We start from the raw sequence: 64,074 nt of genomic DNA, 5'->3' as shown, positions 1-64,074 counted from the left end.
TGATATGGGGATGATGGGGGACTTCCTGAGGTGCAGGTTGATGGAGGACCTCTGTCTTCTTTAAGCTGACTTCCATGTAACCTCTATGTAAGTATCAGTGAAATGCCTGTATTTTGGACAGCAATAGTGACAGGGATCATGACATTGCATGAAGCTCAGGGAATAAACTCTCTTAAATGCTGTGGAGTTCATGTATATTGTACATTGTTTTATTGCATGGATTTGACTGATTTTTTGTTAAAATACAGGATGGCTACTGACAAACGGAGTAGCAACTTAAGGGACAATTAAGTGAAATTTACTGGCATATATTTTGTTATGGCTGTTCAGTGACCAATAGGATATCAAGAGGCTCTACAACCGTAAAGTGTAGTGTATTACACTGATTTTAAAACCCAAGAAAGCAAAAAAAACCCCATCCCTTTTGTAAAGTCTCATTATACGCAACCATGTTTAGTAGAAAGCTCCACTGGGTTCAAACTATAAACATACAAGTGTCAAATGAGATTAGTCAATTTTCCCTCCTGAGCAAATTTGCCTGTCAGACTCAGATAGTCTCACCAGGCAAACTGAAAGCAGGTGCCGGTAAAATGCTTTCAAACGACATTATTCCTCTGCTGTTTATAGAGGCATACAGAGGCACTGAGCGCAAAAGGAACTGTTTGCTCAGTTTAATGTTTGCTCAGTTTTCTGTTTAAATAGCCAGCTTTTCCATGACCATTACTGCATATCACACCTGCGCTGTAAATGCAAAATCTCCTCCGTACTTGGGAATGACACCTCACTGGCAGTTGCAGCTGAACCAGCTGAGCAATAGCCTGCCAAGGCCTGAATAACACCAACACGGAGATTTATTTAGCATTTGTCAGCTGACTATTAGGTGGAAACATGGAAATGAAAGTGCAGGCATAGCAGGAAGCAGAAAGCATTACTACACACCTGTTTGAAGGTTCACGTGAAAGCAGTTAATAGTATTAAATAAGCCCACACAAAACCACACACAAAACTGTTTGTCTTTCCTGAAAATGCTAATGGGAGTTACTGCCTTTCATGTTCTGCTGAGAGGGGGGCTTTATAATACTTCTTTCTTAGAGTGCTAGCTGCATCCTTCACACAAACAGTATCCTAAACTTGATACATGTCTGGCGCATGATTTGGCAGAAAACTAATTCAACAACCCCTCAACCCAACCAGCCTCTCCAAATGCACATTACTTTTTTTGTCTCCTTTTTGCTACCTGTGAAAAATGCACAAGAAAATGGCAACCACGAATCTGGAAGAGGGGAGAAATGGAAAGGAGGACTCTTTCCATTGACAGCAGCCTACAGATAAGAGGAATTCCAAAAGATCAAAAAGTCATGCCTATAATATGCTTCCATGTTCTCTTCTGTCATCCCTTCCCCTCTACCCAGCAACTATCAGCAATTTGGTATATGTTCATACCAGTGAAGTGGAGAAAAACACTTTAAATTACTCTCGGCAGGCCAGGAGTTCCTTTCAAAGTCCACTTGCCGGCAAGTCAGGTGTTGTCTAAGGCTCCTGCTGACAACCACCAAAGTGTCTTTAGAGTTTCCTCAAAATTGTTTTCTAAGAAAGAAAATCAAGCAGTGTTTACTTTGCCTCTTCTCCCTTACAGGATGCATTCTTATGAACTGAAGAAGGTTGGGCTAAGACTGTTCAGAAAAAAATATTGGGTCACCAACCACAATTAGAGAAAACATTAGTGATGTGCCCCTCTTGCCTTTCATCTGCAATTTCAAAGTATCTTCCCAGAACCTGGTACTCTTATTAGGTCCTTCAAGGCTGGTGGAACTCAGCTGTTTTTCTAGCCTCTGTGCTGTGAAGGACAACAAACAGATAAAATTGGAAAAACAAACATGGAAGAATTTTTAAAGTTGGCTTTTTAAAGCAGATTTCTATGCAGCCTATGCGGCAAATTAAGAATGCTCATTCTTAGGAGTGTGTGCTAAGCATTTTGTGTGGATTTCTGACTTCCCTAAAGTCACACATCTTTCCTATTTCTGCAAACTTGTACTTTTGCCAAAAGGCAAAAGCCCTCCTCGTAGCCTTTGTATGCACTACCACAGATGGTAGTGCATACAACTATAGGAGAAGTAGGAGAAGTCCCCCTACTCTTTAACAGACTCCCAGCCTCACAGGAAGCAGATTTTCCTTGCTTATCATTGTTGGTACTTTCCTCTCAAACATGACTGGGGCAAAACCCCTCCTCTCTAGGTGTCAGATTGAATCACAGGATTTAAATCACTCCACTTGCTTGCAAACTTTGTCCGTGCAGTGTCTTGCACACGCTCTGTTTGAAGTACCTCAGCACTTCTCACTGCCCAACGACACCTGAAAAGGGTGACATTCCCGAGGACATCCTTCTCCTCCCTTCAGCAAAAGAAGGGTGAGGGTAGCAACAGAAGCAGCCACACTGAATTGCATCAGGGAGCTCACATGACCTCCAAGTCACAAGACGATTCTTTCTCTGGAGCTTAGTTTGTTTTCCTCTGTTTGAAGGACACCATTACACCTTTGTCCAGACTCACCTCCCCTGGCACGCTGCAGTAACAGGCTAAAGGGCACACTTCCACCTCTGATTACTCATTCCCTCCAGTAATTATTTTGTTCACTTATGGCTAATGATAAGGAGTTAGCCTGCCTGATATGCATAGGCACATGCCAAATATTATATCTCTCCTTGTTCTCCTATAGCAAAGCACAGAGTTTCCAACGTAATGGAGTAACTGGCTAACTCAGTTCAGCTGCTGGATATAATCAAGTTTTCTTATAGTTCCTTTGATAAAGGTGACTCGTGGCATCAATTTTTCAACCACAAACAGCTACAGACTTCTGTTACTGATACAGAATTCAAGGGAGAGATGTAGAGAAGGTAGAGAGTGAGGTCAGAGTACAAAACATTACATAAGCTATGTAACTGTAGAAAAGAGCAGGGATAAGCATAGAAAAAGAAGGAAAAAAATAAACCTACTTATTTCAACACTTTTCTTATGAAACTGAATTTTCCAATAAAGCCATGATAGTTGAGGAAGCAAAGGCTTCAATAGGGAGAACAGTCAAATATCACAGATTTCTTACATACTGTGCTCTGGTGGAATCTTGTGCCAGGCAGCCATGTTAGAGCACACAGGGCTCTCTAAGCTGCCTAAGCATGCCAATACTCATCCCATATCCTTCGAGGAGGAAGCCTGAGGACCTTGAGAAAGTTATTAAAATTTCCTCAAAACTCTGGGGGCCAAATTTGCTTGTAGTGTTCTTATTGCAGTCTGGGAAGATCTCATGTACAACTGAGCAAGTACAGTAGCAGGATACAGTTCCTAACCCTTTCTGTTGTGTACTGGGTTTTGCACAAACTTTGTACTGTAAGGTATAAGCCTCATAATTATGACCTTTGACTAAAACTGATGGATGGAATTGGGTTCTTTCAAATTACAGTCAAGTCGCTTGCTTTAAAAAAGTTTATTTAAACATAGTAGGTACATTTCACAGAAATGGTTATAAAATGCATAGCATATTACAAACAATACTGTTACTTTACAGATAGTAGTTGTTATTATCCTAAATATTGCTTTTAAAAACTAATGAGCCTGCTTGGTGAATCAGAAAGCTAAAAATCCCCATCTTAGGCACTCTGAAAAAAATAGTATGTGATAAAACAAAGCAGGTGTCCACTTTATCATTCACTCTACTGATTGTTTATATTGCTGCACCATTAATTTGCCAGTCCCTATTATGTGGAAATATCCAGTCCCTGGAGTCACATACCAAGGCTAGATTTCCACTAACTGGAGTATAAATTGCACTTGCTCAGCCAACCAAAACCCCATTCAACTCCAAGGAAAGCTGACTGAGGGTCTTCACACCGACTAACGTAAAGGACAGAGATGACACGAGTGGACAAAAAAAACCAAGTGGCTTTTCTAAATTGTGCAGGTGTGTCACACCCATTCTGCCATTCATAAACAACTAGATTGTAAGTTGGCAAGTCCATACAGATTTCAAGCTTTACTCCAATAGAAACTGAATGCTCAGTAGAAACAGACCTTACCCTCAGTGGTGATACAATGTGTCACAGAAGGTGAAATTGAGCCTTTTTACAGCACCTGAGAACTGAGCACGCCTCAAACATGCAGGACTTTGCATACCCAAATACAGAGGCATCTATTTTCTGATCTTTGGGATGTCAGGGTGCAAAGAAGTAAGTAAAAATGAAGAGCACAGCACCGTTCCATAACCAAAGCTAAAACAGATACCTGCTCATTCACACAGCACTTCAGCACATGAGTCATGACTGAAATTCTTCACATTTACATTTGTATGACAACAGGCATAAAGCAAATGTTGAGGTAAAAGGATATGGACCAGGTTTGCACTGGTGTAAGCAAGTCTAGAATCAAGCAAGCTATAAAGTCCACTAATTCACACACAAAAGAGAAAGAAAAATCCCCATATTTTTAAAACACATAGATACATGTAGATCAAACCATGTATGTTTTCAAAACATATAGATATATGTTCAAGAATAAACTGACTTTTTGCATTATTACATGAGCTTTACAGTAGTTTAAGCTTGGCTTGGACTGAAAATAAAGAAGCTTGAACTCTGGCCAGCAGAGCTCCTTTGGAACTGTTTGTCACGATGGAAGAATGAGGTTTGAAGCAGTCCAAGAACAACGATGTTTCATTCACCATCTTCAAGAAGTTTCTGTAAGTTGTTCTGTATCTTAGAAAAAGAGAAGGAAACAGGGGGGACACAGGAAGTGTTATGTTGCATTTGAAATAAAAAATAAAATCAAGACATGCTTTTCAATATACTCTCTGTGAATGTTAATTCTGTCACACCTATTCATACCAGTGGTATTCCTGTTAAATGTTTCCTGCACTAGCATCAAAGGAAACACCTAGATACGACTGACCACCACAATACCTAGCTTTTATATTATGAGTATCTCCTGCAATTTTCTCCTACAGATTCTCTCCTTCATTAGGTATGAGAAAATAAGATAGAAATAAAATTCCAGCTTGAAGCAATGGGACAAGAAACCCAATTATTTTGAGCTTGATCAAAATCTGATAAAGGCCTCTTCCAAGTCACAGCTCTATGGTTTAAGTGGATAATTCAATGAGTTTTGTAACAGCTTCCTCTATGATGCGTGCACTGCAAAATAAGGTCTTCTAACCATTAGGAGATGTGTCCCATTTGCCAGGTTTAGTCCACTGATTGTGGGTCATCCTCTCTTAGCTACACTGAAGGCAATGCCAGCCAGTGGCATCCTCGAGGATAATTTGTACAGATCTATTTTTACACAGCCTATTTTTCCACTTTTCATCTCCTTGTCCTTAAAAGCAGAGAGAGGGGAATATAGTGGGTCACATCCCCTGGCACACAAGTACTCGATATGTCAGTATCTTAGTAACTCATAGTCACTGGTTACAGAAGGTTTAGTCCCAGCTACTTTCAGGCTTTTATCTGAGAAGCCATTTTACTTCCTGTTCAAGGATACCACTTTTTAATCCTACTTCATGATTTCTATCCCAGATGCATACCGTTTTCAAGAGTGGTATTCTGGGGAAAGGGAAACAGTAAGAAGTACCTAATTTTTTAAGAGTTACAATACAAACATGAATTTCCTTTTAACAAGAAAAGTTAGCATAAGGGAATGAGTAATATTAAGACACATTTTCCCTCCCCCATTTAACACTTTATCCTCTGATACACATGGTGCATTTCAACAACCTGTTAAATAAAATTAAATGCCAAATTAGCAGAATTTTGGTAAGCCATGGTAGTTCCTTGACTCCAGGCATAAAGGAGAACTTGTAAAAATCACAAGGTCACACTGAAAAAGTCATTGCAACATACTCTTGCGCTGAACATCTTTTAACTGCAAAGTAGTTTTTAGTTTTCAATCTAGATAATCTCTGTGCTCCAGTTTACAGTGCTGCGCTCACAGAAGAAGCAAGTGGAGAGACGACAAGTTACACTGGAACTTTTTACACCACCTCTGCTGCTGCACCACTATTCACTAAAGCATATGAAACTGCTAAGCAACTGTAGTAACTTTGCTCAGAGAACCACAAGGTATTAGATTTCTACCAGTTTTGCAGTACAAAGAGTAGGGTCAAACATTCTGTTTTAACCACTGCTCATCTAGATTAGAGAGAACCAGCATGTGGCATTATGCAGCTACGGGCAATACTGATTTATCTTGTATGCAAAACACTTCACTGTCTTGAACAGCTGTCAAGTAAGTTTTTAAGGGTCCAATCCTGTAGACACCAAATGAAAAAACCACACGACTTAAGGGGGGTCACTTCTCTGGGAACAGCTGAATGATCCAACCATCCAGCTGCCTATTACTGTGTCTCCAAGCAGAGACTATATAAGGGAATGGGAAAGTGCCTAGCCCTGCTGCAAAGGGCTGGCTGGCTGGCTTCCCACTGAAATAAGGCCTCCCATGAACCATCTTGCCAGCCTGTCCCAGACAGCTAGAAAGCAGTAACCTCTTAAATGACCTAATTTGGCTAAAGATTCTATCTGGTAACCATCTGGAAAGCATTTTCCCCTTGTATTCACACTGTTATTATTCAGAGCACAGAGAGGGGTAATGATAGCATTACTCTAGATTTCCACTGACAAGGGGTTGAAGATGTGGGGAAGAAACTCCTTTTTGGCAGTATTTCTAAAATCTGTGCCACAGAGGTGATATTATATAATCTTAGCTTTATGCTATTTGAGAAACTTGGTTTGGGGAAAAAAGGTGTTGAAAGACCTTGGCACAGACTCAGTTTTAGAAACAGAGGCAAAAATATCCCATGTGACTTAAGCACATAGGAATTCAAGTAACTTTTGGTTTTGTTCCACCAGTACTTTTGTCATTCTTGGCCTTTGTATGTGTTCCCAACACGCAACATTTCATATACCTGTACTGGATGCATTTATCAGCGTTTGGGGGCAGGGTGGGACGAGCTCTGCAGGGCCAGCAGCTGTGGGAAAGAATCAGGGGCTGCCCCGTGCTAGACACAGACATTTCAGCAGCCTCTGATGGACCCACCGCATCAACCCAGCCATGATGGTGGTGGAGCATCTGGTAAAGTATTTTTGAAAGGTGAAAAAACACCACACAGAGACAGAAGGAGAGTAAGAGGATGGGAAACAGCAAAAGAAACCCCAAACTCTGAGAAGGAGGTGGGGGAGGAGGTGCTTCATGGCAGAGATGTCCACACCGCAGCCCATGGAGAATCCATGCCAAAGCATGCATTTCCTGAGAACTGGGGCTCTTGAAGGAGCTCGAACTGCAGCAGGGGGAAAATAGGTGAAGAAAAGAGAAGAAGAGGGAAAATAGTTACGCACTGAATGTAATCCCCCCACTAGCCCCATGCGGGTTAGGAGTCAGCAGCAAAGGAGTCAAGTTAAGCCTGGCACAAGGGAGAGGACAGGTGTTCTATTGGTTGTCCTTGTTTATCAATACTCAAATCTATTTTAACTTAATGGCCAGTCTTCGCGAGCGAAGATTTGGGAAAGGTCATTGACCCTTCGAGCCTGCGCAGTGGATTTTTTAGGTGAGACACAGCGTGCGCTGAACTGAGCCCACCCTTTAATCCTGAGGTTCATCTGCCGGGGCCGAGCAAGCTTAGACAGTGGCAGTGAGGGTCTCAGAACGTAGGTTTGTTTAGAGTGACCTTCTCTTAGATGGATTGCCTTACAGGGCTGACGAGCTCCATCTGCCCGGGGGGCTGGGAATCGAACCCGGGTCGCAGTGGTGAGAGTCCTGCACCCTAACCACGGGTGGTCTATTTTAACTTAGTACTATTTTAAATTGATTTCCCCGGAGTCAAGTATGTTTTGACTGCAATGGTAAGTTGTAAGCAGTCTCTCTGCCCTTATTTTGACCCACGAGCTTTCTCCTCCTATCTTCTCCCCCTGCCCCACTAAGAAAGGGGATAAGAGAGTGGCTGGGTGGGCATCTGATTGCTGGCCAAAGTTAGCACACCACAACACCTGAAGTGGAAATAAGGTGTGCACACCCTCTTGTTATGTATAGTTTTCAATTTAAGTCACCAAATTCATTTAGTTTTGCAGTTATATAAAAGTCAGCATTGTTTTTCTTAATCAAAAAAACAAAACTCAAAAAAAAAGCCCCAAACAGGAAAATTCATCAAACAGCCACAAAAGTTAAGTTCAAAATCCTTAGCCCTGATATATTAAAAGAACAACTGAGATCACCACATGTAATAATCACTCCTGAAGTGTCCAGGGACAGTATTCCTAGTTATAAGCATCGGGTCAAGGTAAAATTTCTACACATACCAATATTATACTTGGGTTAATTTGTAGTTCAAAAACCAGTCCTTTGTCTAAGAAAATGTGTCAGCTTTTGGTATCAAATCTGAAGGTAACTTGACACTTTTCAAAATAACAGATCACAGAAACATAGCAAGAACCTGATTAGTCTATCAGCATTTGATTATATCATAGGATGTTACCTTTTCCAATTTCACAAGATTGGCAGTTAACTCATCACAAAGGGCATCAGCATTAATTTGCAGATGAGATCCCAAACCTTGGTGCACTGGATTTCTGTCAAACGGAATGAAAAAGTAAGTGTGACAGACTCAAAAAAAAAAGGGGAAAACAGAACTGGGATTCACCTATAGAAGGCAACACAGTGGCAACACTGTGAACTGTACTTATTAATACAAACAAAGTACTAAGTCACTTCTTCATGTGGTCTCATTCTCCAGAAGTTTTGATGTAAAACTTTACTGCTATTTCCACTGAAAAGGTGCATAAGTTCCACATCCTGTGACTTGGAGGAAATCAAAAAGCCCACCCCCTTGAGAATGTAGAAGTGCACATTAGATCTTCCTTCCTGTATCTTTTACTCTTTGGGATCAGAACACCAGAAACAGGACTGTCTTGAGTTTCTGAAGAGCGACACAGCACTCTGTTAATAAAAATACGCCAGAAGTGAGAAAAAGGCTTTTGACGTCACCTACTATGTGAGGCAGGTTTACCCCGCTCCTTGCATTGCTCGTAACATATAAATACAAACTCCTTTAAGACAGAGAACCGTTTCCTTCCTATCCCTTTTTTATGAAGAACTTAGCTCTCTCTTCTCACACATGCACTCAAGTCCTACAGCTTTCCACAGATGACAGCTGAAAGCAGTTGGATCATAAGCAGGCCAGTCATTGTTCGATATGACCGAAAGTGTAATGTCAGAGCGACATGCTTTTTCATGGATGGGTCATCAAAGAAAGCTGAATTAAAAAGCACACTTATTTAGGAGCTTGGTATAGGTTTGAAACACTTTGCAGACAGTTCCACGACGCCTGAGTCAGCTCTGTCTTGAATTTTATTTTCCCTCTCTTTTTTCATAAGGTGCTTCTCCAGCTGTCAGCATTTCCATTCATGCTGCATGTGGCTACAGGTTTTGCACTGACTTTACAAATGACTTTTGAAGCCATGTTTTTCAGAGTAGCTCAGGAAAAAATCTATTAAAAGAAGGGGAGAAGAGCTAATGCAAAGCTCAATAAACTGGTTAGTATTTTCAGCAGTATCCAATTAACTGCCTTCTGTCCTATGACAGGTGCAAGAAGCCGACACAAGTTCTGGTGGCAAACTGCTGTGGAAAACACATGCCTCTGTATTGCCTCTCCATTTAATGTTTGCATATTTTCTATCTATGAAACATGGAGACAAAACAACAACAAAACAAACAAACAAACAAACCACAGGGGAAGATGATAGCCAGGATTAGCTACAGGAAGGAACTATTCATGGAACGGTGGCTCCTTTCCCTATTTCCCCTTCAAATACACAAATAACTGTTGTCCCTTGGTGTGTCTGGATTTTGGTTTGGTTTGGTTTTCTGGTGTAGGTTTTTTTTACTTTAGCAAGATAGGATATCAGTTTCTAAAGAGAATATAGGCAGCCCAAAGCTTTAGAAAATGGTACAGAAGCGAGACAGATGTACTGGCCCAAAGATTATGCAGTATGTTCTATTATTTTAGACTAATCAAATGACATCAAGACTGAAGACAGAAGTTACACCACTTTCAAGGATTACTGCTCTGGAAAGGAGCTGCTCACTTCAGCTGTTTACAGTGAAGTTACCCACAGCTATCTGAAATATTCTCAAGACAGCAGTACACCACGATATATCACATTTGTACTAATGGTCTGAAACAAAAAGATGAGATTAGGCTAGATGAAAGAATTACAGAACACTAAAGGATCACATGGGCACTACAATATTACAGTGTTTTTTGAAGAAAATAGATGAACACGAGAGAGACTTGAAAAAGACTTTAAACCCCCAGAGTGAGTGTTTCAAAGACTGTATCTTACTCCTTAATATGTGAATCAAAGGATGTGATGGACATAAGACGTTCCTCCAGGACACTGATTTTATATCTCATGTAGAAGGTAGAAAATATTAATATACAAACACTGCAAGAGAGAAGAATAAAGTACATCAGTTAAGGAAACTTTAGTAGTACCCAACAAATTTAATGTTAAAAGCCACTTAAATTGTTACATGTACATGTCCAATAATAAAGGTATCATTCTTAGAAACACTTTGGGAACACAATCACTGGCATTCAGACAGTTATGAAAGTCTCAGCCTTGAGTATGGCTTTTTAAGTGACATAAAAAATAAATTTGCAAGTACTTAAATACTGTAAACATTTCCTGAATCAAAAGACCCCCAGCAGGCTTATATATATATATATATATTTCTGAAAAGTATAAAGGCCACAATTCCCAATAATTTTCCTTTTTCCAGTGAAGCTTAGATTATATCAATTCTGTAAATGTAAGAAAATCCTAATATTTGGACAATCTTGGCATTAATTGCTAACTTACACAACTGCGTAAAACACAAGCACATGGTTCAGAGATAAGAGCTTCTGGGACTTCACTTTGTGGAAGAACCTGAAGGCTTCAGAATGGCCTGCAAGGAAAAGAACCAAATGTTACCTTGATTGGAGCAGACCACAGCATACAAACAGTGTTTTGAAGCATGCTAATAAATGCTAATTAGCTAACAGCTAATACAAACAGAGGGAAAACCAAGACAGAGATCTTCCAAATTATGTGAACTGTCATAACTATGCAAACTTATCTCAAGTAACTCCAGCTGATGGAGTCTGCCCTTGATTCCGTACCATTTCGAGGACTGTTTCGGGCTTTTCCATCAGGTCCACGTTTATTATGTGCATCTGAACGAACAGACTTGGTCTCAGTCTTGGAAACTTTCAAGTGAGTCTGTGTTTCCATGACATGATAATCTGTCAAAAGTAAGATTTTTAATAAAGTTGAAATATGACGTCAAGGGAAATTGCTGGTAGTTTAAGTTAGTCAAGCAGTAGGGGAAGAGGATGATTTTAAAAGGTGCATTTCTGTCATTGAGTACAAAGCAGTTTTTTGTATCCTTGAAATAGTTTACATATGAATTCTGCATCAACACAAAATAAAAACAAGCACCTGGATTGAAAAGGGTAATGTATGTTGCCTATATATTTCCAGATCCTTTGAAAGATGGCAACTCATGAAGTAACATTCAGCATGGGCTACATAAAACAAGTACTGCTGTACTCATTTAACTTATATGTAGTGAGTTTCTACACAGTATTACTGCTAATTAGGTGAACAACTTGAGACAACAGCAGATTGCAAGCAGCAGTGTTAAGTATTTTTCTTCTGTGCTTCAAAGCAGGAACAGCTCCTACATTGTATCTGTCCTAGTGTGGGTAAGCAACTGGAAGCAGTAATGACAATTGAGATCTGCTGATGACCAAGTCATTGCCTGAATGTGGATTGCAAAGGGTAACGAAATAACAAAAATGTAGGTATTGGGGACTTGAGGAAGACCTCAAAAATCACATAATTCTCCAGGACTGTGGAGAATGTAAATTCCATATTAGAAGGGGATTACAGGAGCATAACAGAGCTAAGCCATACTCATTTTCTTGGGGCTCCATGATCCCACTCACCTTGGAAGCATTCCAGCTCTGGTGTCTGTGAGCCTGTGCTGCTGGACTCTTCCATCTCTTGTCTTCGCTGCTGTACTATTCCATCCAGATCAGAATAATCTTCATTGAAATCCTGATTGGGAGAATAACATCACAAAAAGGCTCAGTCCTGTTCTAAATCTAAGCAATCTAATTTCCTTCAACCTCCCTCTGCAATTAGAACCAAAACCTAAAGCTTTAAAACTGTTCAACCAGGAATAATCTCTGATATCAAGATGCTGACATCAAGTTAGAAAAATAAGATCCATAAGATCACCAGAATTCAAGCCTCATCCCCTGTGTATAAAAGTCTGTGTATAAAAGTCAGACTGCTAAGTTATGCAAACTGGAGAGTCGAGGATGGGCATTACTAGACTTAGATTCTGGTCATCACATGAGTCTACACAGCTCTTTCATACATCTGAACAAGCTTACAGAGGAAGGAGTGCTTCTGGAAACACTTTAGAAACTATTCATGGCAGATGATGAAGTAACTTTGAGTACAGTGAAACCTGATTGCAAAACAGAGATATGAAGAACATACAAACCTTGGGATAAATCCAAAGCACATGCATGTGTATATACTGCATGTGATCAGCTCAAATGACACCTATGCTAATTGCTCCAAGTGTTTTCTAATGTTAAAAAATCATGGAGTTTGAGAAGCAGATGTCATGATTTCCATCAGTTTCCTTTCATAAGAGATTATAAATAGTACTTGCAATCAAAGATGCCATGCAATAAAAGAACAAACTTCTAAACCATTTACCAGGGGGAGGGTTGTAGGACGATCAACCCTGAAGCTGTTTTCTGCAGAAGAGGGATTTGGACTGTTGCCTACGCTTGTATCCTGAAAAAAAGCAGCAGTGTTAACAGGAACACACTCAGAAACTACCTGGTATTTAACAGTAGAAAGGGAGTAATAAAGAACACAAAGCTACACACCCATTAGTACTTCCTCACTCCCACTAGTACTTACCTCAAGATGTCTACAGATAGATTTTAACAGCTTGTAGGTGGTATCTCTGGAGAGTAAGGAGACAAACATGTACTGAAAAACAAAAGTTCAACAACTGTTTGAGAAAGGGTACACACTACAAGCTTCCTTTTATTTAAATAAAACTGACAAGTGGTTTTGCAAATCAAGTACCTACTTTCAAGAACTTTAGTACAGCAGAAAAAACCTGCACTTCTTCTAAATCTATGACTTGAGGTTAATCACAACAGGCACATAAAAGTTACCATGTTCTGCTGCAGGAACCAGAGCATAATCCAGATCTGTTCTTTCTTTTAAAAACACTTTCCATGCTATGTTTTACCTACCCCTTAAAAAACCCCAAACAAACAAAATCCCAAATCCAAAACTTGCTTTTAGTGTACAGTCTCCCGTACCCACAAAATATTTGGGCAACGAAAGTATGTTGGTTCTAAAGCTGCTCTTAGGCTAATCACACTTCCTACTGACTGATGCAATCATTATTCCTGAATATCACTGTAAGCAACTGGTTTTTGTGTGTCTAAGGTATGGCTGGTTAGGTAAGAGATCCAAGTAAATGAAAGAAGACTGTCAGATCTGCCAAGGCAGGTAACCTTTTGTGCATGCACTTCCCGACCCAGCTGTTTCAGTTCCCTCTATGCTATGACAGCAATCTTGGAAAACAGGGAATGAAAGATTACAGAGAACAGATGGCAAACAGAGATTCCGTGGTTCTTTTTTTATTTTCTCACCAAGTTCTACATAGCTTTGTTTACTGCAGATCCAAAGAAAAAAAGACAGGAAATTAGTAACAGGAAAAAAGTTGTCCTTGGCTGTCAAAAGAGAGGAGGCAAAAGAAGTTAGAATCATTCCCAAACAAACCAGATCCCTCAGGGTTCTGACTCTAAATGCCCACATGTGACCAATTCCCATAGCTGTTGAAGTGGCCACTTGGTACTTTCCAGATGCCTTCATATTACTGCTGGTAAGTAAGGAGAAAGAAAAAGTAGAAAAAAAAGAAAGTGGATAGGGTGCAATACCATTGCCCTCTACCAGTACTTACCCTATCTGTGACTGTCGCTATAATCAGGGCATTTGGCACAAGAAGGGCAGTTTTGGTTTTCTTCAGCAGTGTCACTGACAGCACAGGTATACTAATCTGAAACAAGATCGAAGCAGTGTTTGAATCCCAACAATGTGTACACAAATCTGCAGTGCAATCTTTCACAAGGGGCAGCCTACCAACTGTGATAAGCCAGACCCTCTTAGAGATTTCTCCACTACATCCCTGATTACTATTATTTCATATGGAATAGGTATGGTTCCAGATTATTACTATTTCTTAACTACTTCTGCTATTATGAAATGCTAATCCAGGCTTCTGCTTGTGTTTTCCTTTCCCGATCCCTTCTGGGTCTCACAAGACTATAGGCTTAGTTCACTGTAGATCTGCAGAACAAACCAGTCTTAGAGTTAGGCTTCTTTGTTTAGAAACCAAACATTTCAGAACACATCAGACAAAAGAAGCTTGTTGAAGAGTGAACACAAAAGTCTTCTCACCAGTTGCAGATCTGCAACAAGTAGGTGAGTAAACAGCTTGTCCTTCAGCAATATTGAAAGATCCAATATCCACACACTCTCTGACTTAAACTGATTCCTGTGTGGGCCAACCAGGCTTGACTACATTTACATTGCAAAGTTCTCAATCTTCACTCCTGCTTTGTGTTTACATCCAACCCCACCAGCTTAATTAACATCTGCAATGTTTCAGAGGATTTCACTTTAGATATTCTGCATGGGCTTTTCTTGTAAAGCTCATGTTGCAAAGGAACAAATATCTGGTTTGATGCTCAGTTGAAAAGCTTAGAGACTTAGAGAGTTAGGCAAATATAATAATCCTGGATATACATGATTAAGGTACAGATCCTGTTAAAAATTCCTTTGGCACAGACTGTCACAACTACCTGAGAAACTTGGAAACAAGGTTTAAAGTGTCTGTAGATTGTTCAAAGAGCAATCACAGAACTGAATTAAAAAGATGTTATTAGAGGAGAATGAAGTTACTCTGTGCGCAGCTTCTTGTTAACTTTTGTTCAGAACAGTAACACAAAATCATGAAATGAAAAATTGTTCCAGGTAACAAAAAATATATTATTGTACTAATAGACTGGTTACGAGACTGCCAAATAGTGTTTGAACAGAAATCCTGCTACAGGCTACAAAAAAGCCAGTTTACAAGTTTTTTATGTCAGTTCACAATTTACCTCCAAGAGCTTTGAATCAGAGATGATACTGCACGCTATTTTGATGGATAACATCACTGTAATCAGGACTAAAGTGTACTTCAGTGGGATTAAGCATTTACTTATTGCTTAATGTATTAGACTGAAAGGGTAAAACCACTGCTTTATCGCTACTATATTCATATCTCAAGTAATAATTATTTCAGAATACAAGGTTAACCTGCAGGCAACTTGGAAAACAATTTAAAAATGTAAGATAATATTTAAATTCCAAAAAGAATCAAGGCCAACATATAGCCAAATAAGAGCTACCCAGAAAGAAAGTGATGTCTGTCAAAGCCTATTCAATCCTGCCAAAGCAATCTCTTATTTTTGAATACGCACAATTGTCTTCCCCGTGTATTCAAAATTCCTGATTTGCATAGTTGTTCCCTGCACCAAAGCTTTCAATAAAAAAATTCTGCAGGTAGAATTCATGTAAAAAGTTTTATTAGAACATGTAGATCTGCTATTTCTCACAATAAACATTTTATCATGAGGCTTAAATTGTTTTACAAGTTCTAAGCAATAGAGGCTTTGTATCTTGGAGACTTTGTCAGTGTATCTGACTGCTAAGAATGTTCTTCTTCCTGTCAAGCTTTATTTCCTCCTCTCTCTCCCACTACATTAATTTTCACTGTATTAATGATTTTCCTGTTCTTTTGTCGATGGTATTCCTAAAAACTGGACAAAGCTCTAAGTAAACAATAAGGACTATCTCCTTCACTCTTAATTTTCCCCACACTGTTTTCTGAAAACAAGACCCAGAATTGAATATTTTGGAATCTTACTACAGTCACATTTACAATACTGTCTGTTCTATCTTATCTTGTGAAATGTTTTCACTTTTCATCATATATATATAATTATATATATATTCCTGCATTTGAAACCCTGTTGACAAAGATAATTTCCTAGTACTACATCACTGTTATTCTGCCTCTTTTTTTCTGGGTTTTTCTATTTTTCAGTACAGTTCTACCGTATTTTGTAAACATTTAGCTTAGCTTGAATTTAGAAAGCTATTCCACAGTTGGAATTAGTCACATTTGTTCATGCTGAATAGAAGGCTGCTAGTAAAGCAGCTTCAATTTTAATGGACAATGTGCCGTTAATAATTTTAAGTGTTCTTTAAAACTATTCCATCTTTTTAAAGCCCTTTCAAAGACAGATGTATTCTATCAAAATGGTTGACAGCAGAGAAATAAGGTAATCTCAACCCCTAAACTGACTTCAGCATCCAGTTCACTGGATCTAACCAGGAACTTTGTTCAGAGATGCACCTGAAAGAAAGAAGCCAAAGAAATCCTTCAAGTGAACTGAGCTGTTTTCCAATAAAAGCCAAAAAAAACCAGCTTATGTAAACAAAATCACTCCAAAAGCTCCAAATCAACAGAGCCAGAACACAGATCGTTTTGCAAAGATCTGCGTTCTTTATTTTTATCTATATGCACATCATTACCACAGTGGGACCGAACCTTAGGTGGGTCACAAAGACTAAATTTTGATCTTCCCAACTGTTCACATCTCATTTCTGCTCTGCATACTAGGCTCACAGGTAAAAACCTTGCAAACTTGTTTTTCTTTCCCTGTTCTCTATTTATGCAGAATGGGAGTGACAGAAGAATGCTTCAAAGAGCTTTGCCACTCAAGTCAGAAGCCAGTTTTAGTTCTTCCTCTTTAACTGCCTTAAAATATGTTGATTCTTCTCCCCAGTTCCCCAACTATAGTCTTGGAGTCCTTAATACTTTTCAGCCTTCATTATTCCCCCTCTTCCTCTTTTACATACTTACCCCAAGAGAGACATTTTTGCAGTTTGTGCTACACAGGTTTCACAACACCCTCACTGCTGCTTGTCAGATCCTCTCCTTTCATCAGGCTTTTTTTCAGACAGAAAGTCCTTAAGCAAGAGACTTAATCTCTAATAAAGATGAATAGTGCTCCAGTTCTAGAGTGAATTTTGGGCATCACTTCTAAATAGTGACTGTATTTAAAAAACTTAGAAATATTAGTATTCTAGTCTTGCATAATAATTTGAACTTCTGGTGATGAACAAATTGTTAAGAATAGCATTACTGTTCCATACATAAAGATTTTACTAACCTTAGTGTCTTTACCAAAAACTTTGGAATGGAAGCAAATCCAGTTCTCAGAAAGGAATAACTTTCCTTGGTACAGAATTTCTTTCTGCAGAGCACAGGTAAAGCCTGAAACAAATAAATACTCTATAATCTTCAAGGTAATCACAATCCAAGCCAAGCCAATTCAGGTTTTGTTTTGTTCTTTTTTCAAAGCCATAATATATTTAGATTTATACCTTTGATAAACATTGTCAAACTTTGAAATTTTCAATGATTAACTGACACTGACAAGCTCATAAGATGTCACAGGCCTAAGTTTAGGCTCAAAATATTTGAAGAATAATGACTGAAATGAATAGTAACATGCAACTGGTCTCTACAAGTCAAAAGTCCTTTCTGAGAGACTACCACCTAGCTTCCTATAAACTTTTTGACTAGCTTTTAGGTAATTATATTACTTAAATGTAAAGGGTTTAACGAAAGTTTTAGCTTTAAACTTCTAGCTCTATAGCAGTTGTCTAAACTAGATGACCAGAGGTAGAATCCACATAAAGTAATACTGCTTTTACTGCACAGACATGAGCAAACCACTTCTCACTCGTGAACTGCCTTCCTTGTATTACTTTTAAGAAACATTTGTTATAAACGTCTATGTAGAATTCCCTTGTTGTAAGTACCACAGGCAACAGCACAATATTTAAACATTTGATGTCCTTTCCGTATTAGTGTTTTTAAGTATCAAAGCATCATCAACAGCAAAAACTCAAGATAATCACTTGAGCAGTGCTGTCTCAGTAGTGCCTTTAGTAAGGAAGATTCAGTACCAAAAAATACTGCACTAGGCTACTCTGCTAAGTATTGCAAAGTGGGCTACTATTCCCAAACAGGCCCAAAACGCAAAGATTTAAGATCTGCAAGATTACATCAAAATGGCCATTGCATGTAGATGAAGGCCCTGAAGCTCTAGGCAGCTGGAGTTAAAGGTTTATAAAATGTAGGTAGTTCCTCTTGTACAGCACCACAGTTGTTGGGTAACTACGTTATCTAGGATCCACAGCCAACAATGACACAGGGATTAATACTTACTTTGTTTCAGTGGCTCATCAATGGGAACATCTAGAAACAGCTTATGAAAGTGTGCATTTGCCTTCAGCTAAAAAACAAAAAGCCCCACACCCAAAAGACACATACTTTATTAGACAGTCTGACAATCAAGTGACCTGTTCCACTTCCTGGTCTCCCCATACCTTCTCATTTTGCCCACTTGTTTTACAATAGATCCTCATTTTTTTTTCTGTGTGGCTATTAACTCTATAATCTGCTTTACCCAGACTTTAACACACTGATGCAAAAGGAACCTATACCAATATACAACCATGAACTATAATATTGCTAAACAAAAGGCCTCTCATTGTAGTTATGTGTTTATTTTTAACATATGTAAACAAACAAGTAAATTCTCTGCCCTACCTGATTTGAGGCACGTTTTTTCCTTTCAATCTTGGAGTCACTCTTGATATCCATTGACAGGACTGGACTATCTGTGCTGCTCTTTGTCCTGAAGATTAAAAAAAGCATCTGATATAAGCCTGGCCTCAGTTCATTAGTCTTTGTATGTTACCAACAGGATGTGCTTTTCCATGAAACATATTAATCCTTTAAATAACTATTATCTAATTCATTAAGAATTACACAGAAATAAAGAGGAGTATATCTTATTCTTAAATTATGTCAGTTCTCCCTGAAGGTGGACTTTTAATTTAGAAGAGATATTCTAAATTATTTACTTGTAAGAAAGTAAAAAAATTTCAAGACAATTTACAGCTTAGTGAATTAGCTATTACAGTGTTTAGCTTCACATTAATTTGTTTCTTGGCAATATGTGAAATACTAATACTAAGCAGATTCCTTACTAATGCACGATGAAGTAAGATAAAACTTAGTAGTTGAAAGTGAAAGGTAGTGTGCAGAAAGCTATGAATGTGCATTACAGGAAGCGAGCTCATTTGAAAGTGCAACAGAGAAGAAACACATATGTCCAAGTCAGAGGATGGCTATGAACTGTGTTGTGTAGCGTAATGAAATCATTAAGATAACCAGCAACCCTAGAGGAGATTAAATGAAATTCTGAGTGCCAGTTGTATAGGAAGCTGTACCTGTACAGCTCTAGGCATTTATACTGGAAAACAAAAAAACTCATCATACAACTCTAGAGAAGAACAAGTACAGAGGAAAGTCTCTGTGGATGGCTGGGAAAATAAGTTTTGTCTGTTTTATAAAGGAGGAATTAATGGCCTGGACTGTTCAGAAAAGCAGAGAGGTTCAATAATGGTTTCATAAATCAGGAAGAGAACATTACTTCTGAGAGCTATTTAGCACAGAACAAATGCATATCAACACACTATAAAAATCAGGCAGCTCTTTTTCAGATGCCTTCAGTTACAGATTGAAGAGCAGAAGTAAAAACACATCACAGGACTCTTATATTGAATGACCTGAAGAACATGCTGTGCTAAAGATACAATGGGGAAAGAAAGGTGCTCGTAAAGTTACGGAGAAGATTATTCTGGGAGGTGTTGCAAAACACCTGAAAGGCAATGCAGTTTTTCGTCAAAGCCAGCACAGCTGCAAGAGAGGAAATTCCTGCTTATCAAACCTGATTTCCTTTTATGACAAGGTAACTCACATAGATGATCAAGGGAAGACAGCTGATGTAATCTTTTTGGATTTCCATAAAGCTTTCAACACTGTCTCTCACAGGATCCTTCTGGACAAAATGCCCAGCACACAGCTGCATACACACATCATGTGGGGGGTGAGCAATTGGCTCACGGTTCAAGCACAGAGGGTAACAGTGAACAGGGTAACATCAGACTGGTGACCTGTCACTGGTGGGGTTCCACAGGGCCCCATCTTGGGCCCTGTGCTATTCAACAACTTCATAAATGACTTGGATGCAGGACTGGAAGGGATACTAAGCAAGTTTGCAGATGAGACAAAACTCGGAGGAGCTGTTGACTCCCTCGAAGGCAGGGAGGCCCTGCAGAGAGACCTCGACAAATCAGAGGACTGGGCCATCACCAACTGTATGAAGGTCAACAAGGGAAAGCGTCAGATTCTGCACCTGAGGTGGGGCAACACTGGGTGTACAGAAAGACTGGGGAATGAGATGCTGGAAAGCAGTGCCATGGAAAGGGACCTGGGGGTCCTGGTTGATGGCAAGTTGAATCTGAGTTAGCAGTGCCCTGGCAGCCAGGAGGGGCAACTGTGTCCTGGGGGGCAACAGGCAAAGCATCACCAGTCAGTCAAAGGAGGGGATTGTCCTGCTCTGCTCTGACCTGGGGCAGCCTCACCTTGAATATTGTGGCAGTTTTGGGCACCACAGTATAAGAAAGATATTAAGCTATTAGAGAGCGTCCAAATGAGGACAACGAAGATTGTGAAGGGCCTTGAGGGGAAGCTGTATGAGAAGTGGCTGAGATCACTTGGTTTGTTCAGTCTGGAGGAGACTGAGGGGAAACCTCACTGCAGTCTTGTAAGGGGAAGAGGATGGGCAGGCACTGATCTCTTCTCTGTCGTGAGCAGTGATAGGACTTGAGAGAATGGCCTAAGTTGTGTCAGGGGAAGTTTAGCTTGGATATTAGAAAAAGATTCTTCACCCAGGTTGGGCACTGGAACAGGCTCCCCAGGGAAGTGGTCACAGCACCAAGCCTGACAGCATTCCAGAAGCATTTGGACAGTGCTCTCTGGCACATGGTGTGATTCTTGGGAATGGTTCTGTGAAGGGCCAGAAGTCGGATTCAGTGATCCTTGTGGGTCCCTTCCAAATCAGCATATTCTGTGATTCTGTGAGAAGTTTCTATTACTGCATCACATCCTGCATAACAAGTCTTCTTTACTTGCCTGAACTTGAGAGGTTCAGAAATAACAATAAAATCTCTAATGGTGAGAGGAACAGAAACCCTAAGTATAATGGAGATGCAGCTGGAAAGAGATTGTATAGTAGGACTGACTTAGATAAGAGGGGAAGTGGCTGCATTATCTCAGGTGGTTCCTCAGAGAAAAAATACATGTGCACATGTATTTCTGTGCTCATCTAAAGCACAAGTTACAAAAAACTCATGCCTACCCCTCACCAAACACAATCAATTACATTATAACACTAGAAAGACTCGGGGGAAAAAAAAGTAATGACACATTCCTTCAAATACCTTTTCCTCAAAGATGCTTCATGAAATTAAGTGATGTCTTTTAAATATTTGCCTTGTGATCAAATCCACAGTGTCAGGTTGACCACTGACTTTTGAATTCACTGCTCAGTGAATTTCAAAGTGAAAAGGATACAAAAGCTGTGTGCAAACCACTCAAGCAGGATTTTAGTATTACTTAGTTTTCTTTTAGAAGAGTTTAAAATGCATTCCAGTTCTCCAACAAAGTAATAATGACTGTTTCTGTGGAGACAGTACAATAATCTATTGCAATATAGAACTGAGAATCTAAAATGAAAACTTATGTCATAGTTTTACCATGGACAATCAATATTCCAGCATGAAAGTGTTCTGGAAACAGGCCAGGAATCAAACTGCAGCTCAGTTTGACTGCCTGTCAAATTGATTGTGAAAGGGATGTAACCAGCAATGGTAACAAACAGTGCAATGTATTTTCTCCTAGAACAGGGAAAATAAGCCAGTTCAAAGATTAAATTCCCACTATTCTGACTGCTTGTGTTGGGTAACAGAGCAACCCTGGAAAGTGGGGCTGACTCCTGTTTATTTGCACAGTGTGCAACCTAACCCACAAGTAGGATGTCTGATAAATATTGCTAGTCAGTCCAGCTTTTTTAATGGGTTGTAACCGTTCTAATAATTTGACCAGAGGAAAAGTAACAGTATTTCTGACATTACCTAGCAACATCAACTTTTTTCCGATCATCAAAATACTCCATTTCACTGGAGGGGGTCTGCAGCAACACAGTAGGCAATTTTCCTGCCTTTCTCTTTTCATCTGTTCCATTTTCTCCATCTGAACTGCAGAGGGAAAAATAAACAAATAATTAGAAATCCAGACAGCGATGTGTATTGCAGGATTCATAGTGATGTCAAATGCCACTGCAACATACTGGCAATACAGCACATAATAAAGAACAAAATTATGACATATCTTTTAGATTAAGGTCCTGAAAAGTCTTCATCTACTGACTTGACTGTATTATGCATCTGAACAGTATTCTTAGCTCCAGTACTAGAATTTCAGCAAGAGAGGAAAACTGAAATACTGCCATGGATATTTCAGCGCTCATAAAATTTGTAGCTCTAGTTTCTGTTCCAAAGAGTATGTCTCGTTTAGGAAAAATGCATTCCATGTTCGGTACTTAGACTCAGATGACTAATGGAAATTAACTTGATCGGCAAGCTGGGAAAAAAACATCCTGCATGACAGTATCTAGTGCTTAGCAGATTATTTGTGGTTCAATGTTGCAAGAGGAAGATGGGTCCTATTTTGCCTCTAACTTACCTCTTCTGTGAGAGTCCACATGCAGAATTTTTACAATAAAGGTTCCCCTACAAGTACAAAAAGCACTGGTTTTATTTTACAAAAGCAGCGCTGCCACCACAGTGCATTGTCTTTTGACATCACATGTCACTGCCTCGGAAATATATGTTAAGGAACTAGAGTCTGAAGGCTGAGAGAGGTGCCATCAGAGCCTCTCCCTGGCTTCCCTTTTCATAATTTTCTAATACACTATTAACTCAGAAAATTTAGATTGAAAAAACTGCCATTAATAACTGGGTCTGAAGAATGATAATACTTTAAAGTGACATGACAAATATATACAAATATCTGCCTGTGGAAACCTGACACCTCAGAAAGACTCAAGCATGCTCTTAGTATGAAAGAACAAAGCCAAACTATGTTGCCCACTAATTAAATGCCTGGCTTGAATGACCCCATTTACAGAGGCTTTCCATTAAAATGTTTAATTTCTGTCATTTTACAGCAACACCACAGCCATCACATGACAATGTCTTTACTACAAACAGTTTCTTTTCCTAGTAAGACAAAAGTTTTGCTAACAGAGGTTCTCAGACTGATTTAATCTATGCCCCTTATCCTTGGGCTCCAAGGGCAGCCAGAGAATACCAGACGTGAGTGGGATAAGGAACAGGATGAGGCAAAATCGTCAGCTTCAGTCACACATGTATTTCAAAAGAGCAGCTCAGCATGGAAACTCCCAAGTCAATAGGACTACATAACACAGCAGTGGTTTTAAGATGTAGTTGCTTGAGCTTGAAGCCTGACTGGTGCCCATCATTGCCCTGGGCAGCCTGCTACTCTTACCTGGCAATGCAACTGATTCAGGTGGCCTGTCTCACACCTCTGTATTAAAAATAACTTTCAAAAAAACCTATAACACAGGTTTCAATGTTTACTTACACCTGTCAGCATAGTTAGATGCTTTGCCACTCTTAAATGCCTTTTTTTACTTATTACTCTTATTCCTTTTCCCTCATCCATAAATGAATCCCTGCTTCACAGGTAAACCTATGAGCCTGTTCTATCCTATCTGTCTTCCCCACTGACTTCTACTATTCCTGAATCTCTACTGTCTGAACTCATTCCATCTAGCTCCTTTCAGATGGCAGAGAGTTTGGGTATCTAAACATGTCAGTCCTACTGACAGCTGTGTTTGGAAATGCTGAGCTAACTCACACCAGTCTGGTCACCTCTCTAAGACTGTCTTCTGCAGCTGAGAACAGTGACAACGTACCCAAACACAGATGTGAGGAGACTCACCCATGTAACATGTGCCAATGGCAGTAGCAGTTGGCTGTATTCTACTATCTGACATGGTTTGACTATGTCTATCCTTCGCCCTAACTCCTATAGGCTTTCTTCTCATAGTGAAAATCTACCTAAGGATTTGTCCTTACACTTCTGATAACTATAGCTTCACACAGCACTTAGTAGGTGGTTCTTAAGTATCAGAAGAATTTTAGCTGACCTTCTGGAGAAGATCAGCTTCCTAAATCTTCCTTTCCTTTTCTAAAACCAGTAAAATATTGTTTATCTAGTCACAAGTAATTTAAAGCAGTTCTTACATTTTTACGCGTGAGTCAGTATTCATAAATGCTTTGTAAAAAGAGCATAAAAGTCAGGAATCCATAAAAAAAAATAGATAAAGAGTATTTAAGAAACAAGTGACGCTAACTACAACTGTTAGTGGTATTTGCACATAAAAGAACTGTATTTGCAAATATCAGGGCAAGGAAAAAAGACCTAGAGACATCAGGATTGTTGATATGAAAATAAAAGTTTCTCAAACTGAACATATATTGTACATTTGATACTACTAGCAAACCCACTCAAAATAACATCTAAAAGAAAAAAAAGAGAAAAGTTGTCTCTAGTTTCTAAATAAAGAACAGCTGTCACAAGGAATATTTTCAAAGCCAAGGCCTATACTTACTACGGGATCATACATTGTATCCAAGCAAGTTATTATAAACATTAGTTTCGTTTAAGGTAAAGTGCTACGAAATCCATAAACCAAGGCAGTGGACTAAGTTTCATTCTAATGAAGTTCAAAAATACATTATTCATCAATATATTTTAAAAGTCAGAGGAACTTCCTCTCTTCTAATCTGAATAGTTTCTGTGAAACAAAAACTTGCTGGTAGATGTGCATAAAGTTCTTTATACTGCATAAAATTTTCTGAACTTCAAAAGGTTTTCTTGTTTGGCATTAATCTTCTCCCAGACCAGAAAAATTCAAATTCCCTGTGAATGTTATAATGTACCATATTAATAGGATTTTTTTCTAGAGAAAAAAATTAAACACACTAATCTAAAATATAAACTTTTCCCTGTTCCTTTCTAAACCAGTTTGCGGCCTATTATTTTTGTTCAGTACTTTTTACTCAGTTTGGAAAGTGAGCCTTAATAAACAACAGTTGTCTTTGACAACCCAGTACAGAACCAGACACAAACACTTCTCAGGCATACATAAAATACCAAAAATTCCAGAACTGTACGGTGGTTACTGTCTTTAATTCCCTGCAACCACACAAATCCTTCTACAAAGCTTTCTCAGGACACCACTTGGTCTAAAAGTTCAGAAGTGACAATAAGTTGTGACAAACCAGTCCCCTGGTCCACAAATTACAGATCAGTTTCGCAAGAGGAGAAAGGCCTGTTGAATAACCAGAGAAGTTAGCTACAACTTCAATTTTTTGTAAAACTGGAGCCAAACCAGAATTTCCCTAAGGTTTTTAAAGCTGACTCAGAGTTGGTGCAACTCTCCTTCGTGGATGTAGCATACGTATCAATCATCATGTTACCTTAGAAGCCCTGTTGTTCTGCTTTGTTTCTTTCATACAAAAAGCATTAATTTTGCAACAGCAGTTAGACTGCTATATTACTGCAAATGACCAACCAGTAGTGTGAATTGATTTCTCCACCAACTGTCCACAATCACGCTTGTACACCATGGGTGAAAATATCCATCACAAAGAAATTCTGTATATCTTAGTTGTGTTGGATTTACTTGGCAGACCAAAAGGATTTGACAAAGGAATCAAAGCAGTGTAAAAGGTCCAAATGCTAAGAGATAGTGTTATTTAAGCTATTCTTGCTCCCTGACACTGGTCTCTAATCAGAAACTAAAAGCCAAAGGAAGAGACTCCAAATATTTAAGGATCCTAAACCATGGAATCTTCTGAAGGAAGGAATCCATAAGGACCATTGAATCCAACCCTTAGCCCTGCACAGGACCATTGCCAAGAATCACACCATGTGCCTGAGAGTATCATTCAAATGCTTCCTGAACTCTGTCAGGCTTGGTACTGTGACCACTTCCCTGGGGAGCCTGTTCCAGTGCCCAACCACCCTCCGGGTGAAGAACATTTTTCTAATATCCAACATAAACCTCTCCTGACACAACTTCAGGCCATTCACTCAGGTCCTGTCACTGGTCACCACACAGAAGAGATCAGTGTCTACTCATCCTCTTCCCCTCACAAGGAAGTTGTAGACTGTGATCAAGATGACAGACTAGGGCAGGCTTTGGAAGCAGAGGAGAATGAGCAGGATGAAGAGATCTATCTAAGCAGTAATCCAGGAGACATAACCGAAAACATGCTTCAAGCAGAGAAGACTGCAAGAGGGTATGATGAAACATACCAGTGCTTGAAAGGACACTCTGCTAAGCACACTGCAGGTCAGAGGTCTCCTCCTAGACACTGACTTTCCTATCCCATCGTAGAGGAGCAATCATCTCAAATTACCTTGTACTAGGACTAAAGTCTTAAGTCTTCTTTCAGAAGATATCATTCCACTAAACATCTTTTCTATGCCAAACCAGTCTGAACAAATTTTTTTTGCATATGTAATTAGATTCTGGAGTGTTTTATCTGATGAGCTTGCTTTCATACTATAAACAATTCCATTACTTCACACCTGGACTGAAGAAAATACCTTTCCACAGTAAACTCTCCTGCTGTCCTCTTAGAGCATAGTGGTCTCCCTACTGGAAAAACTAACAGAAGTGCACAAGCTGAGGACTTAGGTGTTGTCTGTTTTGTCTGTTTGTACAGTCTGGTCACTCGAAGCAAAATGCCTCCTGTAGCTCTGTAGCCATGCTCCAGTGTTTAGGTGGCACACAGCACTGTTTATGTGAGAAAAGACATCTCCTGAAAACAAGCCCTCAAAATAATGTCATGATTTAATCTAAGACCAAGTACCACTTTTACCATGTAAATGGAAAGTCAAACACTGACTATCACTGACACCGCCAAACTATCAAAAAAGGCAGAAAATTACCTACAGCTACCCTAATCACACAGGACCAGAGAGCTGCTTAACAGCTCCTATAACAGATGTTAAAGATGGCCATACTGTATCAATTTGGTATTTATATAATTCCATATACTTAGGACACAGCTTATACTTAAGGCTGAAGTCTGAAGGAAGTTAAACAGCTGATTCTGAAGTACAGTATTTTGTTTGTCTTTTGTATACCAAACAAACAGCCAGCAGATGTATTTATAACAAATACAGAGAGCAGCAAAGCATTAATGTGTGTGGAGATGTAAAACCCTGCATGAAGGGTTTGTTAATATGAATAGGTATGAACCAGACTGAGATTTAACCTCCTCAGAAGCAGGTTCAAGAAGCAGGTTAATTCTCTTCTCATGAAATCAGTCAAACACGGCACAATGGAGGCAGAGTTACACAGCTGCACATTAAGTGTACAAAACAGGCATATGGATGGGCAAACATGCATACACACCATGTGTTTCCATATGCATTTCTAGGATGAAACATGTCTGCAGGCACAGCTGGAATCTTGATGCCAGATGCCACCAAAAGAGGAACGAACCCAATTGTTAGGGATGACCTAAAACTCTGAATCTAATTTTATACATGAAGGTAATTAATTTCAGAAATATTTGCTGTTCTTTATTCCATGCCTCTCTCTTGGAACACAATTACTCACTTGTGAGTAGTTTTGTATATCTGTGTTGCAATATCTTTATTAAAAACATGAATGAAATTTTTGAGTTAATACTGAAGAGAAACCCCTCTAACACTTTTAAAGACAGAGGAAGTCAGGTTTTTCTCCCCAACTGAATAGACATTTCACATAATAACTAGATCAAGTTTCACACTGCCTTACCACTTGGACATCAGCAAGATCACTGTGACACTGCGGACGTCATTAGCAAGTATGTAAATTCTCTGCTCTAAATACCATCTATTATTAACTGTCTGTAGTCCCTGTCTAATCAAAACCAGACTGGTATCAAGTTCCATAGAAAAAAAACCAAACACAAACCAGAAGAATTCCCTGTGCTCTGAAACAAGAGACACTATAACAAGATATTTTATTAAGTTAATACTAGAACAGGAATACAAGCCATTTAGCTCTCTTGTCTTTTCATGAGTTTCCGTTTCATATATCCACTCCAAAAAGCAAGAGCCCTCTCATATGTATCTTCACTCAACTCCACACATTCCCACGATCCAGTTTTCATGGGAGTTTCAATAGGTTGGCCAACAACTATTTATCTGAACAAAAGCATAGACAAATCTAGCACACAACACAAATTTTCCGGGTGTAGAAAAGAGGGCAAAGGCACTTAAGTGCCCGGTCTACCAATTGTTCTATACCAAATCCAACAAAAAAGACAAATACTATACCTATATACAATTCATATGTTCAATACCTCTATCAACCAGAGCTGCTCCTTAAGTCAGGCAGAAACACCACAAATCTCCGTGAAAAACCACAAGCATCTTTGCAAATGAGGTGTGATCATAAGAGCATAAGCATAAAGGTTTGGCCTCATTACCTGAATCTACATCTCTGGTATTTGGAGGAAGAACTCCAGAGCAACATGCCTCCACATGAGGCATGTTTTTCTGCCAGTTTTCCAGCATTAATTGTGCTTTCAAAAAAAAATTAAGCAGTTACATCAGACTGAAATAGGATTAAGAAAAAAAAAAAAGACATCAGCAATTATATTAACAACTGTTATTAAGAATGCAGAACAGTCAGAAATGAAAGCAGAGTCTGAGAGCAATCTTACCAACAGTTTATTTCCATTTTCTGCTTATAAAAAGTGAAGCTGCCATGAATCACTTGACCAGCAATGTCTGTGTTATGGCACTTCTAGAAATAACGACTTACTATGCAGTACATAACGTGTTTTAATTAATGTACACAAGAAAAAATAATTTTGGTTCTTATAATAGGTTATACACAAAGAAAAAGATGCTGATCAGGCAGCAGTTTTGTTGAGAACTGGCATTGACAACAGATAATCCATAATCATTAATAAGATTTCCCTGTTTCAAGTGTAAAGTGTATTAAAGATAGATTCTGCTTCTACATATCTATGTACCTTTTTTGTAAGGTTCCCCAGGATGAATAGTGCACAACAAGGCCAAATGAAAAACATTAACTGAGATAAAAATGAACATCTGTGTCTATCCACCCTATTTCATCACACCTTCCTTGTTTAAAATGGAACAGTAAATGAGGAGACAAAATTTGAAGTTTCAAGGAATATCTGACTACATTTTTATGTTTCATCAAGGACAGATGTGAACTAAAGTAAAATCAGTGTTGGAGGCTCACTGTTCACCAAGGATCTGGCAATGCTGAATTTCCCATTATTGTATTTGCAGTCTATGATTTTTCTTACAGACCTGCCTAAGCGTTCATGGGAAAGCCCAGAACAATGTAGATAATCTAATACAAAAGCTACTGTTTCACAGTAAGAAATACTAGCTCCCAACAATAGGTCTAACCAACACTAATTGCAACAGTGCCTTTAACAGTGACACTGAACATAACAAACCATTTTCCTTCCAAAGTCTTGGAAAAAGACAGCCTTATTAGAATCAGATGTGACATGTGGTGGCCAGATTGCTGCTAAGGCCAGCTGAACTTTATTTTCTGTGTCACTAGGACAATGAGCCTGAATGCTCTGAAAGCCTCCTTCTTCAATATAAACTTTTCCACTGGCCACACACTGTCCTTCATGGCAAAACACACTCTCTCCTATGCTGGCCATAGCATGCTTACATGTATTTTAAAATTTCACAAAAACAAGTAGGTATACATATAATTATGTTATTTACTGAACTTTTGTATTATAACCTTCCTTCTCGTCCAGAAAAAGGCTGAAAAACCTAAATGGTTTTTTTTGAACTAGTGCAGCACAGATGGCAGCTACAAAAGCACCATCAAGGCTTTTGTCTAGGTGGTCTGTCCCAGAGGGCTAAACTGAGGCACCTGCAGGAATGGGTCTTTGTAGAAGACATGCCCAGGTATGGCTGGTTTTATAGCGGATGTACAGACCTGCTGTTTTATAGTCAGGTAATGAGAAGGCTTCTCCATTCTATCCACAGAGGATGAAGGCTTCAGTCTGCCTCTACATTCCCTACTCTGCTGAAATTCCCTGCTGCCTATCTGCAGTCTGCATATTATTTCCTGTAACTCTTTCTGGAACCTTATTAGCCTCCCTAACCTTAGTGTGCTATTTTTCAAGGACAGAGGCAGAATACAGTCAGTGCCAGGTAGAAGTTTAGTTAAAGGAAGTGAATACTTCAGTACAGCACTGAAGCTCAGTTACCAGGGAATTAAGAAAAGGCAACTGTGTTCTCCTTGTACATACCCCTACAACCCCTTTTATTCAACTGTCCCACCTCCCAGTACTTGATTCTATTGCTGTAATGATCATCCCAGCATGAGATGTTATGCCATTTTACAAAGATGAGACAAGGACCCTACACAGTGGGTGGGCCAGAAGCAGTTGCCCAGTCCTCCTGGAATCTTCTACTCCCCCTTGCACTACCTGGAAGGAAAAACAGGTGTTCTAAATACTTGTAAATAATTATAGCCTTCTGGCAAGAAAATGTAATCTCTAATTTTGGGGTAGTTCAGAGATCCTCTAGATAAAGCAAGAAGTTTCTCCTCAAAGAAAAAGTGAAGAATCAGGGAAACACTTGTCCTACCATACTCCTATTATCTGCAGTGAAATTAATTCCATGATGACAACATTTGAAGAGGCTTTTGCTAGCCGGATTCAGAATGGCACCTATGAATTTCTGTTAAAATAATTACTGAAAAAGAGGTCTGTAAAGAACATTAGAACAAACGCAAGATCTCTGTGGTATAAGAGTAACACAAGTCTGAAAAGATTAATTTACAAGGATATATATGGACTTGACAACAGCTATGTACAGAGCAAAAAGATCATTAACCCCAGCAGTGGTATCATTAGATAAGCACATATTTTCTAACCACATGACTGCAACATTTATGGAGATAGTGGTATGAAGACAATACTCTGATACTATGTTTATGCATCACCTGTCAAATACCAGCAATAAATCCTGCTGCCCAAAGCTTATCTGTAGTTGCCTAACAAGCATTTCTCACAGACTGCATATAACCGGTAAATGCAGCACATTTGGGAATATTTCAGGTTAGCCACATGAGACAACTGGGTAGAAAGAAAACATTGTTCAGATGCATATCATGCATTTACACATGGAACAATTGTTTTTAAAAAGCTGCTTTTATAACTTAAGCATGCACATAAAGTGAAAAAAGTAAGAATGACGGGGGAAGAAAGGAAAAAACAGAAGGTATTAAAAACCATCATCATGAACAAATGGAGGTTATCTAGGTTGAAAACCTTTCCTGTGACACCTCAAGTTTAAATGTTTCATTTGCAAGCCTATCCTTCTTTTCAGATCATATGCTACAATTTTTGCTATAAAAATAAGAACTACCAGGGAAAAATTAAAAAATATGATACTTAATAGATATTAATATCTTCACCCGTTGAAAGTACACACCTACACCTTTTGCCCTTTGCAAAAGAAACTGTAGAAGTTTGGCTGCTGGAAAGAAGTTAACCTGGATCAAAGCTGAAATAAAACTTTGAATCAGTAATAAATAATCTGCCCTTTCTGCTCTGCATTTTGTATTTCGCTGAAGTAAGAGACTTCAAGAAAAAAAAATTCGTGAATAGCGATTATGCACAGGTCAGCCAATTTTCTTTTAACTTATCAACTGATAAACAGTTATTAGGAAACATCTGTTACAGTAGAATAATATTTCATACAAACAAACCATAAAAATCACATTCGCTCTTTGTCCAGAAGCACACAATTTGCTTGCAAGCATTTTCCACTGCTTTCAGTAGCATATTTTCCCCAGTATATGCAAAGTATTTTTGCTCCAAAAGGAAAAAAAAAATCTAAAACCTTCCATACCTTTCAGACTCTCAAGGCCCAGCCTTTTAATTTCTTTAAGTTACACTCAGTAACTGGACATTATGCTGCAACCATAAGGGGATAGAATGTGCCACAATATTAGTTGTATTTTACCATGCAGGAACTCAGCACATCACATCAATACAGAGAGACTGAATTGTACCACAACAAATACCATCTGTGGCACCAGAAAGTGCTATAGTGACTTCAGAAGAAGCACTTCTGAAGCACAGTGAATGCACAGTGATGCTGTGAAAGCACAGTGATGCTGACATGGAATATGAATTGCTTGCTACTACACTTCTGCCATTTCTCCTTCATGTGCCACACTCTTGTTTTCAATGCTAAAATATCTGTTCCACCAGCTGTCTCTGCAGCAGGGCTGACAGCTCCTAAGGCATGTCCAGTGCCACCACAAATATAACACATCCCACTTGCAGGTCAGAAAACTGAATCTCCTCTAAATACAAGGGTTAACTCCTTTTTGGTCTGAGGTCACATCAGGATGTAATGGTCAAGAATCCCCACTCGGAAGGTTTTTTCTGTCCAGAAATTTTTTATTTGCTTGGGAGGAACTCCACGTAATGAGAAACTTTCGGCACATCACTGCTTTGGGTCTGCATAACAACAGTGCCCACCTGACACACAGTGTTACCTCTGTGGTCATAAAACTCACATAGATCTACTGCAAACTTTGTAAATATATAATTATCACTAAATATGTCAGAGAAGCCCATTTTCTAAATCAGTATGAACGTACTTAACTCTTTTTGTATAATGTCCCTGAATCACTACCAGATAAACAGAAACTTCCCATTTCTAAGACTGAAATAATTAAGAACAACTAATTGAACAACAAAAAAAAACCAACCCAAAATACTTCTCCAGCTTCAATCTTTCAGAAGCACCTATCCTCCAGGGACATCTTTATGACAGCAGCAGAAGCATATCAAGCTTCAAGTCCATCTCTAAACTGCACAACATTTTAAGTGTATCTCCAGGAAGTACGGTTATTGTACACACACACTCTACACACATATCTCTGTCTCCTGAGCTTTGGAAAACACAAAAAGATTCCATAAGCCTCTATAACTGTGCTAGCGCTTTTTTTTCAAATAAAGGTCAGCATGAGCTCTTTTGGTTGTATATTTTTCCCTGGAAGTACATGAAGGGAATGAAACTCCACCATATCCACACACACTTATGCACAACACTTCTAAAAACAAATCTTCAACGATTCAACTTCTGGAAAGCTCACTTCTTGCTGAATCAAAACTATGATTCTCCTCTTCCTCAGCTGAACAAGCCCCCGTACAACTTCTCATTAGTCAAATCAAAGTTACTTGGCTTGTGAGCTAACTCACAGTTACATGAATACAACAGGTTCTCAGAAGGATCCAGATACCAGTTAAATAGGACTGGCAAACAAATTTCAACTTTGTTTCCAGCCAGCAAAGGCTTCAACAGTTTTCTAGTCTAAGACAAAGCATTTCAAGGTTTTTTGCCTACCCCTGGTCTTTTCAGCCTCCTGATGCCCAGGCTAGTATTGCTGAAGATTGTAGCCTACAGCGTAACAGACCTCCCAGCTTTCCTCTGTATCACACCTACTGAACAGCAAGAATTGACAGCTAAAAAAATGTCATAGTGTCATAGCAAGTGAGACTTCTCCATTTATCACAGTGGTTAAGACTGACCTTGCTTCTAAAACTGTAGCTGATTCCGGACTGAAAGATTAAACTTCTGGGATCAAAACAGACAGTCAGTTTGTCAGCTGGTGTACATGCACTGTCTCTGAGGTCAAGCTTTCTATGCCCTGTCTTGGGCTCCTAGTTCTGTTCTCAAAACTCAGATACAGATCTTGCATACCTGAAGAACTTGATTAGGTTCATTGGCATAATTCTGCGTGGGGGATCAGGATCCAAGTCTTGAAGTCAGAAGGCTCTAGAGAAGGTCTGGGAATTATGCCTCACTTGTAATGTGAAGTCACTGATGTGATTACACCATTCAGGATAAAGGACACTTAGAAGACACTTTGATTCCCAGTGCTCTCTAACAAGCAAGTTATTTCTGGCAACAGATTTCACTCTGATACATACTTTGGGAATACACCTGCTTAGAGATCAGGGATAGAACAGCTGAGGAAAAAAAAAAACAAACAAAAAACAAAAAAAACCTCCAAAACCCACAGACCTTCTCAGTGTTTCTTTCCAGAGAAAGAGCTAGCTGCTGGTAACTTGTTCACCTTTTTCCTGGAGGCTAAGATTAAATTTTTCTGAAAAATAGTTCTTTGGGAAGAGGAATCATCTCAGATTAGGAGAAAGTTAACTTTTTAAATTTCTTTTGAGGAGAAAGCCCTACAGTTTTTAGATTCTTGTTTTGCAGATGCTTAACTTCTCAAGCACTATCCTTGGGACTGCCAAGACCCATGTGAATTGGGAGGCTGGTATGGAAACAGACAGCTGTTTGACTCCAGTAACATTTTCACGTGATGGTCATTGCCATGGCATACAAGAAACTAAACAACTGAGATCTCCACAGGAAGCCAAAGACCAATGCAGGAGATGAACCTTTAACCGTCTATGTCCCCAGTCACCATCGGAGGCTGGGAAGGTCAGCAGCCCTGGGGGAGTGCAGAGAGTCCTCCGGCCCATGGGAAGCCCTCTGACTTCCCTACCTTCCACCAGGCCGACAGCCTTTGTCACCCAGCAAGGCCTCCTCTTCCTCATGGAGAACATTAAGTACTTTCGATATGTACACCTGTTCAATTTTTACAGTACCTCCTAGGTTAAAAAGCAGAAGTTTCAGTATGGGTATTGCCACAATGGGCAAGGACCATGGTGGGGAACTATGCCAAGGCAGGTGACCGACCACCGCCTTGCCTTGTCCCATCTCTGTGTGGGACAGAAGTCACACTGAACTCCCATTTTACTGCCTTGTGCCTGTATCAGACTTTGCGAACTTCTGGAAAAGCTCTGGGTTTTCTTGGCACCCAGAGGAGAGGATCACAGCTTCCCACTGGAGCCCATGCACATTGCTGTAAGCGATAAAACACAGCTGCTGTACTTCAGAAAGATTTCCAGGCTGCTGCGCGAAATCACTAGAAGCAGTATTTATATGCGCTGCTCCTAAAGTATAACTTCGGAGTTCAACGCTGTGCTCGGGTGCGGACCTTGGCTGAGCGGGGGTGTTCGCGCTCCATTTAAGCCTGGCCGCGGAGCCCCTCTGGCGACTCCTCCCGGGGCACTTCGAGGCCCGCGCCCCCCAGAGCGCGGCGCCACCGCGCCGAGGGCTCGCCCCGCCGCCCCCGGGCCGCGGTTCCGCCGAGCGACTCCCGGGGGCCGCCGCCGCTCCCCCCGGGCGGAGCCGCGCCCTGGCGGGTCCCCCCCGTCCCGGCGCGGGCAGTACTCACAGCCGCGGACCGCCCCTGCTCTCTCGCCTGCCGGCGGCCCGCACAGCCCTCGGCTCCTCCGCATCGCACCGCGGCTCAGTCATGAGCACCATCTGCACGGCAGCACCCCGTCGCCCCACAGCACTCCGCCGGCGGCGGGACGGGCCTCCCCGCTCCGCTCCGCCCTCGTCGCCCCGCCCCCGCGCTCGGCCGGCTGGGGCCGGAGCCCGAGCCGCCAAAAACCGGTCGATCCACCCGGCCGGGGGCTCTGTGCCGGCCCGGGCCGCGGCCGAGAGCTCAGGGAGCGCTGCCGCCCCACGCTCCCCTCGCAGCCTATCCTTTACGAGCCTTAAATTATTCAGTCGGGATGGTGTGTCGCGTGAGACGCCGCCTCCCGCCGCTCCAACAAAAGCCGTCCTTAATGTTTTATACGGGGGGACAGGAGATACGCGCTTTCACACAGGCGCGGTCCCGGGGGAGAAGGCGGCGGTGAGCGGGGCCCCGGTTTCTGTCAGCGTATTTCCCCAGTGACTCCTGGAAGCAGGCAGTAGCCCAAATATCGATGCTGGCCTCTGGACGGCTTGTACTAACGTGAACTTCTGAGGTGACTAGCTGATATTTCCATTTGTGGCAGCCTCGAGTGGTTTTGGTTCCTTTGTCATGAGCAGCACCCCAGGCTGGTCCATCTGCCCAGAAAATCACAGAATCACAGAATAGATCAAGTTGGAAGGGACCACAGTGGGTCATCTGGCCCAACCTCCATGCTTAAGTAGGGTCATCTAGAGCACACAGCACTGGATTGTGTCCAGACGATTCTTGTATTTTTCCAGGGAGACTCCACAGCCTCCCTGGGCAATCCTTTCTAGTGTGTGGTCACCCCCACAAGTAAAGAAGTTCTTCCTCATAGTTGGATGGAACTTCCTGTGCATCAGTTTCTGCCTGTTGCCTCTTGTCCTATTGCTTGGCACCACTCAGCTTGTCTATGAAGATGTTGTGAGGGACAGTGTTGAAAGCTTTGCTGAAGTTGAGGTAGACACTATCCACTACTCTCCTCTCATCCATCCAGGTAGTTGTTTCATTGTAGAAGGCAACCAAGTTGGTTAAGGATGATTTCCCTTCAGTGAATACATGCTGACTACTCCTGATCACCGTCTTGTCATCCATGTAAGTAGACATGGCCTCCAGGATGTCATGTCCAATCACCTTTCCAGGACTGAGGTGAGGCTGACTGGCCAGTGGTTCCCTGGGTCCTCCTTCTTGTTCTGTTTGAACACTGTGGTGATATTTGCATTCTTCCAGTCCTCAGGCACCTTTCCTGATCTCCATGGCCTTTCAAAGATGATGATGGTCAGCAGTCTAGTTATATTGTCTGCCAGCTCTTTCAGCACTCATGGATGTATCCTGTCAGGGTCTGTGGACTTGTGGATGTCAGATTTCCCTAGGTGTTCTCTAAGTAGTTCCTCCTTGACCAAGGGAAAGTCTTCCTTCCAGCATTCTTTTACCCAGGTCCACTCAGAGATCCCCGATGGCTGGTCTTGCCAGTGAAGACCAGTGCAAAGAAGGTGCATAGAGGCTCTGCCTTCTTTGCATCCTCTGTTACCAGGGTCCCTTTTTCATTATCAGGCCCATATTATCCTTAGTTTTCCTTTTGTTATTGATGTATTTGTAGACACCCTTCTTGTTGTCCTTGACATCCTTGGACAGATTTAATTCTAAATGGGTCTTAGCCTTCCTTGTCTCATTTCTAGTAACTCTGAAAAAATGACCTAATATTGTGCAAAAAAGATCAAGTATGACCTACCCTGGCCTTCCCTTGGCTTGTGCTGGTGGAGATGTGGGGCAAGTTTGTGCCCTCAGGAAGGTTAAATTTAAGGAAGCATTTGGCACAAGTCGTCTTGCATGGCAGGCACAAACTGTGAACGTGCATATGAAAAATGTTTTCACTACCTGCTTAATACCCAAGTCAGGTTTTAATTTGGTGAACTAATATTTTCATAACGTTAAGATGGAGTTTGTGGTTATAAGGATACAGTCTAAAGAGTGCCAATCTTGGGAATGAAAGTTCACGGTAACAACTCTATAAAAAGGTCTATTTTCATGTTTTAATGTGTTAGAATATGTTAATAGAATTAATAATAGACTATATTGGTTTCTTCCTAACAGCCAACTGTTCACATGACGTAATGGGAGAATATGTACATGATAATGGCTTCTGTTAGAGAATATCTGTGTAGGAGATAGATACTAACATACATTTCAGATTAAAAAAATGTAAGAAGCAAATTAATCACCTCTGAGTGGCATTGTTAGGATTACTTGAATACTTAGTCTTTTGGAGGTGCAAGAAATGAATTTTAGGTATTGCAATACATTCAGGAAATCAGTGAAAAGAAAGAGGTGTTAATGGTGAAGATGTTCAGGACTGCCATAGTTTCTTGGGCACACAGCAAATGTGAGATTGCTGTATGATCTTATCTAGGCTGTGTCGGTTTAATTAGCTCCAGTTCAAGAAAATGCAAAGACTATAAACCAAGCTGGATAGAAAGGAAGACATTTAAAATGGCTGTATTTCTGGGAAACACCATTAGCTAATGTTTATGTATTGTTTAACATAAAAGTCAAGGCATATGTGGGAAAAAATGAGGTGTAATTTACAAGAAAGATTATTCAGACTTGTTAGGTCCTGCACCTGTGAAACATTGATTGCTTCATTATGCTTCCCTGTGGAGCACCTGAGCTAACTTGGCACTGCTTTACAGAGCCTCTCCCACTCTCTTATGCCAGACACAACCTGTGGCTGTATACCAGCATCTCATTTATCTAAAGATAACAGAAGAGGAGCCATTTTAGCTGTCTGGACTGTGAGTAGAATTGGAACTGAAAGGATTAGGCAAGGCAGGGTTGGAATCCCGTGTCTGTTCAGGCTCAGAACCCTTTTCTGCAGTGCAGCAACCCGTGAGAGGTTTTGTGTTCCCCTCGGATTTTTCTCATATAAGGGTGTACTAGGCATGCACGGGATAATTAGAATCAGCAGGAAAAGTGACTGCTTACCCCTCATCTTGTTTTTGGAGGCTTCTCACTGCACTAAAAATGTATCTGCTGCTAATTTAGTCCTAATTATGAGGCAGACTTGTGGTTGAATGACTCCTGTGTAAGGAGGATATGCACTTCAGCAGAACAGTGGTGGTTTCTGTAAGTGAGAATCTGACTTTTAGATATTTGAATAAATAAAATCTGCTGTCTTTTGAATGCTTAGATTTTCAGTCTGGCAGATTTAGCTACAGGAGATAAATGCTGTTTTGTTCACTCATCTCCAGAGGTTCCTATCTCTGCCTCAGTGGTGCAAGAACTGGAAAGGAGTTGCTTGATCCCCTGGAACTCAGTCTCTGTTTTGGTTTCGTCTGATTCCATTCTCAAGGTGTGCAGAGCTCTCTGATTTAAATAAGTCAGTCAAGTTATTAAGTGTAGAAGAAACTTACTCTCAAATAAATTGATACCTGGAGCCTAAACGCTAAAAAATTAATCCTGGCTTAATACTTTCTTCCATCATGATACCTTAACTCTTGTCAGAGAGTTGATTCTGGCAAATTGCCAATACATGCCTCCTTAGAGCAGTTTGCTATCATTTGATAATGTCAGTGGAAGTAATGAGCAATGACCATAGCTTGTGATTTTTTTGGAGGATTTGAAAAAGAAACTGTGGCCAAGCTCTGTCAAACTGTACGTGACACAGCAACTCCAGAGTAAGAGGACACACTCCTGAGTGATAAAAGTTCTGAATGCCAGGATTCCCAGTAATATGCAGTGAGGAGTGCTCTATATGAAACAATCAAATCTGCAGCTGCTCATGTTGGTGGAATATACTTGAAAACTGTATGCTTTTATTTTGATCAATTCTTGCAAACGCACACAAAAAGTGCAGAGAAGCTTTTACTGTGATAATTGTTCATTTATATAGATATGGTAAAGCAAGTATTTGAAGACCAACCTGTCACTAACAGACACCCATTGTTGTGCGAAAATGTGGGCTAGGTTTTTCTTTAGTTGATGAAATGCAGACTGGGGAGAGAAAGAAAAAGCAGTGTACTCTAAAATTACTGATTCCTGTTTAGTACTTGCAGTACTAGTGATGCCATGTAGGCAAAAACTGACATGGTCCTGCTCTGAAGAGTACATAAAATCTCAGAGAAGGTTGGGTGTTTCCAGGAGTTGGGACCTTCAACATTATGTGTAATATAGCAAAGGATGAAAAATTAGAGGTGAAACAATGTCATTATAGAAGATTTCAGATACATATTAAATCACAGAAAAGCAGAATGGGGAGAGACTCACAGCATCATTGAGTTCATTCCCTGTCCCAAAGTAAGACCTGCTATTCTTGTGCTACTCCTGACAAGACTCTTGTCTAAGTTGTTCTTAAAAGTCAACAATGCGTCCAGGCAATGGATTCCAATATTTGCTATCATCCGGGAGACATCCTCAAACCCTAATGTGGTCCTGAATCCTTGTTGCTGAAATTTAAAACCATTACTTCTTAATTTATTCAATATGAAGAACAGTGAAAAACTGTCTCCAGTTTGCCTTCATTTTCATCTTATCTTTAGTCTCAGGTAAAACGTACAAATTGTTTTCCTATGAACGGCGTCTGGTAGGTTCAGATCTTTTCTGAAGTGCCTTGCCCCAAGATGGACACCAGTAGCCTTACAAAGGCTGCATAGAGAGGAGATTAAGAGATTACTCATCTGTCGTATACACAGTACCATTGGTCATATTTCGTAGTAAAATGTTTATGTGTTTCACAACAGGGTGAGGCTGGCTAAGGTTTAGTGTTCAACCACTGTGACCCAGTGAAGCTTTCATAAACGACAGCTGAGATGTTGTTCTTCTCTAGTATATTAACATCAATTTTCTAGATTTGACTAAATATGACTGTCTACGTATCCTTTATGTATTTTGCTCTGTTTTTTTTTCCAGTCTGTTTCTTCAATTTATCAGAATAATTATGAATCCTATCTTGAATAATATGAAGAAAGAAAGAATAAAAGAGCCTAATGGGGCACACTGGAAAGGTCTGTATAAAAAGCAGTAGAACTGCTACCCAGGCCTAGAGATTCTTGGATAGGATATTGCTGTTGAACAATAAAAAAGGCAATCTAGCTGGAAACAAAGAGGGTTAGAGATTGTCTTAATCAACAAGGTTTATTTCAGTACAGTCAAGGCTATTCACACAGTATTTCTCAGTTTATATGACAAGTATCAGCGTGCCTGAGTGTGAGGAAACTTACTTGGAAGGAAACAAAGCAGAAAATGAGTACAGTGATTGCAGGCATTCCGTATACTTCGAGCACATTCCTCCTCTGTAGCGAATTTTTCTGTATCTCATTGCAGGTGCAAAAAGGTATTAAGAGATACAACCTTAATAGTACCTGAATGCAGGTACTTTTGGCTCATAAGTCATTATGTATGTCTTGTCTTCAGTTTTTTATATGATATTCTGCATTGGTAGGATTCTGTGAAAGCTACAGAAATTCTTGGAAGCCATTAAGTGTTGAAAGACCTGCTAAGTGAGTCCTCCCAGCTGAAATGTGATAGGAAAGCAGTCTTATGGTAAATACTATAGAAATAGGAACTGTGATAGTATGAGACACAAACTAATATACAATTGGAAAGGTGTTGAAACAGTGAAAAAAAATCTAATTTCTAGAATCTATACAAGTCAAACACAAGTCAGAGTGAAACGAGGCTTACAGCTTGGGAGATGCACAGTAGAAAAGACAAAATAGCTGCACTTGAAGAGTGGTGCAGTATTAGAAGAAGTTGCCCCGAGAGGCTATGGACTCTGGAGGTTACAAGACCCAGCTAGACAAGGCAATACCTGATCTAATCGGGTGTTGATGCACTCAAGCACTCAAGCAGGAGTATTCAAAACCAGTGTTCAAGTTACTCAGCACACTTGAAGTATTCTCAAAATAGATGGAATAAGCCAGTGCCTAAAATAGCCAGTGGAAAATAACTAGGGCCAGAACACAGAGAGTGGTGCAATTCTGTAAGAAATGAAAAGTAGTTTTGGCCAGTTGACTCTCACTCCTTACCTGGGTTAAGAGTTTAGTAATTTGTTTCTAAAAGTGTGAGATTACTTTATAGAGACCCATATCAGGTCACTGTTTTCTTCTGAGCGGTTTACTGGAAGTCTTATCTGCCTATCCATTCCTGTTTTTTTGTTTAAGGTAGCCTGGATTACTGTATTGATTGAACTCTGCTTTGGACAGGGAAGTATATAGGGCACATGGAGTAAGCTGGGCTGAAAGGTAGAGTATTTCTCATCACAAATGTTGAGGCATACCGAGGCTGTTTGTTGTGGCTCCATACTGACGCAGTTGGATGAACTAGACTACACTACGATCATGGACTGTAACACCCAGCAGGAAAAAAGAGACAAACTGTCTCACAAAACTTCTGGCTTACTAGTAATGTGGTGTCAGCCCGCCTCATAGTGAATGTGTAACACATTGTACTTGTGCTCCACCAACACATTTACAGCCGTATTTATACCAATGACCTTCACAAGGACCCGTGTATGGTCATGGAGGACACACTGCATACTGTGAGTCTTACCACTGTGTCTTGCTGGGCTGTACTGACCAAAAGAACAGTATGGAAAGGAGGGTGAATGGAAAAACACAATGTTGAAATAAAGTAACATTCATCTCTCTCCAAATTGTTCCCGACAAGTTTTTTATATTGTGACAAAAGCAACCTTGTGACATGTAATAGTTCAGTCCTGCTACCTGTGAGAAGGCACTCAGACAGTTGGCACACAGAATGTCTTCTCTTAGTTCACAAGGAAAAAAAGTTAAGGCATGTTTTTCATGCAATATATTGCCCTGGATGCCTCATGAGTGGCAATACTAGCACATTAGAATACTGTAATGCCTAGATCTTGTAATTTAAAAGGATAGGATCAAATCCCATGGCAGCAAAATGCATTTTTCTGGATTTATAATACAAATATATATATATATCCCTTTATAATAAAAGAAATATGTTATCATTTAATATATTGTCTAGCTATGCTGGAAAAAATAAATGCAAATATTACTTGTTCTACTCTGGGGGATCAGATTAGCTTGATTTGTCATCCTCTAATTATAAATGTCCAAGGAAATGCTGGGTGACATCCAAGTATGACATCTCTGGATACAGATACCTGGGACAAAAATTTCAGTCCAGGTACAGCTGTATGTTTAGGACATCAAACAGATTATGTGCATCAAGTGAATAAGGTACGTGCATGTGTATAACTATTGAATCTGTGAGTCATAGAGGAATGCAGTGGATCCTTTTTGGAACCAGATATGCATGCATGCAAGCAAACATTCATGATATGTCTAAATATAGTAATCATTTTGTTGAGAGAAACCTTTGGTCATCTAGTAGTCTCTGAAGAGTAGCAGTATGGTATGTTAAGTATGTAAGAAAATGAAAATTAGCTTATTTGAGAATAAATTGAATCTTCTGTAAGAAAATATAGTACCCAGACATTCCAGAAGCTTAGGAAAAATTTTTTATCACCCTTAGAAGAGGAAGGTTAAAGTGAGGAACACAAGATAATGGGAAAGAGTGGGTCATTCTATCAGTTTTCTCACAGTTGTTAACATCAGATGGGGTTGTGAATAATAAGCTGTTTGACTGAGCTGATATACAATTCTATCTCATTTAGAACTAAGAGCTGTATTACTCTGGAGGAAGGAAAAAAACCCCAAATGTAAATATGTCTTCATATTCAGGCCACAAAGTGTGAATGCCAAATCCCGGATGCAAGCCATTGAACATTAAAGTGGTTGCCAATGTTCCAGGTGCTCATAATTGAGCTATAAAGGCAACACACCTTTTAGAAGGTGGGAAGTATATGTCTGTCTTTTTAACATGACTGCTTGAATTAGTCTGAACTAAGCCTCAGCTTTACAGCAGTACATTGGAAGATTCTGAGGGGTATAATTTCAGTGCAGAATTTACTTTAAAAAAGTTTATTTTTCTACCAAAAAATTTTCAGAGAGAAAACCTAATGTGGGGATAATTTCTTATGCCCAGCCAAAAAACCATCTGTAACAAAACCATCTTTAAAGTTTATGTTACTAGTTGTTACACGGTTTTTCTGTTATTCTGTTTTATGCGAAAGATAGGTAAATATTAGTGCCAGATCACAGATGCAAAACATGGGTTTTGTGTTTAATTTATTTATGTGTTGTAATACACCAAATGAGCTGCCAAGCCGGGATTAGAGTCAAGGGACTTTTTGACTCCCATTGCCATGAGTTTACATTTAGAAAACAAATCTCTCAATGCCGTACATTTTTCTGTATTTTAAAAAAAATGTTTATAATCTTTGCCTAATATCAGTGTTACTGACAAATACAAAATCTGCTCTCCTTTTTCTTTTTTTTTCCCCCAAGCATTTAATGTCCAACCTGCAATGTGATTACTGCTAGTATTGATGTAAACATACATAGCAGTATGACATTCACAGACCTAGTGGTTAGTAGTCCTGATCTAAATTGCTGAAAAAACACATTTTCTTGTGTTTAATATGTTTTGGGTTTTTTTTTCCAGAGTCACTCTCAAGATTGGTAAAAACCAAAAGGCTTGAGATTTTGCTAAAGTTTAGGAGATCTGGGTACAGAGTATTGACTCAGATTATAGGGATGGGCTCCAAATGAGAGGTTGAGATCCCTATTTTTTTAGCATGTATTTTGATCTGGACTGTGGAAAATGTTTTTTTTTCTAATTTCCAAACAACTCTATACATTCGTGCTGATAAAATGCTGCATACACATGTGGCGGATACTTTTATCAATACAGATTTCCCATCTATAATGCATATAAAGCTGACATCTCAGCTATAACTCCAGAGACTTAATTTGCTTCTGAAATGAGCTCTGCTCTATGTCAGGAATAACATACTGCCATGGTAATAAACTGTAAGCTCCCCTTTATGAAATGTTAATAACCCCCTGGATTCTGGCAAATTCCTGCTTTTCCACATGGTGCCAATTATAGTGAGACGAAAACAGAGGTATATAAAAACTTAGGCATAGTCAGTTTTTGTCCTTAGGCATGAATAATTAGGATGAACAAGAACAATCATTAATATAGTAAATTTTCTCTGTGGGTGCATCTTCATGTATATGAAAAATGGGACTGTATTGAAAATAGAGTCTGAATGCAGAGTCTGCATTTATTTTTCCTGAAAGCATTTTACCTGATTTTTTGTGTGGCTCATTTTTGCATAAATGTATCATGACTGTGACAAACACATGAAAAGCAAGTTTGATGAGAGCTCAGTCCAACTACTAGCTCATTGTGTGCTATCATGTATTCTTCTTATTAAATTGATAGTATTCACAGCCTGGTATTCCATCTTTGCTATTGATAGAGGTATCATTTCACATCAGGGCCTTATGGTCATATTATCCTTACTAAAACAACAATTGAGTAAACTGTATTTCTACAAGGCCTGCCCCTACCACTCAATACATTTGGCAGGCAGGTTGATTATTGAGAAATCTGAGGTAAAGGACTCTGTTCTTTGTAAGGCCCAATCATGTTGCTGTCAGAGCGTATATGGCAGCTTTTTGTGTACTGTTATCTAGTGGTAAATAAAAAAGCAGGTGAATCTGTCTGCCCAGTGTTCTGGACAGGACAGAGAAAAGAGGACAAACTTTGTATTTCCCAAATTAGAAGTGATTAAATGTCACCTTCTTGTGTTGCACCCTCTTTATGCCACTGTATGTACTTATGTGCCATGCCTGATTGGAAAATGAGATCAAGAGGTATACAGAAACAGATGTGGATTTTTTGTTTGAAAAACAAGCTCTAAGTGATTAATTCTAGATAAGAGTCTCTGAAAGTTCTAATTAAAACTTAAAATTTCTGTTTCTGTATTATCTGTTCAAACTCATGGACATTATCTCTCTGACATTTGAGTTGGAAGAAAGGACGGTATGCAGATATGATATTAAAAAGCCCTAATAACATTTAAAAAGAGAAAAAATGAGACCAACAGACTCATTTATAGTAGTGACCCAATTACTGATATGTATTGTTACTCTATATAAAATATTTGTGCACAGCCACAAAGAAATGTAACTCAGCCACACAAATACTATGTGGAGGTGACTGTTTCAAATCACTCTTGATGGTTGTTGCACTGAGCAGATATTTAGGACAAGGGCTTGGTAAAGAATTTTCAAGTGGGTTAAGAACCAATAAATGTCTAAAGATATCTTTGAATAGCTTTTAAAGCTATTTTATTCATGATGGGCTGACCTAAATACTACGGATGTTTACTTGTCTCGCTCCTGCAGTAGATGGGGAAAGATAAGTTGAAAGTGCCAGAAGCTCTCCGACATTGCCTTCCCTCATTTTTCTGTGCTGTTTGAAGTGTGCGTGATTTATCCAGAACTCTTAATTGCAATGAAATTCCACCTCAGTGGTGGTCTGCTATCCAAAAAGCCCACTCTTCCGAAGTAAGGACAAAATTTTCCCCTTAAAACTTTTTTTTACTATTGTTCTATCAGCAAACACTTTAGCAGTATTCATGCATCCAAGTGTTCAACTCCCATGAATATTCCTTGTGGTTAAGGTACCTTTTCTCTTGAAACATAATTTATTAAACATTGTGAAGTTCGTATAGGCCAAAACACACATGAAAATGTTTTGTTAAGCTGCCTGATATAACAAAGCTTACATTTGTTATGTGCAGAGATCCACTCAGATATCATAGATATCTGGATGACCTGATAGAGGTCACTTAAAAGGCTTGAGTTTATTTGTATATAGTGTTATACAAATTCAAAGCCCTATTTCAGTGTCATAGGTAATGAAGGAAAGAACAACACCCTTCTGTCCATGACTACAAATTTCTCCTTTACAGTAGTGCTCCCCTTCCCAGTGCAATCAGTAATATGAATTATCATCTCTGCATGCATTGCCTTCTCATATTAAGCTTTGTCATCTGGATATTGTCATTGCTGTATTTGTCCCAATGCCCTCTCTGTTGCTGCCCTGTTCCCCTTGTCATCAAGTACATACAGAAACCCCAGACATACTGGTATTTACCTTATAAATACTGATCCAACACTCTCTGTAGGACTGACTGGGGTGTCAATACTTGAGTTTCGGAAGCTGTTCCAACTTTCAGAATGAAAAACGGAGTCCTCTGAAGAGTTTCCTTTTCTCAACATTTTAATGGAGTTAACTGCAGATTTAGGTAAATTCAGTTCTACAGTGATTCTTGAAACTTACAGCCTTTCGCTGCTGTAGGAAGTGCTGTCTTGGTGTGAGTCCAGCTCAAGCCAGATTTAAAATCAGTTAATGAGTAACATATTGATGCGACGTCATAAGGGAGTTTACTTTTTTATCCGCAGCACTTCATAGGTTCACTTGAAAGCAGAAATCATCTAAATCTAAGTGCACTGTGTCTTTGAAATGTCATTATTAATAGCAATATCTTGTTTCGATGAATTAAGAAGGAATGTAAAACAAAAACTCTTATTTCAAATGATGTTTTGCTGACATTTTACCAAAAACTGCGATGTGGTCTGTTATAAATTCTACTTTGTGAATTATCTATCTGTCTCTAAGTACCCAAGTTTGAATAACATATGTATATATTTCAGACATTACTACATCCACCCGTCCTGACATGTCAGATTATTATATTGCACTTCTCTGGTGATAAATTTGTGCACATGTGTGCATGTACCTGCTATAAAGTCAAATCATTGCAGATCAGTTTAAAAATAGATAGTATTAATTCTCAATGCACCAAAATCCAGTAGGACAAAACCAGTAGGACAAAACCAGTCTGCCTAACCAGTTTTTCCATAAGAATTGGCAAACATTAACTACTAACTCAGTTTTCTGTTTGTTGAAGATTACTATAATGATTAGGTTGGTCAAGGAAATGATCAGCGATGTTTCTTTAGATTGCAAATCCTCACACTCAAGGTATCTAGAAGTTCTGTTAGACTTCATTTAGGACCTGCACGGTAGTGAGGGTTTCTCAATGAGACCAAACAAAGATGTTGAATGTAGTGCTCTCTTTCTATTCTTAGCATCTATAAACAGATTGTGAAACAATACAATTGCATTTGGACTGTCTTTGGACTGTTCACAGGTTTTATTTGTAAACTCAGAGACATCTAGTTATACTATGATGCATTTTTGCTGGTTTTTTTTTTTTTTTTTTGTCTCTGGTTTCTTTGCATAACTAAATACTTGGTCTTTTTAAATAGAAAATTTGTTTTGTGGTCAGTATTAAACTGTAATGAAATCTATAAATGTGTGAAACAGTAACTATTGAAATATAGGATCAGCATAATAGCTAAGAAGCAAAAGTAAAGATGAAACAGCTATTTCCTTGGAAGTGAAAATTCCAAATAAATGTCAGAAGTCTTGAGAGAGAAAAGGCAGAAAAGGAATGAAATACATGCTCTTCATCATCTTGGGTATTCCCTGCGAAACTTGTACTTAAGAAGCTGTATTTAAGCTACTTGGAATCTGACTTAATGCCTCCTTGAGTAGCTACTCTGTACATCTTTGGTTTCCTGCTACTTAGGCCTTTTTGTTAGTCTGCATTTGATACTACGTGATCACAGGCCAGACACAAGGCTGGCCAGCTAGGCAAAGTCTCTGTACTTTATTCCTCCTCCATAAAACAAGTGCTATAACCTTCAACAAATATTGTAAAGAAAAGCTTTTACCTTCTCTGGTCACAAGGAGAATTGGCCTTGACTGTTGTTTTCACATCTACTCACTTAGGATAGGGAGTCTTTATTCTTCTCAAAGAAACATAGATTCTTAAAACTGATTAGAAAACTTAAGTGACATACTGGGCTTGTAAGTTATTAATATGAAGTATTTATCTTTGAAAACAGTCTTTGTACAGTAAAATGTAATGAAAACCCTTCATTAAAAGTCAACTGTGTTCACTCTGTATGTTAAAGAACAAGTACAGAGAGAAGGCAATTGTTTTTTTTCCCCAAATTGATAATTTCAGGAACATTTTAGCAAGGAACAATTACCATATGGTTCCTTTATTCAATGTTATGAATCTTTGCTGTAGTTTACAAAATAGTCACTTTCTCTCACAGAGTACTGTGTCTGCCTCTAAGCAACTATTTTCTATCCTATGCTACCAGCAGGGTAAGTCTATATTTTCCAGCCTGCAATTATGTCACTACTTGCACGTCTGTACTGAATGACTTCTAGGTTTACCCATGCTAGTGCAGTACTAACCAGGTCAGGTGCTAGGGTAGGGAGTTCAATGCTTTTGTGTCTACACAGCTGGTATTATTGAGCTAGTCTAAGTTTAGCTCAGGCCTGACTACATAGAATCATAGTGTCATTTAGGATCAAAAAGACGTTTAAAATCAAGTCTAACTGTAAACCTAGCACTGCCAAGTCCACCTTATGAACTTTACTGCAGTGGGACTTGGTGTTATGTAAGGTCATGTACAGCAAAACAGGCTTGGGTGACTATGCCCTGAGACTCTTACTGCTGCTGCTTCTTAAGAGATCTTACCTTTCTTGAGTGTTGCAACAGTTACTGCCTCGATTAATGGAAAGAAGAGGAGCAAGCCTTTAAGATGCATTTCTGGTGGGAGCAGAGATATATAGTGGTGGTAGTGCTGTCATTATATGCCCAAGAGATGGAGATTTCCTCTCCTTCTTATCAGGCTCATACAAACTGAGTTTGCTATTGATTTCTAGTCTCTCTGCACAACTGTGATCTTGAGATGTTTTGGAGATGTTTTAGGGCTGGAAAATAGTAGATAGTTATTTGCCATTAGGAACCCGAAAAGGCTGATTTGATAACGCCTGTATAAAAGATAAGACTGGAATTCATGCCATTTTTATTTCAAGAGCATCTAAACTGTATGATCAATTTCGGGATTGCCATATTTGGATGCAAGGATATGCAAATCTTGTAGTTTATAATCACTAGGCAGATTTTTAAAGCAGTCGATCACTCTCTGTCTTTCTGACTCCTGGTATCCATGATTTTTTTTGGGGCATAGGTTTAGATAGCTACAGAAATGTCACATATAGAGGTGTGGGGCAGATACAGTACCTTATTTTCTTATCTGCTTGCTTCAGACCTCTTAGACAGATACTAGTATCTTTTCTCTTTCTGATGTGGTGGATCAGGTGTGGGAAGAAGTTGATACTCCTGATGGTGTGGCTATCTGCTGTACACGAACTTCTCCCCAGAGAATTGTTCTTCATCTTCTGAAGAAATTGGTAGCTGAGTGGCTTGTAAGCTGGAATACTTTTTTCACTTGGTCTCTTGCTGTCTCATACAATGAGAACAGCTTTCCCCCTTTATTTATGTTCCTCTTTCTTTAGTTTATTTTTCAAATCCATATGTGTATTTGGCCCAGTGTGTCCTTATTTTTCTCAATTATCAAACTATGCCCTTTAATTCTGACCTTTGTCACTGACACTCTGATATCGCTTACCAGCTAGACTAGATCTTGTGGAGTCTAGCACTTTACAATCGTTTCTGATAGGCAGGCAGAGAGGAAAAAAATGTGGTTGATGTCCTTGAACCTCATACAGTTTTATTCTCAGTCTGCAGCAGTCATCACTAAAAGGTTAGAATTTGTCCTGAAAAATGTACAAATATATTTTATTTTTTTAATACTCGTGACTACCCTGATTTATTTTTTTTTAATTTACAATGAAGTTAATTACTCCAGGAAAAGAAATGGTAGATCATTATTGCTTTCTTGATCCCTGGAGTATTTCTTCTGAGGACAGTGATACTAGGAAATATATTACTAATGCCAATTGTGTTGCACTCATTTTAGGTCCTTATGCCTTTACTAAAATGTCCTCATGTTATTGGATAGGAAGCAAAAAGTGATGAAATCCGGGTATTCAAAGAAAGAGGTTTCATTTATGCTAGAAAAGCCTTTGTGCCATGTGATAGGTGACTGCTAAGAAACTACATAAAGTTCTCAAGTTGATGTGATGATAAAGGGAGATGTTGTTAACAAAATATGTAAAGGGATGTTGGGAAATATATTCTGAACAAAACATTCTGTTTTATTATCATCCAAGAATGAATCAAATCAACAATAAACCAGCTGCTGTACTTGTGGCAGAATGTCATACTATTGATTTGGGATGGTAGTGAATGCTATTATGTAGAATCGTGTAAGAGTTTACATCTTGGCTGGAGTGCAGCTACAAAACGTTATAGATTTTTTTATAAAGGGCAGGGGAATTGATGAGTGGGCATTTTATCAGTTTGCTCTGAGTCTCAGAATTTACAGCCCTGTAAATTGGAATAAGAGTGTGCATTATTCCATTATGATCCCTACAATTACTGGGTGGAGGATAGAGGGAGCAACATTTAACTAGTGGCCTGAAGAACTGAGTTCTTGCTTTATGGGTTTAGCATGCATAATTTTTGTTTTCTGTCATATATACAGAAGCAGCTGCCCTGATTCAGAAGTGACATTGTCTTTCATGGTTAGGATTGCCTTCAGTTCTTGTTTTCCTTCTCGCTGCACAAGTCTGCGCAAAAATTAGTATTTTTCCTCCAAACTGTACATTTGAAAAGTGCACCTTTCCACAGATAATTCCAGAAGGAAAATCGGTTTGGACATTTTAAGATAGGTTTTATGGCTAGTGTTTGATATTCCTTGTTCTAATCTTAGATTTCTGGGTTTTCCTCTTGAACTGGGGTTTGATCTGTCCTACCCTATACTTAATTTGCAACAGTGAGATACACTTAGTTTGTATGTCGGTTGTGCCTATTTCTGCTTAAACTTAAACAAGTACTGTGTTATGTGGGATGCTATGGGATCTGGATGCTACGATACTGAGGATTGCTGTGCCTCCTTTTGTCCTGCTCTGAATGCTGCAGAAGACCCAGAACTCATAGAGTCACAAACACATTTACAGAGCAAGGAGACAGAAAACTGCTTCAACTGGTTAGGTGCAGTGAGAGAGGTAGATGAATATGTAGAATGTGCCATAGAAGAATTCATAGAAGAATGACACCTAGAGGTACATAGGAATGAACTGAATGGTGTGGTTTGTGGAAGCCAATGACTGTTTTCCTCTCTAGTAATCTTGCAGTTGGAACGTGCACTTAAAACTATGTCTTTTCTGCTCCCTGGTGTGGTGGTCACCTCAGGAGATGCTGTTTCCTTACTCCAGTGCATGAATGATCCCCTTCCTCCTCCTGGAACTCCCATGTGCTTAACGTCTGGAACACATAGCTGAGACTAACCCACCTGAAATACTTGGGCATATCTGTATTTGGATGCTTCTACCTCCAAGCAGGAAAACCTTTTTTAAGAAATAAACCCTCATCCGATGAACTTGGAAAAAAGTCACTGCGGTGGAGAACTGGGTCTGATATGGGGTTATGAAAGGCAACTTTAACTTAGAAGATGGGGCTTTGTGAAATTTTCTTTTAAAAGAGGGAAATGCCAAATTCTAAAAATTCAAACTTTAATGCTTGAGAAACTGAGGCTGATAAGGAAATATAAGACAAAAAGTCTCTGAGTTTGTTGCCCTGTGTGAGTGAAATACTTAGGTTTGTTATTAGCAAGAAAAAAACACATTGTCTGGTTGAGTGAAAGACTATTGCTGTTAATAAAGCCTGGATGTTTGCAGGATATGCTTTAAAAAGTTAAACAAATTCAGCTTTGTAAGCGACTGCATTTCCCATTCTTTAAGTGATGTCTAAAGGCTTGCATTAATATCAGTCCAAGCACTAAAAAATGTGAATTCATCTATTCTCTGCAGTACTGGAATACTACTACTACTATCTTTACACAACTCAATCCGTTGAGTTTGTCCAGGTCACACTTTCAAACTTTTTGTAGTAATGATGAAGATTACAGACATGCATGGAGTAAAATGTTGCTCAGAATGAGAAGTGACAATATTTTACCAAGCTGGTGGCTGCTGAAATGAAAGGAAGAAATAAATTCAGTAAACAGCATTGTGATATGTTGAAAATTTCTCCTTATCCATAGTACTTTCATCTTTGAGGTGAGTTTATAATAGCTGCCTTCTGGCTAGACCTCTGCTTTATTAAACAATTTACTTGGTAAATGAAGTATTGGTATGTACAGTGTAAAATACCATTGCTGACTGTATAGTGACACCTCCTCTCGAACACTGCATGGCCAAAGGCATTAGTGAATAAAACAGAAAATTTTAGCAGTGTTTACCTACTGTAGCAGCACCAAGAAGATGCATGAGACAGTAATAACATCCATGAGATAGCAGCTGGTAACACAGTTGTCAATAAAACAAGAAAAAGGTGGTAATAGGAATGAAACTCCAACAAGGCCAGCTTTAGTATGTCAGTGTAACAAATTGTTAAAGCAGGAATGGCATTTGAGGCATTATACAAAACCCCACCTAGGTGAACAGAAGCTTCACCAGACTTCTGATCCAACCAGTGTCAGACAACTCTGTGTTGCAATAGTGAATTTAATTAGTAGATAGGAGGTATAGGAAAACCTCACTTGACAGAAAATTGCTTACAGTAATCAATAAAGATGATCTGAACAAGTCATGTATTTGGTTGCTTTGATTTTCTCAGGGAGTGATTAGACTAGTCCATGAGGAAACCAAACAAATTCAGGAAATTTAAGCACTTCAAACCTGTTTTTCTGTTCTTTATAAGAAAATTGGCAGTTTACTGCTCTTATGTAGTCCTGATCAGAATATGGGCTCAGCTGTTAATATGTTCCCTTTCTACCTCTTACCATATATTTTTATTTAACACAAACAATAGGAGGAAGTGTTGGAGAGACAAGGTTAATCTTCGATGATTACACAGTAGAGTGCTTCCTGAAAATAAAATAAAAGTACATATTTTGTTAGAAAGAAACTTTTTCCTTTTGAGTGCCTTTTCAGAGGTGAAATTCTATCCCTGCATAGGCAGACATCTCTTTTTATGTGCTGTCTTTCTCGGTGCAACTGTGTTAAAAGCAAAATAGTTTTTGACCAGGCATGACCATTAGAAGGAGCCTTGTCAGTGCAAAAGGGGAACTAAGGTTTAGTGCATTTCTTTTCCATTGAAGCTCTTATATTTAGCTCGATTTCTGTTTACATAGGCCTCACGTCTTTTCTGCATGAGGGACAAAGATGAGCACAGAAATTACATTGTTCAGAAACAAAAATCCTGTTTGCAACCTGGATATTCCTTTGTTTGGTTTCACTCTTGTTTTTCCCTTAATTTGCTTAACTTATTTCATCCCAATTGAGTTGCTGTATATACTTATCCTTTGTAGAGCAGTATTTGAGGCATTTGCCAAGTTGAGTGATTCCATCTGTCCCTCTTGCCACTGCTTGTTGGAATACCACAGTTTAGCCCTTGTGCCTGTGCACTGGTGAGACAGAAGGCTGCCTATCCAGACCTCTGGGGCTGTTTCTCCTCTCAGCATGAGGGAGGCAGTGAATTACCTAAACTGAGGGTGTCAATGAAGGCTGCTGCTGGAAAGCACAGGCTAGGTGAGCTGAACTCTGTCATCCCTGTTGTTATTTAAAAGACCCATAGATGTGGCACTTGAGGGCATGGTTTAGCCCTGGACTTGGCAGTGCTGGGCTCAGTGATCTTAGAGGCCTTTTCCAGCCTAAATGATTCCATGCTTCTAACTCAGCTGTAGACCCTATCTGCTGCTGCTGTGTGTCTGGTTGTGTAGCAGGGCTGCAATAAAGGAAGGAGTCTGCAGAACTTTTCTGCAAATGGGTGAGGTGTTGGACACATGTATTTTTCTTTTTTCTTTTAAAAATCTTTTTTTTTTTTTTTTTGTCTGAAGCTTGTAGGCATACAGCCTGCATGTCCCTAATGGGAAGATTTATTTTAAAGTACACATCAGTTAAGACTGATTGTTGGGGCAGTATTTACTATTTAAGAGAGTTTGTACCACATCAACTACTTATAAAGAAATTGCAATTAGGGAGGGATACTTATAACAATAGAGCCTTATTAGTCTAAAATACCTCTGTGCATGTTCTAATGAGGAACTTAACATATTGTACAAACAACACCTAATGAAGTTGATGCCACCCTTGAGAGCTGAATAACAGACCTGTTTTTATAATCACATTAAGTGAAACTTGAAGATGTGAAGGTATTTGGGGAAGGTTAAAAGAGCTCGACTGATTTTGATCTAGTCTCTGTTACCAATTAATGCTGAGTGTTTGAAAAGTCTATTCAAGCAGCCCATGTCACTCAAATAAGTGAGACAGGGAGTCTTCAAAAATTCAACTCTTCAGTGTGATCAGCAATACAGAACTGTGTCCTTGAAGTACCTAATACTTCAGATGAGTCACCTAAAGCTATTGTTTGGCTCAATTTGCAGTAGTTAGTATTGCTTAAAGCAGCTGAATCGTGATAATTTTAGTCTGTTAATCTCTGCATGCATTCCTCAGTAACTCGGGTTAGGTTTTTAGCAACCTTCTTTACGTGCCTGTTTTAATATTCATATGGCAACTTTTCCTATCCCTAGAATGAAGGTGAACAAATTTAAAACAGCAGCAAAGTTGACAACTTGCAGGAAATGCTTTTGTATTAGTCAGTAGAATATGTAGAAACATGTTTGAAAATATAAGGAAGCATTTTTAAATTCTGTACTAGATATGGCAAGCCTTTTTTACTTTTCAGTGATTACATAGTTTGTTATTAAAAATTAAAGGGATTGGAATTTCCATCCAGACCATTACTCTGCATTATGCTATATTGAAAAATATCTTCTACACTGAACAAAAAAATGTAATAAGCTACCTGGTAAACTAATAGCATAAAAAGCCCAAATAAGTTGTTGATGCATGCAGAACAAACTTTTATGTTGAAAACTAAGTACAGATTTGTAGGTGAGTTTGTTATGCCAAGCTATTAATTTGTTATTGATAATATAGTAGTACCCTAAGTGAACAAAATCTGTTTAGACAGAAGACATAGACCAGTGTTCCAGTAAAATTGGAAATAATACTTCAAGGCTTTTTAACATCTAGCTATAAATTCCTAATATTATTTTTCATTACTAGCAATTTAAAATTATAATAATAATGCCTATTATTTTTCTGAATTATTTAATGTGGTAGTAAATTGTTTGTGTTAAGGAAAGACACAAAATATCAGAAACACTTATTTCTCACTTGATAGTTTTCCTGGTAACCTTTAACATTTTTGTCAGTTTTATATCTAAAAGGTTAAATTAAACCTCTACAGTGATACTTTGAATAAATTTTGGTTCATAATCAGAATGGTTGCATAGTTTAAGATGTTTGATTTTACGTCCACCATTCTAATGCTGTATTAATCCTATGTCATAGAATCATAGATTTACCGAGGTTAGAAAAGACCTTCAGCATCATTGGGTCCAACCTTTGACTGAACATCACTATGACAAATAAATCTTAGCACTGAGTGCTATGTCCAGTTGTTTCTTGAACACCTCCAGGAATGGTGACTCCACTGACCTCCCTAGGCAGTCCATTCCAATGCTTAACCACCCTGTCAGTGAAAAACTTCTTCCTGATATTCAACATAAACATTCCCTGGCACAGCTTGAGGCTATGTCCTGTCTCTAAAAAAGCATCCTTAAAAACTCACTGCTTTATACTAGGTTCTTGAGTGTGATGATAACTTTCCATGTACAGCAGCAGTTTTCATCAGCAGATTTCTTTCTGTGTATTGTTATTTAGGCAAGCACTCTTATTTTTTCTTTGCCTAACATGTTGAAGCAAACTTTTGGGTTCAGGCTTGTTTCTGAGCTTTCCCTGAGAAGCTAGGAAAGGTAGATTGTAATATGATTCTTCACTGACAGTCTGCAATTATTGTCTTGAATTCTTCTCCTTGAACTTTAATTAGGCCTCCAGCAATAAGACACCTAATTTATAAATTCTTATGAATCTGCTAATGATTATGTCGCCACTGGTTTTCATTATGACTCTTATTTTTCTGATGCAGTCTGCTGTGCATTAATGGCTTAGTAGTTTGCACACTTTCTCCCTCCCTCATCTAGTAAAGTTTCCCTATGAGTTAACCCATTATTCCTCCCCTCCAATTCTACATGTATAACTTTCTTTTGTGTGTATGTGTGTAGCTTTCTTCTTCCACGACAAAATTACCACCTTTTGTGGTTAAGATGCCATTTTTACACCAAAACTTCCAGAAAATACTATATATCCTGCCCCTGCTCCCTGGTATGCCCTCAAGGGTTATGGAAGCGTCTAAACTGTTACTTTGAAATGAAGACAAAAAAGAAATAAGCCATTTGGAAAAAACAGTCTTGCTCTTTGTGTGCAGTGAACTTATGACATTTATCAGGGAGTAAACTGGAAAAGGTTCAGGAAACAAAAGGTCAGGTTCTGTTCCCTACAATCCAATTTTTTTTTTTTTTAATCTGCAATGTAAATTGTATTTTCTGTGTAAATGATTTTCAAACCTGTTGACAGTCTCTCTGAATTAATAAAGTAAGAAAAGTCTCTCAAGGTATAAATTAGTATTTGGTTGAATAATTTATGTTAGCACTAGAGCAGCCTAAGTCTTGGATTATTTTAGAGAACAACAGTTAAAAACGGGGAGAATACCTCTCCAAACTTGTAACACTAGGGCAAGGTTTAATTTTCTGAACTAATGAAAAAGAAAAAAATGTGATGGAGACAGCACCACTCACACAGGTGATGAGGAGAAAGATGATAAAATATTCTTCCCAAGCTTTATTCTGTTTTCTTCTTTTTCTTTTCAAAAATCGCTCCCCGCAGTGAGTTATTTTCCTGTTCTGATTCCTTTTTTCTTTTAAAGCCAAGGGTACTAAATATACGGAGGAACAGCACCATCTAGTGGATCCTGCCACCCTGGTGGCCTGTGCTGGGTGTTTGCCTTCCTCTCCCTTGGGAGACACAGTCAGGGCCCCTACACCTGCATCTCTTTTGCTGGTGCTGCAGCTACCAGTTCCCATTTGCTTGGGATGGTGGCTAATGCAAACGACAAACTACAGGTCCTGCAGTCAAGTTTGAAAGCACTATGCAAAAATTTAGTGCATGACTTTTCTACAGCTTCGGGTGAGTTCTGGATCTTTAATAATCCATTGAATTATTTAATTGTTCTGAAAACTATTCTGATAACATTTCAATTAAAAGCATCTTTTACAAATGTTTTCTGTCTTGATTATCTCTGCAGTGCATTTACTAATAGTTAAGACAGCTCTTCAGCAATGGTCTTTTTTTCAAAGGAAACGTTTTCCACTGTGATCCATTCACTGTTCTGACTCATAAAATGTTGTCTAAATGCAGTTTATTTTTGCAAGAATAGAATTTAAAGCTACTTAAGAGGTTGAGCGAAGAATGATGGAACAAGTGAGAAAAATGAGATCCTAAAGCAGCCAGATATCAAAACTGAAGCTTAGTAATTCACTTGTTATGAGTTACTTGGTAGTTTTAATGCAAAATGACAAAAGTAAGAAATTTATAAACAGGAGGAATTTTCATAAATCTTTACTTTGTAGAAAAAGTATGTTTATTATGTGGCTTTTTACTCAATGTTGTCTATGTTTTGTGTTAGTATTGCATTTTCTACATTTGAGATTACTGGATAACTCAGTAGAACATGTGTCCACCAGGTAGGAGTGAGTACTTGTGAGATCCTGCTACATAAGCTGTATCTCATTTTGTGATGTAGATGTTTGCGGTTTCTTAAGTATGAGGAAGGCTATAAAAGTTGTGATGAGAAATTCATAGACTCAGAATCATAGAACAGTTAGAAGGGACTCTAAAGATCATCTCATTCCAAACCCCACACCATGGGTAAGGTCACCTTCCACTGGACCAGATGGCTCAGGGCCCCATCCAACCTCATTTTGAATACTTTCAGGGATGTGGCATCCACAACTTCCCTGGGCAACCTGTTCCACCACCCTCACAGTGAAAAATTTCTAATCTTAACCCACCCTCTTTCAATTTAAAGCCATTCTCCCTTGTTCTATCATTACATGCCCTTGTAAAAAGTCCCTCTCCATCTTTCTCACAGGCTCCCTTCAGGTATTGCAAGGCTGCAATTAGGTCACCTCTAAGACTTCTCTTTACCAGGCTGACCAACCCCAACTCTCTCTCCCTTTCCTTATAGGAGAGGTGCTCTATCCCTCCAGTCATCTTCCTAGGCCTCCTCTGGGCTTGTTCCAACAGGTCCACATCCTTCCCGTGCTGGGGGCCCCAGAGGTGGACTCAGTACTCTAGGTGGGGTCTTAGGAGAGCAGAGTAGAGGAGCAGAATCACCTCCCTCACCCTTCTGGACATGCTGCTTTTGATGCAGGCCAGGATGCAAGTGGCTTTCTGGGCTGCAAGTACACATTGCCAGCTCATGTCCAGCCTCTTGTCCACCAGTACCCTCAAGTCCTTCTTGTCAGGGCTGCTCTTGATCTGTTCATACCCTGGTCTTGATATCAGGGGTTGTCCTGACCCAGGTGCTGCACCTTGCACTTGGCCTTGTCAAATTTCATCAGCTTCCCATGGGCCAATTCTCTGGCTTTTCCACGTCTCAGGGTATTTCTCATCATCCAATTTATATGAAAGAGCTGTAAAATATTATGTGTTGGATATATTAAATCACAGGTCTGGAATTAGTTGTGGAGAGTGACATGTAATAGATCCTAATCTGATCTGATTGCAAAACACAAGAATTTAATATATCCTGAACATGATTGGGAAAAAGGTGTCTTCAAACGAGGTTTAGCTCTGGAATTTGGATTTAGAAAGAATTGTTTTTGTGTATGCCAGTGTCATGGTTTCAGAGCTCCAAAAATCTAATTCTCTATCTTCAAACCCCCTCTCACATCTCAACCTAATGTGAGATGGGTTTTCCAGACAACCACACAAGACTTAAATGGGGGAAAGGGAATATATTACAATGACTGTACAAATAAATATTATAATACATCATATACATAATCTTAGCTATCTCTACCATGACATAAGTATTTACAATGGAACAAATCTCTTCTCCCCTCCAAATAAAAGTCCAGGAGGGAAGAAGGAAAGATCCCTTCTTCAGAGCAGCAATGTCTCTAAGGCAGCGGGTTTATCTGTTTCGCTCTTCTTCTCATGCAGCAACTGGATCTCTGCCAGCACACACGAGGGGTATCCAAACCCCTCAGCCACCCGTCTTTGAACAAGGGTCTTCCTCCATGGGCTGCGTAGCAGGGACAAAACTCGCTTCACCACGGTCATATCACAAAGTGCAGGGGCATCTTCGTGAAAGTCCCTTCCTCAGGGGGTTCACCCCTGAGTCAGAACATCTTGGGCAGCTTTCAGTTGAAAGCCTTTGCCTCAAAAGTTCTACCAGAGCTCCTGTGCTCTGGCTCAGGCTGCTAGGCTTGGCAGCAGCAGCTGCGAGGGGGGCCAAGGTCACCCCCCCCCCCGCATTCCTTCTCCGTCCCGGTCCAGCTTCAGGACGCCTTTGAGCTTCTCAACTCCTCTCTCTCCAGTGCTGCAGCACTCCTCTCCTTAAACAGGAGTCCATCATCCTCTTTTCTCGGAGGTCTCAGAGGGGTTTTGGGGGGTCTGGTTCAGTTCTTACCCCCAACTTTCTCTCTCTCTCTTCTGCTAGCTCTCTATCTTGGCTTGAGCAACTCTGAGTCTTCCTTGGCTGCATGCTGTTTACTGTTCCTTCAGTTGTCTCTTGGCTCTTAGCCACAATCTCTGGACACTGCAGCCGCTTCTGCTGCTCATGGTGGAGAAAACTTCTTTAGCTTTGAGCCACAGGTACTTAGCCCAGCATTACGCTGTTCCAAGTCCCTGCAGTCCCCCCCAGCCAGGGGCTGAGGGGCCCCAGAGGCCCCAAGGGGCTCCGAGCCCCTTTTCCTTGTGGCCTCAGAACATGGCTACCACTTCTACCACCAAACTACCACCAAGCTTCTCTTCCGTTTGTTTGTGGTATGTTCATATTTCGCAGAAGCGCTCATTGGTTAAAACCTCAAAACTTCCAGTGTCACCACCCCCTGGGGTTTTACCATTTTATAACTTCAGGGGGGAAAGCTGTTTCCCCCCACTACAGCTAGGGAATTCATAGTTGGTCACAAACCATTCATGATAACTGTATAATCCATAGTTTGTCTGCTTTCTGGAATACACTTGTTAATATGATAAACGCTAATCCAAACTGCCTAATGTGTGATACAGTCTTGCAGATGCAGATGGTGCAATAATCTATCAGTGGATCAAACTTGGTTTAAAGGTTGTTGCCAAGCTTGCGCTTGGAGAGACCCCATTGATAACAGTGCTTCATTTGCCAGGATGGTGCACAGAAATGTGATCAGGACAGAGAGGCTACTTTATGTATATGAGAGATCTCTGGGAGTAAATCAAGGATCTAACTTTTGCTTTTCCCCTGTAGTGATGTACTAGTGTACTGGAAATTATATACAGAAGTGAGTATACATCTTAAAGTCTGAAAATTCAATGCAAACTCTTCCGCGGAATTTTTTATGGGGGGCAAAATGTTTTTGTGTTTTTCTTTTATGGCTTTTGTGTGTTTAAAAAAAAACCCCATCCCCTGGCTAAAAAGGAGTGCATAATCCTTTAAAAAGGACTAATATCTTTAGGACCAAAAAAGAAGTATCTGAACAACATTTTATAAATTACACTTTTTCAAAGGAGATGGATAGAAGAGGGATCAGAAATGTCAATTGCTCCATAAATATGCTGAAGTGTTCTAGTTTACCTTAATTTTAACCTACATCTATCTGTTTCTGAACTTTTGACTTTAGAAGGTTTCTGCAGTGTCTAACTTCATCTCCTGATATGAAAACTGAATTTTTTTTGCCCAATTTTTCTAAGCAGTGAGTAGCTCTGCCTCTTGCATACAGATAGGCACAAAGTCCACAGTCAGGGTTCTGGATTACTAGAATTACTGGCTGCCTGTATTTGCATTGTATTTAAATTAAACATTTTATACATTTGCTTATGAGGACAAGCTTTGTGGGCTTGAGAAACAGTATTGCACAAATTAAAAGAAGGATTGAATGTGCTTGAGCTCTTTTTCATCATAAATGCTAAATTTCATAATTTAGTTACCTAGATGTGGGATCAAATATTTTCTTAATGGACATTAAATGTGTCTTGGCTTGGTTCCTTTGACCTCAACGTGGCAAGAGTGTTGAGGCTGAAATTTGCCGCAAATTTCCCAAATCTAGTTATTAGCACAATTTTTTTCCTCAGTTAAATTGCATCCTTATTCTTGTAGGTTTCTTTCTCCAAACAGCTGTTCAGATTGTAAGAGGTTGCCCTTCTTTTGTGACTGAAGATGAGAATATTTAGTATCCTCTTGATTTGCTTCCTGAGCAAAGTAGTCCTTCAGATATTTCAGTGTTGAAAATAAAGCCTTATCCACTGTACCTTTTGTTGTTGTTGTTATGGTAACAACTGGATCCACTAGTGCACATTAGGAAAGACTTGGAGGTGTTTTGATTTCTTATTATGTTTGATTTTATTGGATGAAGCCTTTGTGTGCAGCAAGGCAGAAGGGTGTCAGCACACTCCTTGCAACAATCAGCACCCTTGGCAAGAATGAACCATTAATTTTGGTAATACTTCCCGTGTTACTTATTCAGTGGACTTCCTTGTAATAAATACAAAACTCTTCTCTCATCTGCCAGTCAATCAAAATGCAGGCAATTGTGTGCTGTTGGCAAATTGGCCTTTCAGCTCATCCCAAACCATGGAAATTAAATCCAAAGTGTGCAGATGGTGATATGCAATCTCCAAGGCCTGTTATAAAGTAAGATAAAACTGCTAGCTGAATGTGCCTCTGTTTACTTATCCTCAGAGGAGCTTCACCTGGTATATGAAATTCATGATGCTTTGCTTTCATTCTAGGATACCTTGTCTTTAAAAGGTTAAAGAGTATGTTGGTGAAATGTGCAAGGAGTGCAGCCAAGAAAGGCAAGCTGACCTGGCCTGCATTGCTTTACTGAGGGTACACAGCAAAGGCTGCACTGGGTCCTGTATTGCCTTTTGATTTTGGGCTATGCAGCATCAAAATGCAGGCATGCCCTGTGGGGCTTCAGCTTTTGTTCTTGATACCTCATTCAGTCTCTGTATAGTTGTTTTGGTTCTTTTGATAAAAAATGTGCTCTTGGAGAGACCAATAGTCTCTGCAATTTCACATGTAGAGTTTCAAATGCCATTCTAAATAGGTTACACCTGTAAAATGTTTGTTTATCTGAAAATACAGCTAATACCAAAAAATAAAGGTTAAAGAATTCAAAAGATGATTTCTTTTTTTTAATAGTCTACACAAATTTATGGTTTGTATAATTCAAATACATTTTTTACCAATCAAATAGTTCTATGATTTGATTGATCTGGAATGGGCTTTCATTTTGTCAGAAATTAGGGTGGGAACAGCTGAGGCTTGCTAGCAAAATACTGTTCACATTCTTGAACCTTCCTAATGCTAGGACATGATTTCAACAAATAATAGAAGACAGAAGGAGAACACAAGTATAGTTGCACATCCTAAACCATCAGGACAATTTGTAAATTTCCAAGTTGACTTAATCAGATGCCTAAATGATGTAACTTTGAGTATGTCCATGTCATATTAGGTACACACTCAGAATGGAGTCCTGTCCTCATAAACATGCAGAGGAAACAACTGTTGCAGAAAAAAAAAAAAGTACTGAGAGATCCTGAAAGTTTGTTAGGCCCCGTATTTTGGCACACTCCTGGAAAAATGTGGGGGCAAGTGGTTGGTCCGACTTGTGCACCAGTTAAAGTGCTGCACTTGTGCAGTAATTTGCAGATACTCCATCTTATATCTCAGGAGATGCAGGATTAAAAGAAGGCTGAAATCCACGCAGGGACACTGAGAGGAGGGTCCATGCCGCTGCCTGGGGAATCCAGAAATGTATGCGTGCATGTGAATCTAGGAAGTTGTTGTGTGTGTTTATGTTTTATGTAAATCCTGTACTTGGGTGCTCTTGACCGCAATACCTTGGCTGTGGCACTGTGTGAGTGGTTGTGGCAATGTACCGTGCATGTCCTGTGTGTGTCTCTGGGATATGTGCTCAGCTTCTCCTGTGGGGCAGCCTGCACATGGGAAAGCAGCAGGCTCTCAGCCTGGGCAGAGACTCTAGTCACCAGGCACCAAGGTGTGATCAGAGTAATTTTGCATTTTGATGAATCAACAGAGGTGGAGCTAATGAGGGAAACTTTTCATGCTGTCAGTTTTAAAAAGTCTGTGAGGTCCTCTCCATGCCAACACTTCCTTTTGGAAGGCTTCTTCATCAATGGCAAAACAGATACCATCATGAACCCACCAAATGGGCTGAAATTGTTAGCTTTAAACAATTTTCCAGAGCTTCTTTGGAAAGGCAAAGTCATCAGCTTCACCAGAGCACTCCTCTGAACAAAGGGAATGGATTCTATTGGTGCTTTGGTCGCCACTGCATGTTTGGAAATGCTTTTTTTCCT

The 64,074-nt window shown here is 39.5% G+C and overlaps 1 protein-coding gene across 2 annotated transcripts; it reads right to left on the bottom strand.

Annotated features, from left to right (window-relative positions):
- Positions 1-3,469: 3,469 nt before the first annotated feature.
- On the bottom strand, positions 3,470-46,879 carry GRAMD3 (GRAM domain containing 3). Of its 2 annotated transcripts, none has more exons than XM_017807363.1 (14): positions 46,678-46,879; positions 22,286-22,408; positions 18,852-18,939; positions 18,468-18,534; positions 17,404-17,507; positions 14,082-14,177; positions 13,022-13,093; positions 12,812-12,892; positions 12,025-12,136; positions 11,197-11,319; positions 10,895-10,982; positions 10,376-10,477; positions 8,509-8,602; positions 3,470-4,744 (listed from the first exon to the last, which is right to left on the bottom strand). In XM_017807363.1, the coding sequence occupies exons 1-14, from the start codon at positions 46,800-46,802 to the stop codon at positions 4,703-4,705; spliced, it is 1,317 nt and encodes a 438-aa protein (XP_017662852.1). In that variant the 5' UTR covers positions 46,803-46,879; the 3' UTR covers positions 3,470-4,702. The 2 variants fall into 2 exon arrangements, with proteins under 2 accessions (XP_017662852.1, XP_017662853.1); XM_017807364.1 differs by having other exon boundaries at positions 3,470-4,738.
- Between the last annotated feature and the right edge of the window lie 17,195 nt (positions 46,880-64,074).

The sequence above is a fragment of the Lepidothrix coronata genome, unplaced genomic scaffold (assembly GCF_001604755.1).
Source record: "Lepidothrix coronata isolate B3197 unplaced genomic scaffold, Lepidothrix_coronata-1.0 Scaffold18, whole genome shotgun sequence".
In the NCBI taxonomy this organism is placed as follows: Eukaryota; Metazoa; Chordata; class Aves; order Passeriformes; family Pipridae; genus Lepidothrix; species Lepidothrix coronata.
Note: the sequence above shows the minus strand (reverse complement) of the source record. Positions and strands in the feature narration are given on the sequence as shown.

Coding starts and splice junctions, on each gene's coding strand:
- GRAMD3 (XM_017807363.1), bottom strand. CDS start 46,802: ATGTTGAGAAAAGGAAACTCTTCAGAGGACTCCGTTTTTCATTCTGAA. Junction 18,940..22,285: donor AAAAAAGTTGATGTTGCTAG/GTAATGTCAGAA, acceptor TTTAATCTTCAG/GACAAAGAGCAGCACAGATA. Junction 4,745..8,508: donor ATCTTGTGAAATTGGAAAAG/GTAACATCCTAT, acceptor TCTTTTTCTAAG/ATACAGAACAACTTACAGAA.